General features: G+C 40.9%; 1 long non-coding RNA gene and 1 pseudogene across 1 annotated transcript; both read right to left on the reverse strand.

Annotated features, from left to right (window-relative positions):
• Positions 1-1,878: 1,878 nt before the first annotated feature.
• LOC135561575 (uncharacterized) lies at positions 1,879-47,836 on the reverse strand. The gene is made up of 3 exons (XR_010459572.1): positions 47,717-47,836; positions 32,324-32,382; positions 1,879-4,361 (listed from the first exon to the last, which is right to left on the reverse strand). It is a non-coding gene; the product is annotated as an uncharacterized LOC135561575 (long non-coding RNA).
• Positions 47,837-48,330: 494 nt separating this feature from the next.
• LOC115146397 (transcription factor Sox-11-like) lies at positions 48,331-51,171 on the reverse strand (annotated as a pseudogene).
• Positions 51,172-72,089: the final 20,918 nt, after the last annotated feature.

A 72,089-nucleotide genomic window follows, 5' to 3' on the forward strand; every position in this document is an offset into this window, starting at 1 on the left:
ATACGGAGGGTAGTGGTGGTTTACCTACTCGTCGGCGAATTCTTACAAGGTACCCTGCCCTCCTCACCCTTTTTCTCCATCTTTTCTTCACGTGGATGACGGGGTTTTGGGGCTTGTCTCGACAAAGCAGTATATACTTCACATCGGGCTCATTAAAGAAAAAATCTTTGTCCAGTTCGAGGTGAGTAATCTCTGTTCTGATGTCCATAAGATATTTTCGGTCATAAGAGAAGGTAGCAGCAACATGATGTAAAAAATTAGTTACAAACAATGTGAAAAAACAAAAAACAAAATAGCACAGTTGGTTAGGAGTCGGTAAAACGGCAGCCAATGGTGCCATTATCTGTTTTTAAGTGCCGCAAGGACTTTCTCTCTCTCTTTTTCTCTCTCTTTCTCTTTCTCTCTCGCTCTCTCTTTTTATCCATGAAACAGTTGACTGAATTGGTAGTGGTGTTGTTCTCTTGCCTGTTACTGTGTGTGTACATTAAGTCCTGCACTGAGCTATTTGCTTTGTAAGTGCACGAGGGATTAGAAACTCCAACATCGATCACAGATAAGCTGCCAAAGTGGCCATGCGTCTTGCCACTAACACAACAACCCTCTGCTGCTTGCACACTCATTTGCAACCTGTACAGCCTAAGTGTTGGAAGATAGCAAAAACGTGCCCTTCCTCCAGAAAAATCCTGTTTGACATGGCTATCTAGAATCCACCCAGACAAAAACAATGTTAACCATTCCCATTAGTTAGAAGATCAAAGGCATACTGGGCCCCAACGTCATCTCTCGCCATTCCCTGAGAGTAACCTCTGACAGCCATCCTGCATTAGCAGACAGAAACAAACTGTGGACATTGATCAAGTCTGAGTTCTCATTTGTTCCGAGTCAGGCCTGTTGGCTGGCACTTTCTCCCTAAGAGTGAGCAAGTCTTGTCTTGGAAGGTAGAGGGTAGAGCAGTGTTTCCCAAACTTGGGGTCGTGACTCCATGTGGGGTCACATAGTTTGAAAATAGGTTTGCGAGAGAAAATCGTAAATACAATTTTAAAATGTTTGCTTGGTTCATTGAACAGGGGTTACGTCAGTAACCTCCGGTAGCCGCTAGATGTGGTTGTAATAAACATACCGGTTTATGTTTTCTTCCAACAAATGTGGCTCTATCTTTTGAACGGTTTAAGCTACAAAATACTTTGACCCCATCGCTGAAAGATAAGACTCTCAGGAACATGTCTGTTTCCCTCTACAAGCCTCATTAGAAAAGAGTGGACAAGACAAGGCAATGAATCAGACTCGGGGGAAAAGAGCATCATCAATGATGATGTTATTTTCTACACAGAATATCATACAAAATTATTGTCTGAACTTCCTAATACCTTTCTGATGAATTAACTTCAAACCATACTTCCTTCAGATTGAAATACTGTCCAAAGTTATGTCCGACTGATTTGTAATAGACTGTCATAGCACCAATTAAAAAAGTAAACATTGATTACATTTTTTTTTTTACATGGTGAGGTCACCAATGTTTTATTGTTGGAAACCCCTGTGGTAGAGAGATAGAAAAAAATATTGGGAGGGTGGAGGGGGAGGGGGGTTAGGACTGCCTTCCCTTGAGGGGGAACCGGTGAGAGACAAACTGGCAGGAAGTTCAGAGTGAGCAACTCTGCAACTTCTTCATCTTTGAGTCTTGTGGAGCTGAGGATGCCCAGGACACATCAGAGACTTTTAAAATCCTGCTCTCCCGGGCCACACACACACACACACACACACACACACTCACACACATGAACAGACACAGGCATGCACAGACACACACACACACACACACACAGACACACACACAAACTCATGCAGAGAGACACAGGCACGCACACACACACACACTCATGTTATTTATTTATTTAACCTTTATTTAACTAGGCAAGTCAGTTTAGAACAAATTCTTATTTACAATGACGGCCTGCCAAAAGACAAAAGGCCTCCTGTGGTGACGGGAGCTGGGATAAAAAAATATATATAGGACAAAAAACACATCACAACAAAAGAGACACCACAATACTACATAAAGAGAGACCTAAGGAAACAACATAGCACAGCAGCCACACATGACAATACAGCATGGTAGCAACACAACATGGTCTTGCGACGGGTATACAGAGATGACCAGTTTACAGAGGAGTGTAGAGTGCAGTGATGTGTCCTATAAGGAACATTGGTGGCAAATCTAATGGCCGAATGGTAAAGAACATCTAGCCGCTCGAGAGCAACCTTACCTGCCGATCTATAAATGATGTCTCCGCAATCTAGCATGGGTAGGATGGTCATCTGAATCAGGGTTAGTTTGGCAGCTGGGGTGAAAGCGGAGCAATTACGATAGAGGAAACCAAGTGTAGATTTAACTTTAGCCTGCAGCTTTGATATGTGCTGAGAGAAGGACAGTGTACCGTCTAGTCATACTCCCAAGTACGTGTCTTAGGTGACTACCTCAAGCTCTAAACTCTTAGAGGTAGTAATCACACCTGTGGGGAGAGGGACATTCTGTGCCTGTGTGTCATGCATGGACACACAGGCACACACACACACAGGCACACACACAGACACACACAGACACTTACACAGACACGGCAGCACAACTGCATCTGCAGAAGAACAGACACTAGGCTAAGCTAGCCGAGCCGAAAATACTAACACTACGTCGTCTCTGTAGATTTCACTTTCCTTTACTCAACTTCTTCCCTACATTCCCTTTCACCACCAATGATCTGAAAAGTTTTGAAAACATTGAAACCTGTCAATCCCTTTCACCTAACAAAGAGGAAGGGAAGGAAGGAAAGCAAAGAGAGGAAATGAGACAAGGGAAAAGTGAACCATGCAAACATGTTAGGAGCCAGCCAGAGACAGCCCACCCACTGGGCACAGATGTCAACTCAATGTCTATTCCACATTGGTTTGATGTAATTTCATTGAAATTACATTGAAACAACATTGATTTAACCAGTGTGTGGCCAGTGGGCCGCTGATGAAAATGAGCACAAGAGGAGAGGAAGGAAAGCAAGGAAAGTAGACAATGACAAGGGAGCCATGTAAAAGTATTGGGAATCAACCCAGTGCTGCACGGAAAATGAGCTGTAGGACAAATGGGAGAGAGAAGTACCATGTGTGCCGTGGTCACACTGACCAAGCCTGAACCAGCCTGAACAGACGCTTTGTTCTAACATGTGTTTTAGCCATCAAAGCCATTAGAAACCCACTACATTCGGCAACAACACAGATCATAAGTCTTTTTTTCCTGACTCGAGGAACCATCACTCTTGTAAATTTACCACGAAGACGCACTTTTAGTGACTTTTAAGAGCTTTGTCACCATTTATCTCCTTCACTTTTTGAGATATGACCGCATGTCTCCTCTGAAATCGAAAGACAAGTGTAGTAGTTAACCAAAAAAAATAGTGATAACTTGTTTCTCATGTAGATTTGTCAGTTGGCCAGTCTATACAAATGATGTTAAAACCTCTTACAGCTACCCCCCTACTTTTTTCAATTTCCGCCTGAAGACATACCCAAATCTAACTGCCTGTAGCTAAGGCCCAGGACCAAGGATATGCATATTCTTGGTTTCATTTGAAAGAAAACACTCTGACGTTTGTGTAAATGTGAATTGAATGTAGGAGAATATAACACAATTGATCTGGTTTAGATAATACAATGAAAAAAACATGTTTTTTCTATTTGTATTGTTGTATCATCATCTTTAAAATGAACAAGACAAAACAAACATTCAGATAGGATGATGGGGACAATTTCAGTGAAAGACATAAGAGGGCAACAGTACTTGTGCAAAGTTTCAGAATGATAACTTCCAAAATGAGTGTGCTACATGACATTTATCATGAAGTCACCCAGGTGTCCCACACAAGTAGCCCAATGTACCAAATTGGTGAAGTTATACATTTTGAATGGAATAACTATATACAAAATACCAAAATGGTATTCTAACACCCCCCCCCCAAAACAATGAGAAAAAAACATGAAAAAATATATATACATTTACAAAATAACACTTTCAATATTTGGAAGACCCTCAGTCCTCTACACAATATTGTGCTGCTGATGCCAGGTGTTATAGCAGTCTCTTTCTGCTGTAAAGCAGAGGGTCACCAAGCATTTGGTGCAGGTGATGGGGTACTTCATTTAGCAAAGAACACAGCGACGCCTCCATGCTGTGCCCTTTTGGCCCTGAGGCACATCCATGCCTGCAGAAATACATTTGGGCAGATGAACACCACTTGTGGCAGGAGCTGGATGAACCAGCTTCAGTGGGGGATGGACACCTTGGCACTGGGGGCTCCCATTCGGAGTCAGTGTCACTGTGAAAGAAAATGTTCCGTTAGAATAGCTTCACATATGAACCCTGTATCAACAGGTATAATAAACAGATATATATAGAGTACAGGGAACATAAGGTTGAATATATTATTATAGACCTGCTAGATCTACTGTCTCATTTATATTATGACATTTCAGCTAGATCTACTGTCTCTATTATATTATGACAGACCAGCTAGATCTACAGTCTTTATTATAATACAACAGACCAGCTGTATCTACTGTCTCCATTTCACTTTGGACATTGTTGTGGGCCTGCCCTGCCCTCAACAGCCTCAAATAGGCTGTTTCATTTCACAAATAATATTTTATATTATTAATTTCAAACGACGGCATTGGCATGAGAAAAACTTACCAGTCCAAAACTATGTCCTCTCCGTTCAAAAAATATTCCTCCATTTGGGAATCGCTAAATTAATCGTCCTCCAACCATCTCTGTCTCACTTTCCCGATCAATTTCTTCTAAAATTGTGTGTACATCTGTATATCTAGACTTAGATTTAGCTTTCCCTGACTTAGTCGCCATACTGATTGATATATAAACAGCTGAAGATACGCTTTACCAAAATAACGCTGTGCGTAACATGCATGGCTCCTTCCGGTATGAATCTTCAATGGCAAATTAACTCTTTATGCCAGAGTTTACTACATGGGTTGGTCTTCCAACACATAAACATTACATATTGTCATTTACCTCAGCTCATTGGCTATCTACCCAGCTAGATTTCAAGACGATCAGTGGTCATTGGGTTAAAATACAGTCAATCAACGAAACAGCGGTCATATTATTGGTGCACAATGATGTCATTATTTGTTGTCTTCAAATCGGTTTCTTTCAGTCAATACATCCCGCGAAATAACCCACCAGGTTTGGTTGTGTTATAAACAAAGCAGTTGATTGAAATGAAACCAAACATGACTGGAAAAGTCACATTTAGTCTGTGTATTTACATCGAATGTGTAGTCGAAAATGGAATGAGACGGAATTCACGACACAAGTGGTTCACAAAATGTTTCGTGTTAGGCTATAAAAATGTATTTGATCAAACAAAAGACCGACCATTCATTGTGTAACAATGACCATTGGGATTGCAAACAGAGGAAGATCGTCAAAGATAAACCATTTATTTTATTGCAGTTTGTGATTTTGTTATGCCTTGTGCTGGTTGAAATAGTTGTTTTTTATGGGGCTCTATCCTCAGATAATCGCATCGTATTATTTCGCAGTAAATCCTTTTTTAAATCTGACAACGCAGTTGGATTAGCAAGATTCTAGGCTTTCGATACATGTGAGACACTTGTATTTTCATGAATGTTTAATATGACTATTTATGTAGCGATCATCGAATGTTGTCGAATTTCATCCCGCTAACAGGGTCGGTGCGCAGAGGTTAAATTCTTTACAGTGAGGGCTAAAAGTTACACTGACCTGTAAGGGATGCCAGCTCTGGATTGCAGACTGGCCATAGCCAGACTGGACCTGGAGGGTCAAAGGGCACCAGTGACTTGAGCCTACACAATCTTCACAATCAATGGATCAAGGGTCCTGCCCTCTAGCCACATCGCTCTTAATGCCTGAACACAACTGGACAAATCGTTACCAAGGAGGGTCAATAGAAAACCTGGCATGAGGCATGAGGTCTCCAACTAAGCACATGCTCTTAATGCGTTCTGTAGCCTGCTTAGGCTATAGAGGAAACTGCAGAGGAAAATGCAGAAAAGACTGATCCAACAGTTAAATACTTTGAGGAAGGATGCTGTTTTTCAGTCACACTTTTCAGTCACTGAGAAACACAAAGCAGCCAGAATGATCTACATCCGAGTCACTAGTTGTGTGTGACGATGTCAATTTAGCTGTAAAGATTCACCAACTTACTCCTACAGTACCTGAACACGGCTAGAGGGATCTCATCAGGATATGGAGCTCTTGCACCCTAAGCTTTGCTCTACCATTAGGTGTACATGTATATCAAATCTATGAATGCATGAACAGCTAAAGTTAGACTAAAATCACAATAACAATTAAGGATTGTAGTAGATACACTATATATGCAAAAGTATATGGACACCCCTTCAAATTAGTGGAGTCGGCAATTTCAGCTACACCCATTGCTGACAGGTGTATAAAACCGAGCACAGAGCTATGCAATCTCCATGGACAAACATTGGCAGTAGAATGGCCTTACTGAAGAACTCACTGACTTTCCACATGGCACCATCATAGGATGCCACCTTTCCAACAAGTCAGTTTGACAAATGTCTGCCCTGCTAGAGTTGTCCCGGTCAACTATAAGTGCTGTAATTGTGAAATGGAAACATCTAGGAGCAACAACGGCTCAGCCACGAAGTGGTAGGCCACACAAGCTCACAGAACTGGACTTTCCGCATAGTGCGGAAATATTGTCCGTCCTTGGTTGCAAACACTCACTACCGAGTTCCAAACTGCCTCTGGTAGCAGAAGAACTGTTTGTCGGGAGCTTCATGTTAGTAACAAAAAAATGATGTTTCCATGACCAAGTGTCGGCTGGAGGGGTGTAAATGTTGCCGCCATTGGACTCTGGCGCAGTGAAAAAGCATTCTCTGGAGTGATGAATCACACTTCACCATCTGGCTCTCCGACAGACGAATCTTGGTTTGCCAGATTCCAGGTGAACACTACCTGCCCTAATGCATAATGCCAACTGTAAAGTTTGGTGGAGGAGGAATAATGGTCTGGGGCTGTTTTTCATGGTTCGGACTAGGCCCCTTAGTTCCAGTGAAGGGAAATCTTAACGCTACAGCATACAATGATATTCTAGACAATTCTGTGATTCCAACTTTGTTTGGGGAAGGCCTTTTCCTGTTTTAGCATAACAATGCCCCCGAGCACAAAGCGAGGGCCATACAGAAATGGTTTGTCGAGATCAGTGTGGAAGATCTTGACCTTAACCCCACCTAGGACGTTTGGGATGAATTGGAACGCCGAATGCGAACCAGGCCTAATCGCCCAACATCAGTGCCCGACCTCCAGTGGTGGAAAAAGTACTCAATTGTCATACTTGGGTAAAAGTATAGATAACTTAATAGAAAGAAACTCAAGTAAAAGTCACCCAGTAAAAACTACTTGAGTAAAAGTCTAAAAGTACTTGATTCTAAATATACTTAAGTATCAAAAGTAAATTGAATTGCTAAAATATACTTAAGTATCAAAAGTAAAAGTATAAATCATTTTAAATTCCTTCTATTAAGCAAAGCTTGCGGCACCATTTTCTTGTTTTTAAAATGTATGGATTGCCCTGGGCACACTCCAACACTCAGACATCATTTACAAAAGATGCATTTGTGTTTAGTGAGTCCGCCAGATCAGAGGCAGAAGGGATGACCATGTGTTGTCTTGATGTTCCTGTCCTGCTAAGTATTCAACATGTAACAAGTACTTTTGGATGTCAGGTAAAATGTATGGAGTAAAAAGTAAATGATTGTCTTTAGGAATGTAGTGAAGTAAAAGTAGTCAAACATATAAATAGTTAAGTAAAGTGTAGGTACCCCCAAAAAACTACTTAATTTGTATTTTAAAGTATTTTTTACTTAAGTACTTTACACCACTGGTGACCTCACTAACGCTCTTGTTGTTGAATGGAAACAAGTCCCCACAGCAATGTTCCAACATCTAGTGGAAAGCCTTCCCAGAAGAGTGGAGGCTGTCGAAGCAAAGGAGGGGACCAACTCCATATTAATGCCCATGATTTTGGAATGAGATGTTCGACGAGCAGGTTGCCACATACTTTTGATCGTGTGCTATACATACCGTAGACCTATAAACCACTGACTGCTTGCCTTTACTGTACCACTAACGTACTCTCGTTAACTCTTCAAGTGATGTTTCACTGTCTGATCGTAGAATAAAAAACATGAGCTGGCGTACACCCAGAAAAATGATTTTGTGTGGAGGTGCTAACGGCGAATAAACTATGAACTATAAAAATAAAGAGAGTCGCACACTCCATGTATAAAATCCCAGTCATTTATTGAGTAAATCGCCAACGTTTCGGCATCAATGTACCTTCCTAGTCATTTTCCCCACTTAAACCTGCTGTCTGGAGCAGCTTTAGTGCTAGGTGAATGCTACATTGTGGGGCCAGTCTGATTGTAACAACACAGAATCCCAGTGGTGACAAAGACTGTAGGAAGCCAGTCTACAAACCAAATAATGAGGCACGGTTAAGTTTCATTGCAGTTCCTGGTATACTTTGTGACTGTCTGGGATTGCTTGGTCATTAGTGTCCTTGCAGGTTATGAGTGTATGCTTTAATTGCCTCATTTGGACGCTAGCAGAAACATTTAGCAGATATCTTCTATATCCAAGGCAGACTGTTTTCTGTCTGACAAACTGTGTTCGGCATGAGTCTACTTTAACCTCATCAAGCTCTCTATCTGGGCTAAACAGAGGTATATCAGGATTACCTAATGACTGGAGTATTTTTATTGGTGAAAACTAGAAGTTTCAGAGGGCCAATAAATTGGACTTGCATAATGCCGGGATGCCTGGAGTGTGAATGGCCATTAAAGTGGAGTCACCTAATGTGAGCAATAGCAACAACAACAGAGCATCTGCATTGGTCCATTTCTCACTTCATAAACCGAAGACATATTTATTCCATGCATTCATACTCTACACACTATAGCCAGGTAATGTATACGACCTGAAATTATTCATTTATTAAGTCATTTTCCCCCACTTAAACCTGCTGTCAGAGAAGCAGCGTTAGCGCTAGGTGAATGCTACATTGTGGGGCCAGGTCTTGACCTTGGGTTTTATCTCACTGTTGGGACTTTTGGAGGGAATTACCTCTGGACCGTAACATTCCATAACAAAAACCACACCACATCATGCTGAAAGAGTAGCTATACAGTACATTAGTCTAAACCAAGTCTCTTCATTTCACAAACCCGCCTCAGGTAGCCCAATCCAACACTGTGGTTTTGCTACATAATACTACAGCACTATCCAACACTTAGGATTTCGCTACATACTTTACACATCAACACAAGTAGAAAACATTTTGTTTTCTACTTCATTTTGAAGTCAATGATTATTTAGCACGGTCAACAAGCATACAGTTCTTCAGGCAGCTAATTTGTTCCCTTGAGAGACATAGAACTCTGAGAAAAGAAAAAAAAACTAAGCTAAATGGCCTGGCCTGCCTGCCTGCCTGCCTGCTGGGTAAATTATATGCAGTGGGTGTTAGTAGTACACACACACACACACACACACACACACACACACACACACACACACACACACACACACACACACACACACACAGGAGCCCGTAGTAAAACCAGCAGGGGATTAAGGGGTCCCCAGACCATGTAGAGTAACTACTTACCCCCCCCAATCAAATTGTATTTGTCACATGTGACTATTTAGCGGTCTGGCTATTTAGCGGTCTTACAGCTTGGAGGTAGAAGCTGTCTCAGAGCATGTATTTCCGAGAACCGGTGCTCCGGTACCGTTTGCCGGACAGTAGCAGAGTGAACAATCTATGGCTTGGGTGGCTGGAGTCTGCCAATTTCTTAGGCGTTCCTTTGAATCCGCCTGTTATATACGTCCTGGATGGCATGGAGCTCAGCCCCAGTGATGTACTGGGCTGTCCGCACCACCCTCTGTAGCGCTTTGCAGTCAAGGGCGGTGCATTTGCCAAATCTTTTCAGCCTCCCTGCACCCCTCAACCTACATTCAACCTGTATATATGAGAAAACTTTCCTTTATCCCCTTCAACTCAACACTCCCTCACTTGAGAGAGACACCCCCATGCTAATAAAGCCCATTGAATTGGAGAGAGAGAGAGAGAGAGAGAGAGAGAGAGAGATGTGAACAATCTGAGAGACAAGGCAAGAAGGGCCTTCTATGCCATCAAAAGGAACATAAAACTTGATATACCAATTAGGACCTGGCTAAAAATACTTGAATCAGTTATAGAACACATTGCCCTTTATGGTTGCGAGGTCTTGGGTCCTATCAACAACCAATAATTTACTAAATGGAACTCAGCATGCAGAATTCTGCAAAAATGTCCTCAGTGTAAAACCCCAAATATTGCAAGCTGAGCAGAATCAGTCCGATACCCGCTAATTATCAAAATCCAGAAAAAAAACTTCCATATCAAAGCCATCGCCTACAGAGAGTGAACCTGGAGAAGAGACACCTAAGTAAGCTGGCCCTGGGGCTCTGTTCACAAACACAAAAAGATGCCACAGAGCCCCAGGACAGCAACACAATTAGACCCAACCAAATCATGAGAAAAGATAATTACTTGACACATTGGAAAGAATTTACAAAAAAAACAGAGCAAACTAGAATGCTATTTGGCCCTAAAGAGAGAGTACACCGTGGCAGAATACTTGACCAAACTTAGGGAAAGCTTTGACTATTTACAGATTCAGTGAGCATAGCCTTGCTACTGAGAAAGGCCTCCGAAGGCGGACCTGGCTCTCAGGAGAGGACAGGCTATGTGCACACTGTCCACAAAATTAGGTGGAAACTGAGCTACATATCCTAACCTCCTGCCAAATGTATGACCATATTAGAGACACATATTTCACTCAGATTACACAGACCCACAAAGAATTCGAAAACAAATCCAATTTTGATAAACTCCCATATCAATTGGGTGAAATGCCACATTGTGCCATCACTGCAGCAAGATTTGTGACCTGTTGCCACAAGAAAAGGGCAACCAGTGAAGAGCAAACACCATTGTAAATACAACCTATATTTATGTTTATCTATTTTCCCTTTTGTACTTTAACTATTTGCACACTGCATACTGTTAATACACATCATTTGACATTTGAGTGTAATGTTTCCTGTTCATTTTTGATTGTTTATTTCACTATTGTTTACTATCTATTTCACTTGCTTTGTCAATGTCGCATATGTTTCCCAGCCCCTTAAACTGAATTTAATTGAGTGAGAGTGAGAGAGTGAGTGAGAGTGGGAGTGAAAGTGAGAGTGAGAGAGAGAAGCAGATCTTTTTCAGAGTGCTGCCCAGACTCCTCCTGTTATATGAGGTGGTGAGCACTGAGCATGCTCTGAGGGGGCCTTACCAGGGCCAATGGAGCCACTGATTTGATCATATGTTCTTTCACTGCCTTTCACCTGAGTTTTTCACCTGAGTTTTTATCAAACTTCATTGCCTCCACGCCATGGGAGCTCAATGTTCTCAATTCTGTTTTCTGTGAAATAGACATCATCAATGATGGGAGTGGCATCTGATGAAGACGCGGCTACAAATATTGACAAAATGGCACCAAAAGAAATGGCAGCAGTTTTACGGGCGCCCAACCAATTATGCTATTATGTGGGGTTTTTTGCGTTATATGTAACTTATTTTGTACATAATGTTTCTGCAACCGTATCTCACGGCAAAAAAGAGCTTCTGGAAATCAGGACAGCGATCACTCACCTCGGATTAGACTAAGAGCTTCAGGAAATCAGGACAGCGATCACACACCTCGGATTAGACTAAGAGCTTCTGGAAATCAGGACAGCGATCACGCACCTCGGATTAGACTAAGATTTTTTCTTCAACGAGCAAGATGCACAGGACATTCTCCAAACACCCGATAGGGCCAACATCCCCATTATTTGCAAGAGAAAGCAACGCAGGTACAGAGGACAAAGAGTCGGATGCCTGGTCAGGAAAGGAAAAAGGTGAGTGGGAAAGCTGCCATTATCGTCAATACCACTCGCAAACGTCCAATAAACTAGACGAGGTACGATCAAGAATATCCTACAAACGGGACATCAAAAACTGTAATATCCTATGTTTCAAGAAATCGTGGCTGAATGACGACATGGATATTCAGCTAGCGGGATATACGCTGCACCGGCAAGAGAGATCAACACACTCCGGTAAGACGAGGGGGAGGGCAGTCTGTGCATATTTGTAAACAACTGCTGGTGCACGAAATCGAAGGAAGTCTCTAGATTTTGCTTGCCACACACTGACACACAGACACTTGCCACACCCCACACACAGAGACACGTACAAAGCTCTCCCTCACCATCCATTTGGTAAATCTGACCACAACTCTATCCTCCTGATTCCTGCTTACAAGCTAAAATTAAAGCAGGAAGCACCAGTGACTCGGTCAATAAAAAAGTGGTCAGATGAAGCAGATGCTAAACTACAGGACTGATTTGCTATCACAGACTGGAATATGTTCTGGGATTCTTCCGATGACATTGAGGAGAACACCACATCAGTCACTGGCTTTATCAATAAGTGCATCAAGGACGTCATCCCCACAGTGACTGTACGTACATACCCCAACCAGAAGCCATTGATTACAGGCAACATTCGCACTGAGCTAAAGGGTAGAGCTGCTGCTTTCAAAGTGTGGGACTCTAACCCGGAAGCTTAAAAGAAATCCCGCTATGCCCTGTGACGAACCATCAAACAGGCAAAGCTTCAATACAGGGCTAAGAATGTATCATGCTACACCAGCTCTGATGCTCGTCGGATGTGGCAGGGCTTGTAAACTATTACAGACTACAAAGGGAAGCCCAGCCGCGAGCTGCCCAGTGACATGAGCCTACCAGACGAGCTAAATCACTTCTATGCTCGCTTCGAGGCAAGCAACACTGAGGCATGTATGAGAGCATCAGCTGTTCCGGATGACTGTGTGATCACGCTCTCCGTAGCCGACGTGAGTAAGACCTTTAAACAGGTCAACATTCGCAAGGCTGCGGGGCTAGATAGATTACCAGCACATGTGCTCCGGGCGTGTGCTGACCAACTGGCAGGTGTCTTCACTGACATTTTCAACATGTCCCTGATTGAGTCTGTAATACCAACATGTTTCAAGCAGACCACCATAGTCCCAGTGCCCAAGAACACAAAGGCAACCTGCCTAAATGACAACAGACCTGTAGCATTCACGTCTGTAGCAAAGAAGTGCTTTGAAAGGTTGGTAATGGCCCACATCAACACCATTATCCCAGAAACCCTAGACCCACTCCAATTTGCATACCGCCCAAACAGACCCACAGAGGATGCAATCTCTATTGCACTCCACACTGCCCTTTCCCACCTGGACAAAAGGAACACCTACGTGAGAATGCTATTCATTGACTACAGCTCAGCGTTCAACACCATAGTACCCTCAAAGCTCATCACTAAGCTAAGGATCCTGGGACTAAACACCTACCTCTCCAACTGGATCCTGGACTTCCTGACGGGTCGCCCCCAGGTGGTGAGGGTAGGTAGCAACACATCTGCCACGCTGATCCTCAACACTGGAGCCCCTAATGGAGCCCCTGCATTGTGTCCCGCCACCAACCCCTCTTTTACGCTACTGCTACTCTCTGTTCATCATATATGCATAGTCACTTTAACCATATCTACATGTACATACTACCTTAATCAGCCTGACTAACCGGTGTCTGTATGTAGCCTCACTACTTTTATAGCCTCGCTACTGTATATAGCCTGTCTTTTTACTGTTGTTTTATTTCTTTACCTACCTAATACCTTTTTTTGCACTATTGGTTAGAGCCTGTACGTAAGCATTTCACTGTAAGGTGACACCTGTTGTATTCGGCGCACGTGACAAAAAAGCTTTGATTTGATTTGAACTGAGAACTGGCACTTGAAGGTCACATCAACTCAGCTGGATGAAAGGATACAAATATATATTCAGTTATGTTTCAAACACTTTTCCCTCAATGCATTTAAGCGCATTTCCCCCAAAAAGCCATTCTTGTTTGGTTGAAAGAGGAAGTGGTGTTCTGAGAACCACATGTCCTGGTAATCTACCATCGTTTTACGTTCTAGAAAGCATTGTCATATCAAATCAAATCAAACCATATGTGTCACATGCGCCGAATACAACTGGTGCAGACTTTACCATGAAATGATTGCTTATGGGCCCTTCCCAACAATGCAGAGTTTAAAAATAAAATAGAATTAACAAGAATGGAGCAATATACAAGGATAACCTATACCAGATCAATGTGGAGCTATATCCAGGTATTACCAGTACCAGATAAATGTGGATCTATATACATGTATTAACAGTACCATATCAATGTGGAGCTATATACAGGTATTACCAGTACCAGATCAATGTGGATCTATATACAGGTATTACCAGCACCAGATCAATGTGGATCTATATACAGGTATTAACAGTACCAGATCAATGTGGAGCTATATACAGGTATTACCAGTACCAGATCAATGTGGAGCTATATACAGGTATTACCAGTACCAGATCAATGTGGATCTATATACAGGTATTACCAGTACCAGATCAATGTGGAGCTATATACAGGTATTACTAGTACCAGATCAATGTGGATCTATATACAGGTATTACCAGTACCAGATCAATGTGGATCTATATACAGGTATTACCAGTACCAGATCAATGTGGAGCTATATACAGGTATTACCAGTACCAGATCAATGTGGATCTATATACAGGTATTACCAGTACCAGATCAATGTGGATCTATTTACAGGTATTACCAGTACCAGATCAATGTGCAGAAATACAGCAAGAGGTATTTAAGGTAGATATGTACATGAAGGCAGGGTAAAGTGACTAGGTGTCAGGATAGATAATACTACAAGTAAAATAAAGAAGAGAGAAGCAGCATCAAATCATGTGTGTGTGTTATGTGTATGTATGTGTGTTTGTGTTCTGTCGGTCTGCATGTGTGTGTGTGTGTGTGCTTGTGCGTGTGTGTGTCTGTGTAATTAATGTGTGTATGTGTCTTTTGTCGGTCTGCATGTGTGCGTGTGTATCTTTGAATGCGTGCGTGCGTGTGTGTGTGTGTGTGTGCGTGTGTGTGTGTGTGTCTGTGTAATTAATGTGTGTATGTGTCTTTTGTCGGTCTGCATGTGTGCGTGTGTGTGTGTGTGTGTGGATTTTTTTTGAATGTGTGTGGATTTTGTGTGGAAGTGTCAATGTACTGTGTGTGAGTGAGTGTGTAAATGGTGGGTATATATAGTCTAGTGAGTGTGAATATGGTGTGTATAGACAGTGCCTTAGAAAAGTATTCAGACCCCTTGAAATTGAGTTCAGGTGCATCCAATTTCCCATTTGATCATCCTTGCATCTTGATGTAATAAATGTATCACTAGCCACTTTGAACAATGCCACTTTATATCATGTTTACATACCCTACATTACTCATCTCGTATGTATATACTGTACATCTACTGCATCTTGCCTATGCCGTTCGGCCGTCACTCATTCATGTATTTTTATGTACATATTCTTATTTATTCCTTTACACTTGTTTGTATAAGGTAGTTGTTGTGAAATTGTGAGATTACTTGTTAGATATTACTGCATGGTCATAACTAGAAGCACAAGCATTTCGCTACACTCGCATTAACATCTGCTAACCATGTGTATGTGACAAATAAAATTTGATTTGATGATTTGAGATTTTTCTACAACTTGATTAGTAAATTCAATTGATTAGACATGGTTTGGAAAGGCACACACCTGTCTATATGAGGTCTTACAGTTGACAGTGCATGTCAGTGCAAAAACCAAGCAATGAGGTCGAAGAAATTATCCGTAGATCTCCGAGACAGGATTGTTCTGAGGCAAAGATCTGTGAAAGGGTACCAGAAATTGTCTGCAGCATTGAATGTCCCGAAGAAAACAGTGGCCTCCATCATTCTGAAATGGAAGACATTTGGAACCACCAAGACTCTTCCTAGAGCTGGCCGCCCTGCCAAACTGAGCAATTGGGGGATAAGGGCCTTGGTCAGGGAGGTGACCAAAAACCCGGTGGTCACTCTGACAGAGCTCTAGAGTTCCTCTGAGTAGATGAGAGAACCTTTCAGAAGGACAACCATCTCTGCAGCACTCCCTCAATCAGGCCTTTATGGTAGAGTGGCCAGACAGAAGCCACTCCTCAGTAAAGGCACATGACAGCCTGCTTGGAGTTTTCCAAAAGGCACCTAAAGACTTTCAGACCATGATAAACAAAAATCTCAGGTCTGATTAAACCAGTATTGAACTCTTTGGCCTGAATGCCAAGCGTCACGTCTGGAGGAAACCTGGCACCATCCCTACAGTGAGGCATGGTGGTGGCAGCATCATGCTGTGGGGATGTTTTTCAGCGACAGGGGCTGGGAGACTAGTCACGATCAACGCAAAGATGAACGGAGCAAAGTACAGAGATTCTTGATGAAAACCTGCTCCAAAGCACTCAGAACCTCAGACTGGCGCGAAGGTTCACCTTCTTATATGACAACGACCCTAAGCATACAGCCAAGACAATGCAGGAGTGACTTCGAGACAAGTCTCTGAATGTCCTTGAGTGAAGCAGCCAGAGCCCGGACTTGAACCCGATCGAACATCTCTGGAGAGACCTGAAAATTGCTGTGCAGCAACGCTCCCAGAGTTTGAGAGGATCTACAGAAAAGAATGGGAGAAACTCCCCCAAATACACATGTCAAGCTTGTAGTGTCATACCCAAGAAGACTTTATACTGTAATCGCTGCTAAAGGTGCTTCAACAAATTCCTTAGTAAAGGATCTGAATACTTATGTTAATGTGATATTTTATTTTATAAATTAGCAAAAAAAAATAGTAAAAACAGTTTTTGCTTTGTCATTGTGGGGTATGGTCGTGCAGATTGATAAGGGTAAAAAAAACAATTTAATCAATTCCAGAAAAAGGCTGTAATGTAACAACATTTGGAAAAAGCCAAGGGGTCTGATTACTTTCCAAAGGCAATGTAATATTGTCTATTGAGTGGGTCAGTGCAAGACAGAGTCAGTGCAGATAGTTTGGGTACCCTTAATTGATTATTTAGCAGTCTTATGTGTGATGTACTGGACTGTCCTCACCACCCTCTGTAGCACTTTCCGGTCAAGGGTGTTGCATTTGCAATACCAAGCAGTGATGCTGACAGTCAAGATGTTGTGTGTTTTGTCCTATGTCCACGTTGTAACCAGAGTGACCCATGGTGGCGGTGGGGTTACGGTATAGGCAGGCATAAGCTACGGACAACAAACACAATTGCATTTTATGGATGGCAATTTTAATGCACACAAATAATATGACGAGATCCTGGGGCCCATTGTCGTGCCATTCACTCGCCGCCATTGCCTTGTGTTTCAGCATGATATTGCACGGATCGACCTGTACGACAGCGTGTTTCAGTTTTCGCCAATATCCAGGAACTTCACACAGCCATTGAAGAGGTGTGGGACAACATTCCACAGGCCAAAATCAACAGTCTGATCAACTCTACGCAAAGGAGATGTGTTGCGCTGCATGAAGCAAATAGAGGTCACATCAGATACTGACTGGTTTTCCGATCCACACACCTATCTTTACCAGGTATCTGTGACCAACATCTGTATTCCCAGTAATGTGAAGTCCATAGAGCAGTGTGTAATCTGTTTATTTCAATTGACTGATTTCCTTATATGAACTGTAACTCAGAATTGTTTTTGCAGTTGTTGCATGTTGTATTTATAGTTTTGTTCGAAAATGGGGTGTCTCCCAGGAAGAGAGAATTGGTGACATCACGATGATGGACTGACAACTGAATATGACAACCAGTGTATAAACGAGGAAATTAACAGTACGAGTCAAAAGTTTGGACACACTTATTCAAGGGTTTATCTTTATTTTAACTTTTTTCTACAATGTAGAACAAAAGTGAAGACATCAAAACTATGAAATAACACATATGGAATCACGTAGCAACCAAAAAAGTGTTAAACAAATCAAAATAGATTTGAGATTTTAGATTCTTCAAAGTAGCCACCCTTTGCCTTGATGACAGCTTTGCACACTCTGGGTATTATCTCAACCAGTTTCTTCTGGAATGCTTCTCCAACAGTCTTGAAGGAGTTCCCACATATGTTGAGCACTTGATGGCTGCGGTCCAATTCATCCCAAACCATCTCAATTGGGTTGAGGTCAGGTGATTGTGGAGGCCAGGTCATCTGATGCAGCACTCCATCACTCTCCCTCTTGGTAAAATAACCCTTACACATCCTGGAGGTGTGTTGGGTCATTGTCCTGTTGAAAAATGAATGATAGTCCCAATAAGCGCAAACCAGACGTGATGGTGTACCGCTGTAGAGTGGTGTAGTATCCATGCTGGTTAAGTGTGCCGTGAATTCTAAATAAATCACTGACAGTGTAACCAGCAAAGCACCCCCACATCATCATACCTACCCCTCCATGCTTCACGGTGGGAACCACACATGCGGAGATCCTCTGTTCACCTACTTTGCGTCTCACAGAAACATGGTTGGAACCAAAAATCTCACATTTGGACTCATCAGACCAAAGGACAGATTTCCACCGGTCTAATGTCCATTGCTCGTGTTTCTTGGCCCAAGCAAGTCTCTTCTTCATATTGGTGTCCTTTAGTAGTGTTTTTTTTGCAGCAATTCGACCATGAAGACATGATTCAAGCAGTCTCCTCTGAACAGTTGATGTTGAGATGTGTTTGTTGCCTGAAATTTGGGATGCAATCTGATGTGCAGTTAACTCTAATGAACTCCTGGTCTTCCTTCCCTGTGGGTGTCCTCATGAGAGCCAGTTTCATCATAGCGCTTGATGGTTTTTGTTACTGCACTTGAAGACACTTTCAAACTTTTTGAAATGTTCCAAATTGACTGACCTTCATGGCTTAAAGTAATGAGGGACTGTCGTTTCTCTTTGCTTATTTGAGCTGTTCTTGTCATAATATGGACTTGGTCTTTTGCCAAATTGGATTCTCATCTGTATACCACTTCTACCTTGTCACAACATAACTGATTGGCTTAATACTCATAGAAATTCCACAAATGAACTTTTTACAAGGCACACCTGTTAATTGAAATACATTCAAGGTGACTACCTTTTTTTTTTAAACTAGGCAAGTCAGTTAAGAATAAATACTTATTTACAATAATGGCCTAGGAACAGTGGGTAAACTGCCTTTTTCGGGGGCAGAACAATAGATTTTTACCTTGTCTGCTCGGGGATTTAATCTAGCAATCTTTAGGTTACTGGCCCAACGCTCTAACCCCTAGGCTACCTGCTGCCCCATGATAACAAGACAATCTACTAGCATATATACGAGTATATACGAGGAAATGAACAGTACCAGTCAAAAGTTTGGACACACTTACTCATTCAAGCGTTTTTTTGTTTTTTTTGTACTTTTTGCACTCATGAAGCTGGTTGAGAGAATGCCAAGAGTGTGCAAATCTGTCATCAAGGCAAAGGGTGGATACTTTGAAGAATCTCAAATATACAATATATTTTCATTGTTTAACACTTTTTGGGTTATTTCATTGTTTTTATGTCTTCACTATTATTCTACAATGTATAAAATAGTACAAATAAAGAAAATCCTTGAATGAATAGGTGTGTCCAAACATTTGACTGATACTATCTGTGAATAGATAACATCTTCAGTTAATTATTGACGCTACCTATCCCATTAGCGGGATAATTGTAATCAACAACCGCTGAATTGCAGAGCGCCACATTCAAATAATATTACTAAAAATATTTATATTCATGAAATCACAAGTGCAATATAGCAAAACACAGCTTAGCATTTTGTTAATCCACCTGTCGTGTCAGATTTGGAAAATATGCTTTACAGCGAAAGCAATCCAAGCGTTTGTGTAAGTTTATCGATCACTAGACAAAAAATGATGAACACCTAGCATCAAAGTAGCTTGGTCACGAAAATCAGAAAAGCAATACAATTAAATCGCTTATCTTTGATGATCTTCAGATGTTTTCACTCACGAGACTCCCAGTTACACAATAAATGTTCCTTTTGTTCCATAAAGATTATTTTTATATCCAAAATACCTCAGTTTGTTTGGCGCGTTATGTTCAGAAATCCACAGGCTCGAGCGGTCACGACAACACAGACGAAAATTCCAAATACTATCTGTAATGTCCACAGAAACATGTCAAACGTTTTTTATAATCAATCAAGTTGTTTTTAAAATATATAATCGATAATATATCAACCGGCACTGTCTTTTTTAGTAGGAGAGGGAGAGACGATGGCTGCCCAAGCTCTGTTGCGCAAGCTCTGTTATCTTTCTCACTCATTTTTCTAAATAAAAGCCTGAAACTATGTCTAAAGACTGTTGACACATTGAGGAAGCGATAGGAAAAGGAATCTGGTTGATATCCCTTTAAATGGAGTGAAGGCAGGCTATGGAATAAAGTAATCCCTCTCACCCCCCCTCCCCCTGAAAAGATTTAGATGCACTACTGTTCCACTGGAGGTCATAAGGTGAATGCACCAATTTGTAAGTCGCTCTGGATAAGAGCGTCTGCTAAATGACTTAAATGTAAATGGAACATGGAGCTTTCAAAATAGAAGCCCCTTCCTGGTTTGATTTTCCTCAGGTTTCGCCTGCAATATCAGTTCTGTTATACTCACAGACAATATTTTGACAGTTTTGGAAACTTTAGAGTGTTTTCTATCCTAATCTGTCAATTATATGCATATTCTAGCATATGGTCCTGAGAAATAGGCCGTTTACATTGGGAACATTATTTTTCCAAACATAAAAATAGTGCCCCCTAGCTGAAAGAGGTTAATACCAGGTCTGAGTCAGACAAGTAGCACATTCCTGCAGTCAAATGACCTAGTGGCCTCATGGGTGGAATGTTATTCATATTTTTCATAATTTCTTCATGTAAAACTTTTTTTTTAAATTAACGCCCAAAATTCACTGTTTGTATGTCAAATAGTTTTGTTATATTTCAGTCTTCTGTGATGGATATAAAGCATATATCTGACATGGTACAGCTGTCTTGTTTTTCTTAGGCCCATAACCATGTGTGTGAGGTGTTTCAAAGTAAATGTATGAAGACTACCAAGAAACACTCCGGGTGACCCTGATTTATCCCACTGTAGTAATTAAGTTATGAAGGCTGAAAAAAACAAATCTATGAAAACTTTGGCAAAGTCACTATCATGGAGGACAGCCAGTTCTGACCACTTGAGATTCAGTGAAATAAACGGACTAGTAATTTTCTTCTGTGTGAAAAAGTTAGCGAAGGGTTTTGAGCTTAGCTTGTCATTTTTTATGTCTGAGTTCACAGGACAAGCTAACCGCAAATTAGCATGGAGGTCCCTAACGATGTGTTACAGGGGGAAGGGACCATTAGATGGCTACTTTTCACAGGGACAGCTTTTAAGTGTAGCAATTAGTGGTTTGGTACATAGAGGGGTTTTCTGCAGGTCACACATTAATTTGAGAAATGAGCAGAAGTGTTGGCTCGTGCACCGGAAAGAAACACTCTAATTACTGGATTGGGAGATAACCCCTGCAATCTACCCAGATACTACTGACGTTTGAGCTCTACCTCACCCAGACTTGTCCAATTGGCTGTGGTCCCTTTGAAGGCCCTGTTTAACGTGTATGTCTATAGTCTGGCATGTCTCTGTCACTGTAGATAGACAGAGCCCAAATGCTCTAGTCTCCTTCCCAGTGTTTGTTTCCTCGCCTTGTAAAAGGGAATGATTTGCTTCCTTTACATTCTGATGCCTGTCTTTGTGCAGTTTACCTGAACAAACATGGCTAACAGTGTCTGAGGACATTGCACGTTAGTGTTTAGGAGGGGACTTTCCCACAAGTCTTGGTGTGTGAGTATGTGTCTAAATGATGACAAAAAAAACAACATTTTTTTATTTTGTTTTATTTTTTTGTAAATATTTTGAGGGTAAATAATGTGTTGACCCTGACGGAAAAAGAAGTGCAACACAGAATATTGTTAGGTATATCAACACTTGTCACATCATCTGTGGTTCACATTCTATTCCTTTTGTTATAGCTTTCTATCATTCTTCCAAAACTCTACCTTATCCTCCCTAATCTAACAACATAATTACCTCATCAAATAAACCATCAAGAAAGCCCTAAAAACAGGATTTGTGAGGGGAGAGAAATGAAGAAAAAAAAACATCACGACAACATGTGTGAGAGGCATGAAACTGGGAAAGTCATGAGAGCAGAGCCTTGAGGGCATACAATCAATATTACATTTTCCATTGCCACCTTCATAGCTATTGTAAATGGCTTGTGTCAAAAATAATAACATGTTGTATCAGGAACCTTGGGTTTGCAATCACATTCCTCGTGCTATGAGCCCCATCCTCTCTCCCACCTCACACCTAACACCACTAGGTGTTGATGACACTACTGGCAGACAACGCTCACTTGTTCGGGACAAATTCGTATCTCTCTAACTGATGAAAGTTCTGAGAACTGGAGGGAGAATGTGTGGAAAAAGGCTTACACATGCTACTCGACGTGATTAGGGATTTTTGTGCATGTTTTGGCCCTGAGCCCATTGAACAAATTATAAGAAGGTTTGGAGAGATTAAATCTATTCTCATTTATGTTGTCATACTGTAGCACTCCAGGCAGCAATAAGGGAGACGAGGAGAAGAGGTAATGTGCATATGAGAGGGACAAACTGAAACTCCACTCTGCTGGGTAGCAACACAACACTGTGGCTTTCAAATGGCAAAACTCAACCTGTTATTGGCTTTAAGTCTGATTGATTGCTTCATCTTATCCATCCATTGTCTTGAAAAGAAAACACAAAGCCAAAGAGGAGGGCAGTTGGTGTACCCAGCAATTTGTGGAAGTGGAAAATACATTACAACAACACGTGGAAAATTTGCTTTAACGATACCTTTTTTTTAAAAACATAACCCTTTATAATGACCTAGCTAGTTCATGACAGAACTACACCTCCTGGGTTTTAAAGGGTCGACTGAAAAAGCTCATTTTAATCAGCGCCTAATGATAGCAAAAGGTAGAAGTCCCTAGTACTCGTGCTTCCTACAAGGAGATAATAACTTTTTCTGAGGGGAAGTGAACAACTTGGGGCACCTGGAATGCAGTTATAGATTGCTCAATTGAGTTGCCAGATGAGGACAAGGGGATAATTACTTTTGGAAATAACAGCATTCCCCATAACTACAGTGGGGCAAAAAAGTATTTAGTCAGCCACCAATTGTGCAAGTTCTCCCACTTAAAAAGATGAGAGAGGCCTGTAATTTTCATCATAGGTACACTTCAACTATGACAGACAAAATTAGACAAAAAAATCAAGAAAATCACATTGTAGGATTTTTAATGAATTTATTTGAAAATTATGGTGGAAAATAAGTATTTGGTCAATAACAAAAGTTTATCTCAATACTTTGTTATATACCCTTTGTTAGCAATGACAGAGGGATCAAACGTTTTCTGTAAGTCTTCACAAGGTTTTCACACACTGTTGCTGGTATTTTGGCCCATTCCTCCATGCAGGTCTCCTCTAGAGCAGTGATGTTTTGGGGCTGTTTGGGATCATTGTCATGCTGAAAGACCCAGCCACGTTTCATCTTCAATGCCCTTGCTGATGGAAGGATGTTTTCACTCAAAATCTCACGATACATGGCCCCATTCATTATTTCCTTTACGCGGATCAGTCGTCCTGGTCCCTTTGCAGAAAAACAGCCCCAAAGCATGATGTTTCCACCCCCATGCTTCACAGTAGGTATGGTGTTCTTTGGATGCAACTCAGCATTCTTTGTCCTCCAAACACGACGAGTTGAGTTTTTACCAAAAAGTTCCATTTTGGTTTCATCTGACCATATGACATTCTCCCAATCTTCTTCTGTATCATCCAAATGCTCTCCAGCAAACTTCAGATGGGCCTGGACATGTACTGGCTTAAGCAGGGGGACACGTCTGGCACTGCAGGATTTGAGTCCCTGATGGCGTAGTGTGTTACTGATGGTAGGCTTTGTTACTTTGGTCCCAGCTCTCTGCAGGTCATTCACTAGGTCCCCCTGTGTGGTTCTGGGAGTTTTGCTCACCGTTCTTGTGATCATTTGACCCCACCATAATTTGCAAATAAATAAATTAAAAATCCTACAATGTGATTTTCTGGAGAAAAAATATATAATTTTGTCCGTCATAGTTGAAGTGTACCTATGATGAAAATTACAGGCCTCTCTCAATTTTTTAGGTGGGAGAACTTGCACAATTGGTGGCTGACTAAATACTTTTTTGCCCCATTGTATGTGATAAAATAAGTGTTTCTCATGTGCACACACAGGGTATTCACACGCACACGCACACAGTCAGATGCGCGCACACACACAGTTGTACATTACCTCCTGCAGTAGCCTATTGGAGGAAATTCTTCAGGAATCACTCAAATGCAAATAGCTCAAAATCATCTCCTTGCTGCTAATAATAATGTAGTTTTATAAAAGACAATACTGTGCAGCCAAATCACCACATTCTTATCGGCAGACTCAACAGCCTTGGTTTCTCAAATGACTGCCTTGCCTGGTTTACCAACTACTTCTCAGACAGAGTTCAGTGTGTCAAATCGGAGGGAACAGGCCCACACCAGACCTCTGGCAGTCTCTATGGGGGTGCCACATGATTCAATTCTCGGGACGACTCATTTCTCTGTATACATCAATGATGTCGCTCTTGCTGCTGGTGATTCTCTGATCCACGCAGACGACACCATTCTGTATACATCTGGCCCTTCTTCGGACACTGTGTTAACAACCCTCCAGACGAGCTTCAATGCCATACAACTCTCCTTCCGTGGCCTCCAACCTGCTCTTAAAATGCAAGTTTAAAAAATGCATGCTCTTCAACCAATCGCTGCCTGCACCTGCCTGCCTGTCTAGCATCACTACTCTGGACGGTTCTGACCTAGAATATGTGGACAATTAAAAATACCTAGGTGTCTGGCTAGACTGTAAACTCTCCTTCCAGACTCACATTAAGCATCTCCAATCCAAAATTAAATCTAGAATCGGCTTTCTATTTCGCAACAAAACATCCTTCACTCATGCTGCCAAACATACCCTTGTAAAACTGACAATCCTGCCGATCCTTGACTTTGGCGATGTCATTTACAAAATAGCCTCCAACACTCTACTCAGCAAATTGGATGCAGTCTATCACAGTGCCATCCATTTTGTCACCAAAGGCCCATATACTACCCACCACTGCGACCTGTATGCTCTCGTTGGCTGGCCCTTGCTTCATATTCGTCTTCAAACCCACCTTCTCCAGGTAATCTATAAGTCTCTGCTAGGTAAAGCCCCACCTTATCTCAGCTCACCATAGCAGCACCCACCCGTAGCACGCTCTCCAGCAGGTATATTTCACTGGTCACCCCCAAAGCCAATTCCTCCTTTGGCCGCCTTTCCTTCCAGTTCTCTGCTGCCAATGACTTGAACAAATTGCAAAAATCACTGAAGCTGGAGGCTCATATCTCCCTCACTAACTTTAAGCATCAGCTGCCAGAGCAGTTTACAGATCATTGCACATATACATAGCCCACCTGTAAATAGCCCATCCAACTACCTCATCCCCATATTGTTATTTATTTATTTTTGCTCCATTGCACCCCAGTATCTCTACTTGCACATTCATCTTCTGCACATCTATCACTCCAGTGTTTCATTGCTAAATTGTAATTACTTTGCCACTATGGCCTATTTATTGCCTTACCTCCCTAATCTTACCTCATTTGCACACACTGTATATAGACGTTTCTATTGTGTTATTGACTGTACGTTTGTTTATTCCATGTGTAACTCTTGTGTTATTGTTTGTGTCTCACTGCTTTGCTTTATCTTGGACAGGTCACAGTTGTAAATGAGAACTTGTTCTCATCTGGCCTACCTGGTTAAATAAAGGTGAAATAAAAAATTAAATAATAAAAATATTGATTCCATACTTATCATACACATCCATCCAACACACAGTCAGATGTCAGTCAGCATCAACGCAAGACATCTCCAACATGCCATCAACACATATGAGTGAGTGACCACACTAACCACTGGCTATGTGATAAAAGACTTAAGATCGTGATTCACTACTGATATACTCTAAGCATACTGTAGCATGACAGTTCCTCCTGGTGCCTCCAAAGACAGTCTATTATCCTCTGCTGTCTGTGTAGCTAGGCCCTTTAAATAGTTCCCCCCTATCTGGAGAGGAAGTGTCAGCAGTGTGTGTGTGTGTGTGTGTGTGTGTGTGTGTGTGTGTGTGTGTGTGTGTGTGTGTGTTGTGTTTGTGTCTGCTGGTAGTGGAGAGGGTGGAGGTTTACAGGAGGTGTAGGGGGAGGGGCGACAGGGGACTTGATAGGGTGCCAAATGCCGCAGGATCCAGCAGAGCACATCAGGGCAGGAAAAGCCAAGGCACCGGGAGACAGACAGAAACAACATAAACATCTGAGAGAAGCAAACACCCAGGGCATGTGTGACATCCAATCCATCTATCAAATAGAACCCAAAAGGTGGACGTCAATAATATTCAAAACATGAGAGGCGAGCCAATAAAACCAACCCGAAATGATTTAACTTCACTTTTGAGGAAAGGGATCTGTGAATTTGTAGGAAAAAAAAAACAAATCCTCAAACAAGACCCTTCATTCTCGTCAAGTGAAAGGCACATCCAGGTGAGATTATCCTCAATCTAGAAAACAAACACCCACTGTGTTGTTGTCTGGGGGTGGGTGGTTCTCACACACACACACACACACACACACACACACACACACACACACACACACACACACCGGTGTTGTGTAAGATGAGAGATTGCTCCAAAGGGTGTCTTAAAGAGGTAATAAAAAGGTGACCTTCCCTAAATGAAAGCTCTCTCTGATTTGTGGAGCGGCCGTGTTTGGGGCGAGAGAGTAGGTGGTCTGTCAGCAGGGCCTCCTCTCTGTGCGGCCCCCAAATGTACATCTTTTTAATGGTCAGTGTCCTCTGGCCATTGTAAATCAGGTTAAATCAAGCCAGGTTATAACCTTTTGGGTTGGGGACTGGACAATGGTCGTCCCTGCCTTTTTGCTATGTTGAGGACCAAGAAAACGGCTTCTTACGAAAACAACAGCATATTCCATGAATTTCCTAAGGAAGGTTTGCTTGGTTAGCTTGATATGATATAGCTTAATTAAACATTTATTTCAATGGATGTGAATGACAGTGAATGGCACATAAAAGTCAGAAAAACACTTCCTTGATGGCTTGTATCAGATTGTAAGCGATAAATATCTATCCATTGACACAATTAAGCCACATAAAATATGATAGAAAATAATCCCTGATACCTTCTCTATTCCATTTCCAAGTGCATGAGAAATACTGCTAAGAACAAGTTTGCATTTCCGATATATGATGCAATGTTCATCCACAGACACACACCACATTACTTCTGGGCACAAATGAATCAAATCAAATTGTATTTGTCACATGCGCCGAATACAACGGTGAAAAGCTTACGTACAAGCCCTTAACCAATGATGAAGTTTTAAGAAAAATAAGGGCCTTGCCGGGTGTCTGAAGTAAATCTTTCACGTCCGACTCATTAAAGAGTCTATCCTAATATCTAGAAGCTATTTTCGGTCATAAGAGACTGTGGCAGAAACATTATATGCAAAATAAGTTACAAATAACGTGAAAAAACACACACAATAGCACAATTGGTTAGGGGAAGGTAAAACGGCAGCCATCTCTTCCGGCGCAATTATGAGCAATCAGAGATAGGAGAAACACCTGGCAAGACCCGGCGCTCCACTCTGTTCTCTCTGAGTAGAAGGCCAATGGCCCAGCAGAAGAATAATGGGCCCTGGTCAAAAGTAGTGCACTATAAAGGGAACAGAGTGCCATTTGGGACGCAAACTAAGCCTCTGTCGTCATGGAGATAATGGAGATCCAGGGCGATTATCCTCATCTGATTGCCTAGAGAGCAGCTGAATGGGATTCCTCCAGTAATGAGTCCCATTTGACCAGACACTACAGAAGCCTGCATGTCAGTCACTTCCTGCCTTCTCATGCAGTAAGTGTCCTACATACATTATTCATGGTTGCGAGTTCTGTCACAATATTGTTTTGAATGTTAGTTACGGACTGATGCCCGACTGAGCATTCTACTCAATGTATCGTCAATCAGCGCTGATGAAGATTTCATCAAAGGTGCATTACAGTGGCTTGGATATACAATGACATTTAAAAGGAGGCAAATAATTAGTAGGAAAACCTTTTGCCCTCATTTTGATGTTGCCAGATTGACTTTAGATGCTATATAACTAGCTAGCTAAGATTTAGGGGAGGCCAACGGATTTTAGATTGCTAATATTAGCATTGCTAGCTATTTCTGACTGACTTTGCTAGGTATCAGTTTGCCAAATTTGATGACATAATAATGCTGGCAAAGTAGTTTCCTACTAATTATTTGACTACTTTAGCAATGTTGTCGTATTTCCAGGCACTATTGTGTAATTTATAAGAAATAGTAGTTAGCCTCTGTCCTGAATGACTGGGCTTATTACCACTTTAGGGCACCACTTTGGCGCCGCATGTAGAGGACTATATAGACAACCAGCACAGTCATTGGCTGATTGTTCCTACAGATCATGTGGATTTTACTCAGTGTAATCTATCAGTATTATACAGTGTGTAGTTCTAATTCTCAAATAAGAATCATGGTCATTTTACAGTATTTTGAGTTAATTTCTGCTAACATATTAATTAAAGATTCAAAGATGAAAGATGTTGTCCTTTGAAAGAACATATTTCTTGTGCCATAAAGTCAAGACAGCTCACTTTTCACTCAGTGCCATGTGTGTAACACTGTAGCTGATTAATGAAATATGCCAAGTGGCCATTTCTGACCTGTCAAAGGATAATTCACATTCTTCATTGCTTCATCAATGATGGGGCTATTTTAGCTTTAACTTTGAACAGGAGAAACATAGGTTTGACCTCATGCAACACTATGAGACATTTCTTCTGTCGAGCTGCGTGATTCTCCATGATTCTCCATATAGATTAAGATATTGATAAGGGGGCTAAGGCAAAATGGTGTAGTATGGAATAACACACCACTTACACATAAATGTACACTAAATCACCAAATGGCAAGTGTTGCATTACTAGGTATGGACGACGGCTCGGCAAAGGTTAGTACTTGCACATTCACACAGTGTTTAATCAATGGATTAAACTGTCCATCCATTCAAGTATTGATGCTGTTATGACAGCTGCTAATCCTAGCAGGGCAGTGAAAACAACAGAGCCCCTCCAATCATCTACTGGTTGAATGGGACAACAGTGAGGAGAAGTGAGGTTACACATCTTTACCACTACATGATCAATCCCAACAATGTGAGTCAAAGTAAGGTACACTATAGGAAGAATATGTATGATTTATTGTCACATACATCAGATAGGTGCAGTGAAATCTGTTGTTTTACAGGGTCAGCCATAGTAGTACGGCCCCTCTTGAGCAAATGAAGGTTGAGTGCCTTGTCAGTTCAGGTATTTGAACCAGCGACTTTCCAGTTACTTGTCCAACACGCTAACCACTAGGCTACCTGAAATGTAGGCTGGTTAATCTCCAGCAGCTATACCGAGAACAGGTCCTGCCGTATACATGGACAATGTGGATTTGTGATTTCAATAGACAACTCACTTATAAAATAGAATGTAATCAATATCAACATCCTCCCTCAACGTTCTTCGGATCAACAATCTTCAACAATATAATCATCATCACCACCACCATCATCTTCATCATCCTCGTCATCTTCACCACTTACTATTACACAACATAGACAGAGCCCCTATAAGTACACACACTTCTCCTACTAGCCTGCTAACAGTATGATAGCACTGAATGAGTCAGCCAGTTGCTATCAGCATCTAGCTTACAGCTACATTAAAGTATACCAACGTTTTGGAAATACGTAATGCCATCTAACCAGTTGTCAAATAATGTTAGCAATATCAATTTATCTTAGCCAGAAAGCTAGCCAGTCAGCTAACGTTAGCCATTTAGCCAACTAGCTATTAGCCTAGCCAGCATAGTCAACCACCATGGTTATGGTCAGCAAGCTAGATCCCAACTACTGGAGCCCAACTAACTAAAACATAACCACAGATCAAAAGAGAGCATAGATGTACAGCTTGACGGCTGGGGCCCATCCCTATGGTAAAAATGTGAAGTGCAGGCTGAATTAGCTACCAAAGCGAGGGGGAGGCAAGTGGTAAAGAGGGTCGAGGGTCAGGCAGCTCGCACGCTAGCACTAAGACAATGTCAAAAAAAGTAACAAAACTCCCGTAGCATACTTCACAGAGAATGTGCTGAAAGGTCTACGAAACAAAATGGAGAACAGACTAGGTTTTACATGATTTTCTCTTTAGTTTTGAGCCCACTGCAAGAAGGCATCCCACTAGATAAAATAGCCACAAAGTCTGTGAATAGCATGAGGCGTGGCTAACGTTAGCCAGCATGAGCTAGCTACCGAGCTAGCCTACGAACTCAGTAGCACAGATTAGATAGTCCATATGACGTTGAGAAATAGTGCACTGTGGGTCATTTTGAAGATATCTGGAAATAAATTAGTAAATATGTAATAACTCAAGAACATACTTATAGGTAACCAGATTGTGACTACAACTAAGTTACTAAGTCTTTGACAACACTGTGTTGTTACATTGGTAAGTAAAAATTCATGTTTTCTACACTTTAATGTCCCAGACACCTAGTCTCAGCACACTAAGAATGGTTTAAGAGAAATATAATTTCCCTAAGCTACTTAGATGGTGATGACACTTGGCCCGTATAGTATAACCATGGACAGCTAAGCTTTATTTGACCTGTGTGACAACAATTCAGTGCCTTGGAGATTAACATAAAACTGATCTATGAGATTTGGGAATAGACAGTTAATACTATAGAAGATCATTTCTCTCACTCTAGAGTTGTGATATTAATATTTTCCTCATACAATACTTAACTAAAACATTACTATGTAAAGCACTTTCGGTGTCTAGAAAAGTGCTATATAAGTCCAATCAATTATAGTAATTATTAAAAGCTATTTTTCATAAGTCATTTATCATAATTTCAAGGTGCTGCTTTCCAGCATGAACAAAAATATGATCCTGCCATTCAACAGGAAGCACAATATAATAATGATCCACAGCTGGTAAAGTCATAAAATATGATATACATGTTGTCTGATAAGAAACACTACCTAATAACATACAATTGAGAAACAGGGACAGACTGTAAAAGCTCAATTCCCCAAAAAAGCGGTATCTAACCAAATCACTTTTACAGGGCCCAGGCGTTTGTAGATCAGGGGCGTGTACATCAAGCTTCTCAGAGTAGGAGTGCTGCTCTAGGATCAATTTCACATCTTAGATTAACAATGAATAAGAGTACATAAACAGGGAGGAACCTGATCCTAGATCAGTACTCCTACTCTGAGATACTGTACGTGATACTGGCAGTGGTGGAAAAAGTACCCAATTGTCATACTTGAGTAAAAGTAAAGATACCGTAATAGAAAATGACTCAAGTAAAAGTGAAAGTCACCCAGTAAAATACTAAGTCTAAAAGTATTTGGTTTTAAATATACTTAACTTTCAAAAGTAAATGGAATTGCTCAAAATGTAATGTACTTAATTAAGTATCAAAAGTAAAAGTATAAATAATTTCAAATTCTTTATATTAAGCAAACCAGACGGAACAATTTTCATCTTTATTGACGGATAGCCAGGGACACCCTCTGTCACGTTCTGACCTTAGTTCTTTTGTTATGTCTTTGTTTTAGTATGGTCAGGGCGTGAGTTGGGTGGGTTGTCTATGTTCGTTTTTCTATGATTTGCTATTTCTGTGTTTGGCCTTGTATGGTTCGCAATCAGAGGCAGTGGTCAATCGTTGTCCCTGATTGAGAACCATATTTAGGGAGCCTGTTTTCTATTGTGTTTCGTGGGTGATTGTTTTCTGTTTTCTGCTGTGTGTCTGCACCAGCCAGAACTGTTTTCGGTTGTCGGTTTATTGTTTTTGTTCAGTGTTCAAGTTCTTTATTAAAAGATATGGACACATACCACGCTGGACCTCGGTCCTCTTCTTCTTCCACCGATGACGACCGTTACACCCTCCAACACTACAAACAAAGAATTTGTGTTTAGTTAGTTCGCCAGATCAGTAGGTAGGGATGACCAGGGATGTTCTCTTGATAAGTGTGTGACTTGGACCATTTTCCTGTCAAAACGTAATGAGTACTTTTGGGTGTCAGGGAAAATGTATGGAGTAAAAAGTACATTATTTTCTTCGGGAATGTAGTGAAGTAAATGTTGTCACAATATATATATATATATATATATATATATATATATATATATATAATAGTAAAGTACAGATACCCCAAAAACTACTTCAGTAGTACTTTAATGTATTTTTACTGAAGTACTTTCCACCACTGGTCCCTGGACATGTGTAAACAATATAATCAATTGTTTGATTGTTATGCTATCCAAATTATCCCTCTACACTATTAGAAAAAAGCATTCAAAAAGAGTTCTTCGGAAGCCCCCGGATTGGAGAACCCTTTTTGGTTCCATTTAGAACCCTTTGTGGAAAGGGTCCTACATGGAACCCAAAAGGGTTCTACCTAGAACCAAAAAGGGTTCTATAAAGGGATATTTTGCTGGGGTCTAGGGTCACTGGAGTAGGGCTTGTGGTAAACAATATAATATACCCATGTGCTATTAAAATGCAAAAGAGGATGCTTCCTGATTGAAAAGTGTCAAAGATAATGGCATTTGCTAATGTGATCAGTCTATATGATCTACATGGTACAGTTGAAGTCGGAAGTTTACATACACCTTAGCCAAATACATTCAAACTCAGTTTTTCACAATTCCTGACATTTAATCCTGGTAAAAAATCCCCTGTCTTAGGTCAGTTAGGATCACCACTTTATTTTAAGAATGTGAAATGTCAGAATAATAGTAGAGAGATTGATTTCAGCTTTTATTTCTTTCCTCACATTCCCTGTGGGTCAGAAGTTTACAAACACTCTATTAGTATTTGTTTGCATTGCCTTTAAATTGTTTAACTTACGTCAAACGTTTTGGGTAGCCTTCCACAAGCTTCCCACAATAATTTGGGTGAATTTTGGCCAATTCCTCCTGACAGAGCTGGTGTAACTGCATCAGGTTTGTAGGCCTCCTTGCTCGCACATGCTTTTTCAGTTTTGCCCACAAATTTTCTATAGGATTGAGTTCAGGGCTTTGTGATGGCCACTCCAATAACTTGACTTTGTTGTCCTTAAGCCATGAAGCCACAACTTTGAAAGTATGCTTGGGGTCATTGTCCATTTGGAAGTCCCATTTACGACCAAGCTTTAACTTCCTTACTGATGTCTTGAGGTGTTTGTTCAACATGTCCACATCATTTCCCCTCTTCATGATGCCAACTATTTTGTGAAGTGCACCAGTCCCTCCTGCAGCAAAGCACCACCACAACATGATGCTTCCACCCCTGTGCTTCACGGTTGGGATGGTGTTCTTCGGCTTGCAAGCCTCTCCCTTTTTCCTCCAAACATAATGACGGTCTTTATGGCCAAACAGTTTTGGTTTTGTTTCATCAGTCCAGAGGACATTTCTCCAAAAAGTATGATCTTTGTCCCTATGTGCAGTTGCAAACCATAGTCTGGCTTTTTTATGGTGGTTTTGGAGCAATGGCTTCTTCCTTGCTTAGTGGCCTTTCAGGTTATATCGATATAGGACTAATTTTACTGTGGATTTCGATACTTCTGTACCTGTCTCCTCCAGCATCTTCACAAGGTCCTTTGCTGTTGTTCTGGGATTGATTTGCACTTTTCGCACCAAAGTACGTTCATGTCTAGGAGACAGAACGTGTCTCCTTCCTGAGTGGTATGATGGCTGGGTGGTCCCATGGTGTTTTATACTTGCGTACTATTGTTTGTACAGATGAACGTGGTACCTTCAGGCATTTGGAAATTGCTCCCAAGGATAAACCAGACTTGTGAAGGTATACAATTTCATTTCTGAGGTCTTGGCTGATTTCTTTTGATTTTCACATGCTGTCAAGCAAAGAGGCACTGAGTTTGAAGGTAGGTCTTGAAATACATCCACAGGTACACCTCCAATTGACTCAAATGATGTCAATTAGCCCATCAGAAGCTTCTAAAACCATGACATCATTTTCTGGAATTTTCCAAGCTGTTTAATGGCACGGACAACTTAGTGTATGTAAACTTCTGACCCACTGGAATTGTGATACAGTGAATTATAATTGAAATAATCTTTCTGTAAACAATTGTTGGAAAAATTATTTGTGTCATTCACGAAGTAGATGTCCTAACCGACTTGCCAAAACTATATTTTGTTAACAAGTAATTTGTGGAATTGTTGAAAAACTAGTTTTAATGACTCCAACCTAAGTGTATGTAAACTTCCAACTTCAACTGTGTGTACAGATGCCGTACCTTAATTTGACCAAGTTTCTCACAAGCAGGAAAATAATCCTCCAGCAACAGGAAATGTGAATTATTGTGTGGATTATAATTAACGGACAATTTGTGTAGGGGTTTAAAAAAAAATTTTGCAAGGGCAAATCTAGTCTGATATGTTAAAGTGGAAATTACAAACCGTAACCACCTTTTTAAACCTTGAATACACTACAAGTTTGTATTTCTGCTACCTCAGGATGATCAAATTAAGATACGGCATATGTATGATCTATATAACTTCTAGCTCACTAGCGTTCAGTCTTTTATTCAAGCAACAACTTCATCACACCTTGAACGTCTTCCCTACCCTTCTGTATTGTCACTGCTACTATACAGTACAAGTTAGGGCACAGTGCACCGATGACCAGATCTCATACTGTACTTTGTATTCAGGCCTTTGTGTTGAACAGAGGGTTCCCCATCACCCTTACATTCCTCCCCAAACTAAAAAGTGGTAGGTAATAACCGCCAGGTTTTTTGGAGTGGTGAACTGTACGAGAGGGTATGTAAGGCCAGGAGGAGGGAGGAACTTTGCAAAATGGAGCGTCTCGCTAAGTGCCCGGGGTATAGTATTGGCTTTCAGTGTCATTAACTTTTCAGCAGTAAGCAGGTTTCTGTCGCCACTGACCAAATTGCTTTAAATGCATAGCAATTACATGGTCCAGGCCAGTGCTTAAAGGATGAGGGAAGTATAGTTTATGTAGTATGAACCTTTGTAATGGGATTAATGGTGAGTCGCGTTGAAGAAGGAGTTCTCTGTTAGTGGTAGGGGGATTAGTTTCCTAATGATATATTGTATCTAACCAGTTGGCCCACATGTTAATGACTAGATTACCTTTTTCTAATTAACCAATCTGGAAGGGGTATGTTAATAATGCATGGAATCACAGTGGTAGGCTCTGCTTTCTTTATATTACATTCTCCCTATTTCCATTTTTCTTCTTCCAAGGGAGCAGTGGCCGAGGCCGACGGTGAACAAACCTTCTCATTATTAATTTTTTGAGTTCAAATGTGTTACTGGAGTCTTAAACGTAGCTTTAGCATGTTAAAGTCACGCTGAGCTTATCAGGGAGGCCATGCGGGTCCTTGCCTTTGATATTTTTGTGGCATAATGTGGTTGGGTTTGAAAATCAATGAGCGGCCCTCGTTTGATCACAGTTGCCTCCCTCCGCCGTCTCGCCATGCACTGAAAATACCCGCCGAGCATCCTGTCACCGAGGTGAGGGACCTGAGGCCACATAACGTGAAGTGGAGACAGTCCACTGGCCTGATGAACAGATTTTAAATGGACTCTTTCACTTCCTCCTCAAAGATGGGATACTATTCCAATTCCCACTAAGCTTGATGTCAGAAACACAATCCAAAGCCTACAATTCCTAGGTTATATGCTTGCTACAATATGAGAAATACTCTGCAATATGAGAAGATATATTCTTATCCCTCTGGTAATGTTCTGTGAAACTGTTTTGGAACGTGTTAAATAAAATAGGCCATTCAAAACACTATCTTACAGCGGCGCCCATTTCTTGCCATAGTGTGGGTCTGGGGGGCCTGTGGGAATTTGTAATGGCACAATGTGACAGTATTTTTGTTGTTGGAACCAGCCTCAGCGCAGCGAGGTGCTCAACCAAGCAAATGAACAACCCGGACCAGCTGGGTCCATGCAGCATGTCCCAACTCCACAGGCCCTAGAACAGCGGTCCCAACCGGCTCGAGACAATCTAAACCCCCTAGATCACCTGCAGGCCTGCAGCTGCCCCTGCCACACTACACTACTACATTTGTGCCAGTGCTCTGTTTACTCTCTGCAGAGTCCTGTCTACTGTCAGTATGACCAGACTGCATGTTATTCTAGTCTAGTCTGTAAAGCTCAAGCAGTGATGGGAACTCGGGGGAGCCAATAAAATCATATCGCAAATGCTGTTAAGAGGAGATGGGAGCCGCCGACTGCGCTCTCAACTCCAAATACCGACAGATTTGCTTGTTTGTTTTCCTGTGCATCTTAAAGGTGTAGCTCATGGGCTGAAATGTATATTTGATGAATATTACATTTCTTCCATAATAGATCTAGATTTGCCATACTGCATATGAATTGTTCATCGGCAGCCATGTATTATTTAGTGATACATTTTCTTAAATTGTCCACCAAAACGCAATGTTGGGGATGTATTTGGAACTGAAGGAGGGAGTGGGGAGATCGAGGGATAGAAACAGGAGAGGAAGATGGTCTAGTTGCCACTTATATATTGGCAGTGTTTCATCGTTTCAAAATAACACCGGAAGTTATACGCGCATCACTAGATGCACAAAGAACATTAGCACATACAAGCAGTTAATGGACTTTTTGGCAACCATTGTCACTTTGATGTGTTATTAGCTAAGGCAAAGCCTTCCACTATGGTAATACCCTCTTTTATTATTGCAGGGTTTCCCAGACTCGATCCTCGGGACACCAAGTGGTGCACGTTTAGTTTTTTGCCCTAACACTACACAGCTGATTCAAATAATGAATTCATCATCAAGCTTTTTCATTTGAATCAGCTGTGTAGTGTTTGGGCAAAAAACAAAACGTGCACCACTTGGTGTCCCGAGGATCGAGTCTGGGAAACCCTGCAATAATAAAAGAGGGTATTACCATAGTGGAAGGCTTTGCCTTAGCTAATAACACATCAAAGTGACAATGGTTGCCAAAAAGAGACAGATGGGGAGGCCCTTTTCACTTGTTTAGTGGAAATTGGATTACTTTAACAATAGGACACGTTGGCATAATTGGTGACAAATGACAATCTGCATGTAGCATCACTTGAAATAGCATGGCTCACACAATTAAATTATGCAAACGACTGAAATATTGCTAGCTATTTAGATTTTAGGCCACTCCCTTTTAATTGTACAAATCAACAAGAAATCAGAAGCATACACCTATAATGAGGAGAATCTGCTGAACCAACAATAGCCTTACACAGCGACAGCATAAAATGATAACGAGAGAGAGAACAAGAGAGAGAGCGAGAGAGAAACGAAAACAAGAGAGAGCGAAAGAGAGAGACAGAGAGACAGAGACAGACAGACCTAGATGGGACATGGTTTTCTTTTCAGAAAAATGGGGGGTGCTATCAAAAACATTGTAGAGTTGCATTCATTAAAAACCCAGCCCCTCTAGTAACCCATGCTTCCTGTAAAGTGCCCCGGCGGATTCGGTGTGCTAGTTATTTGCTGAAGCAGCAGAGATGTTTCCAATGAGGCCCCGTGCTGATGCTCACTGTGAAGGGGGTGCCCTAATGGGGTAACACATGAATTAAAGGAGAATGAAGAGGGACATATTACAATGTTCACTGTGCAGAGAGGGGTGTCTGTAGAGAGGGGTTGTGTGATGGTGAACACAGAGGGGAAAGGCCAGAGTTGGAACCAAGTCACTATTATTCAAGTCACAAGCAAGTCTCAAGTCACAAGGTCATAGTGTCAAGTTGAGTCCCAAGTAGAACCCGTCGAGTCATAAGTCAAGTCCAAGTCGTTAATTCTAAGCGCAAGTCAAGTCACAACTTTTTTCAATCAAGTCTCAAGTAAAGTTAATAAAAATGTATACAGGCAATGACTTGTTCAACTACCAATCTAAATATATTTATTGAGGCTACCAGACAGCCATTTTTATTATTTTGTCTAAAACACATCTTGATTATGTAATAATACATTTTAACAACACATTCCATGTCACGTTCTGACCTTAGTTCCTTTGTTATGTCTTTGTTTTAGTTTGGTCAGGGTGTGAGTTGGGGTGGGTAGTCTATGTTATTTTTTCTATGTTGTGGTTTTGTGTTTGGCCTGGTATGGTTCTCAATCAGAGGCAGGTGTTGTTCGTTGTCTCTGATTGAGAATCATACTTAGGTAGACTTTTCCCACCTGTGTTTTGTGGGTGATTATTTTTCCGTGTCAGTGTTTGTTCCACATGGGATTGTGTCGGTTTTCATTTATTTCTCTTGTTCCTTTTGTTTTCTGTGTCCAGTGGTATTTCATTAAAATACAACATGAACACATACCATGCTGCGCTTTGGTAGACAACCGTTACAGAATCACCCACCAACCAAGGACCAAGCAGCGTGGTTTTGGGCAGCAGTGGTCTCCGGACTCATGGACATGGGAGGTGATTTTGGACGGAAAAGGACCCTGGGCACAGGCTGGGGAATATCGCCACCCCAAGGCAGAGCTGGAGGCAGCTGAAGCTGAGCGGCGGCGATATGATGAGACAGCACGGCAGCGCGACAGGCACGAGAGGCAGCCCCAAAAAAACATTTTTTGGGGGCACACGGGGAGTGTGGCAGAGTCAGGTTGGAGACCTGAGCCCACTCCTCGTGCTTACCGAAAGAAGTGCAGTACTGGTCAGGCACCGTGTTATGCGGTCAAGCGCACGGTGTCGCCAGCATGCGCTCCCAGCCCGGTGGGCTATAGGCCAGCCCCCCGCAAGTGCCAAGCGAGAGTGGGCATCCAGCCAGGGCGTGTTGTGCCAGCCCAGCGTGTTTGGTCTCCAGTACGCCGTTTCGGCCCAGGGTATCCTGCGCCGGCGCTGTGTGCTGTGTCTCCAGGGCGCTGGGAGGGTGCAGTGCGTCATATGCCTGCGCTCCACCCGTGCCGAGTGAATGTGGGTATTGAGCCTAAGGGAGATGTGCGAGTGGTATACACCAGATCTCCAGTACTCACCCACAGCCCAATTCATTTTTCCATGTCAGTGTTTGTTCCACACGGGACTGTGTTGGTTTTAATGTATTTCTCTTGTTCCTTTTGTTTTCTGTGTCCAGTGATATTTCATTAAAATATATCATGAACTCAAACCACGCTGCACTTTGGTCCTCCTCTCCTTCCACCGAAGACAACCGTTACATTCCAAATGCAAGCTTTGTAAGTAAATGATCAATTTCCAGTAATTTTTACATACCAAAAGACCAGCAGACCTATTCTAGTAATTGTTGCTTGATGCCCCATTGCTGGTGAGCTTGCAAAGTAAACAGTTCATATTATTGATTACCAAACTATTTTTGGAGCTGCAAATGAATTTATGGAAATCCTCTCTCCCCAAACTGGTCTCATAGACTAGACGTAACATAGTAAATTAGTTTGATACGTTTGTTACGATAGTTTGTTACGTTTCGTAAGGTTACATAAGACAGAATGTCATCAAGGACTATTTTAAAATTGTAGCTATTTAGCAACTTTACAAATAGTTACTACTTTTTTGCCACTTTGCAACTAATTATCATGTTAGCTAACCCTCTCCTAACCCTAAATGTAACATTAACCATTTTACCTAACCCTTCCCTAACCTTAACCTTTTATCCTAACTCCTAACCTTAACAACTAAGCTAGAAAACCTTAGTATTAACAACCAGGCCACCTAGCTAATGTTGGCAGCAGCATATTGTACATTTAGCAAATTCATAACATATTTTATGAATTGCAATTTGTAACATATCATACCAATTTTAATTTGTAACATATTAATAAGAAATTGATGATGGACGTCCACAAGTTCATACATACCATATGAAGTGTCTTGGATGTATATAGCGAATAATACAAAATTATTTGAGACCAGGTTGGGCTGTGTGGAGAGCAGCCTAATCCGAGTGCCATAAAATGACTGACAAAAAGGTTAGAAAACCTGACCGGATAATTTCAAGTCATCACTCTTAAGTCAAAGTCGAGTCCCCAGTCTTGAGGCTCCAAGTCCAAGTCAAGTCTCAAGTTATTTTATTTTCTGTCGAGTCTCAAGTCATTAAATTTGTGACTGGTGTCAGACTCTAGTCCAGGTCATGTAACTCGAGTCCACACCTCTGGAAGGGGCCACCAGGGACCATAGCACAGTATTAGATTGCAAATTAATATGAATGGTGAACTGGCTGGTGGTGCTACAGGTTTGGGGCAAAAACTGCATAACATTTAGCTTTTTGTTCCAGTCTGCATGGCTTAAGCCTGATTGAGAGGAAAGAGCGAGGGGTCCTAGATGTTTTTAGTCATTATCAATAGTTAGAGATCTGAATCAGGGAACTCAGGGGTGAAAGTAGTGGAATACCATGAGAGGGGTATTTCAACACAGACCTACAAACTCAAGCCTGGCAGTGGGAGCTGTGATCATGCAACACCATTGCTGAAGAAACGGAATGGTGAAGAAGCACTTAAACATTTACTCAGGAATCTAACTGAAGCTAGGTATTCTGTCAAAGCGCTAGTCTGTTACTTTTAGTAATACAAGTTCCTTCGCTCCTCACGCTTCATATTCTCTTCTCACCCAAAAGCAGGGCATGTGGTCTTAAATCCATACATCTGGCAACTTTCCCTCAGCAAGCAGATCAACGCATCCAAGACTAGTGTGCTCTAAAATACTAATATTCCACTCAATTTTATTTGAGAGAGCCAGTATTATCTGTGGATTTAATTTGGTCGAGTTTTATGTATATTTTTAGTTCAAACATTAACAGTAAACATACTGCTGAAATACCTAAAGCAATACATGGCCCACCAAAATGTAACTCTAAAATTGTAATCTGGATTAAAATATAACATTATATCTGAGTTATATACCGTATATAACATCATCAATCCGATATTGGACGAATGATGGAGATAAATGTATACACAGCATTGTGTTAGAAAGAGCAAACGGCTGTGGGGGGTATCAGTAAAGCTGTAAAAATAAACATAGAGCACAGTGTTAAAATTCATTCCAAACAAGGTTCCACAAACCCCAAACTGACCACAATCAAACCAACCAGTTTGTGACTAGATTACATAGTAAACATGGAGGTTAATAACTATGTAGTGAACACTAATGACTCCAATGCTTCTTGTTATGGGGAGTTAAAAAACGTTCTTACCACACAAAGTGCAGCTAACTTCAACATAGCAGAGTCCCAAATTCTATGTGAAGGGACATGATGTGTGTGACTTGATTCAATCTAACTGAGAGAAGAAGAAGAAGAAGAAGAAGAAGAAGAAGAAGAAGAAGAAGAAGTTATAGTTACTACAGTGAGCTCATGTCATATCAATGGATAATTAAAATGACTGATGAATGACCTCCACGAAAATGAAAGTGACCTTTACCAATGAGATTTTACCACCTGTCAAAGTGGATTCTTACAGCTGTGATTGAACTGCTATTGGTGTGCGCTGTATGACAAACAGCATATTTCCTTCCTGCTACTTATTTATAACAATCAGTTAGTTAAACACAACACCTCTGAACAAGAGAGGACACAAACATCATGTAATGAATAATGTGTATTCACAAATTAATCCGCTGGCATACAGAATCAAACCCAAATTCCCCCCAAATTAACTTGAATGTATAGGCCCAGTCTCGGATTCAAAGTCCAAAAATGCCAGCAAGAAACAGAAACAAATCCCACCACAAGTAATGAAGTAATGAATAGTCATCTCTGTAGCAATCCAAAGGAAAGTGGTCCACAGAAGAAAAGCCCAAAATATAAACAGGCCTCAGAAATAGCCTTCTAAACTTTAGTCCTAGAAGCAACAGTCCACAGAGGAAAATTATCTGGACAAGTAATACAATATCCCTTATTAACACAAGTCTTTGAGAATGTTCTCTTGTGGAGTGACAAACCTTGAAACAGTTTCCTATTGGTGTGACTAGAGAGTGACCAGGTAGTTCAGCCTATACACATCTCAAGGCACCATGGAATCATGTGGGTGACATTTTCAACAACCTGTCTGTGATGCAAGCAGAATAAAATGCTGTGTTGGGGGGGGGGGGGGGGGGTACTTAGGCCTTGGCCTCCTCTCTAAATGTGAAGAGATGGTAAATATCCCTGCAACAGATGGGGCTCATGATCTCTCTTTCCTTGCCCTTCCCTCAATCTCTCTCTCTCCCTCTAGCCCTCTCTCTCTCAATGCCTCCCTCCTCTCTTTCTCCCTCCCTCGCTCAAAATCAGGAACTACCTGAAACAATAGAGATCAGTAGCCGTTGTTGTTGTGTCATTACAGTGAACTGGCTGCGGGAAGGGAGATCTGGGTGCCTTATGAGGATCAGGCGACGAGTGGCTAATCGTTTTATTGGCATTCGCACTGAGCTAAAGGGTAGAACTGCTGCTTTCAAGGAGCGGGACTCTAACCCGGAACCCTATAAGAAATCCCGCTATGCCCTCCAACGAACCATCAAACAGGCAAAGCGTCAATACAGGCCTAAGATTGAATCGTACTACACCGGCTCCGACGCTCGTTGGATGTGGCAGGGCTTGCAAACCATTACAGACTACAAAGGGAAGCACAGCCGAGAGCATGGTGAGCCTACCTACAGTATTATAATGTAGAGACGCCTGGAGGGGTGTCATCCTCATTAAGGCAGCAGATTTGAAGGAGGCATAAATCCTACCCACTCGTCAATTCTACCGACACCAAACATGTTTATCTGTAGGCAAACAGCGCTGTGTTGTTCTGAGACTTTTAGCTGTGGAGGCAATGCTAGCTATTCCCACAGCCATGTTGTATTAGAGGTTCCCCACTGAGAGAAGGGGACATGTGAAGCCACAGCACAAAACAGGGGTCCTGCAGGGTCTCTCTGAGCTAGCCTGCCAGCGAGGTGACGTAATGCACTTTGCTGCTACAGCATCGTGGACAGCATAAAGGAGAGGAGAAGAGACTCTGAGATCTGAGCAAATCATAAAATATACCTCATAATTACCGGATTCGACAGCAACAGAGTATGACAAAGATCAGCCACCTAGGCTTTGACTGAGCCTCGGGGCCGAGACAGCTGTGACATTTTTCAAATGTCCGCTTTAAGTAACTTGGCAAATCGGAAAATCACCCATCAGCCCTTCAGTTCTTTTGCAGAGGCCTTTGTAGAGGTGTCACATACAGCGTTTGGCCATGACATCCCGGGTTATATGAATGATTTAAGCGCTCAAGGGATTGGAAATTACTTTATTTAGTCACCACCTTTTCCCCCTGCCTGGATTTTGCTTTGGATGGTATCTCATTCAATGTCTCCTGAGCATTCAACCCTAGTAAAAAAAATCCTATAGAATTCTAATAAAAGAATCCTAAGAATCCAAAAGAAAATCCGATCAGATTTTGGAACCTATGCTATAGGATTGAATCGAATATGAGTCCAATAGGACTGGTTCCAAAATCTGATTCTATTAGATTTTTTTTTTTAAATGGAATCCTATGGGATTTTATTTACTAGGGTAGCACTCATGTTAGTAAAACATTTTTTTCAAGGAGATTAGAGGGGACTGGACAGACGGAAATGTATAGAAAGTGGTTAAGGGCACAGGTAGTCAGCCGAGCGGGGGCTCGAACCCCTGCCTCTGAAGGGTCATATGTGGTCCCAAATTGGGAGCTTAGACTCCAGCACACTGATTTAATTTTTCTATTAGATTCTTGTATTGGAATCTTATAGGATCCTCTAACATAAAACCATATAGATTCTAATCCAATAGGACTGGTTCCAAAATCTGATGGGATTTTTCTGTTGGATTCTAATTGGATTCTTGTATTCGAATCCTATAGGATCCTATAGGATTTCAATGTTTTTTTTATCCTATAGGATTTCTATGCATTTTGTTGATTTGAATTGTATACAGTTGTCACGCCCTGACCATAGAGAGCTGTTTATTCTCTATGTTGGTTGGGGCGTGATAGTGACTAGGGTGGGTCATCTAGGTGATTTAATTGTTTATGTTGGCCTGGTATGGTTCCCAAACAGAGACAGCTGTTTATCATTGTCTCTGATTGGGGATCATATTTAGGTAGCCATTTTCCCCATTGTGATTTGTGGGATCTTGTCTACAGATAGTTGCCTGTGTGCACACCAGTAGCTTCACATTTCGTTTGTGCTTGTTTGTTCTGTTTTGTTGAGTTTCTATTAATTAAAATATGTGGAACTCTACGCACGCTGCGCCTTGGTCCAATCATTATAACGGACGTGACAACAGTGCCTTCAGAAAGTATTAATGGAAAATGAAACACTAATATATTTTGATTAGATAAGTATTCAACTCCCTGAGTCAATACATGTTAGAATCACTTTTGGCAGCGATTACAGTTGCGAGATGTAGCATTTCAGCCAAACAGGGCTAGATTAATAATTAGATGTAATCTTAATGTGCCACAGGTAATTTTAAAAAATTAAAAGAGGTCACTAGATGGGAACTGGTAGTTACATCCAGGAGGGAGAGATGAAAGATGGGAGGGAGCACCTTCTAGGAATAGAGAGAGGGTGGGGGGACAGCTCTGTGGGAGAGAGGGGGGAGGGAGGCAGGTAGAGAGGGAGAGGGGGTGGTACACCCCTGGGAGGAAAGGAGTTAGGGGGTGAGGGGGTCTGATTATCTTTAGGTTTTTCTTTTCCTCTCCCTATATCAACATAAATAGGGTAAAAGGAACATATGTATAGCTGACCCTCTAAGGTCGATGTCCGCACGCTCCCAGAAATCCAATTAACATCATACAAATATTCCCATAAAAATCTGTCAATTTAAGCTACAGATACAGTATCTGTTATCTTTGCATTGAATGCTACTCAATCCACTGTGTTTGTCAGACCATGAGATGTCCTGAAAATCGGTATTCTCACAAAATCATTTGTCAAGTCTGAACCGTTTGGCTTACAGAACTATTATGACCCTTCTATGGAAATATAGAGACTCACGAACACGATGGCGTTCTCTGTGTTGCTCCACGACCCCCACAAGAGCAAGCGCCCTGGGACTCGTCTGAAGTCGGTACAGCCGATCTGCCATAGAATAGCTGTGGCGGGTCTGTAGCGTCAGAACAGTTTGGGCTGCACACTAATATGACCCCTCTGTGTAAAGGTGAGCCTCTCACGAACATGTAGGACTCACACGACTCGCATGAAGGTCCCCAGTACCAGTTGAAAACATTTATGGAAGTATATAAAGAGACTCTTTAGTGACACAAATAATACATTCAATACATGTTCAAAAAATATACATATATATATTTTTTTAAAGCACATTTTCCCTCATCTTATGTCTCTCAGATATAGGACAGACACTTCAGTACAAACTTATTTTAAACTTTTTTGTGGGGGGACTATCTGTTTTTCCATGTAGTGAATCTGTTATTCAATGCGTTTGTTTTTTTGATACTTCAAGGGGTTTTAAAATTCTAAATCAAACAGCAATATGATCCTTGGTATGACCTTCTTAAAACAATTCCATATAGCTTAGTACTTTTTATTTGCATATAATCAATGTAAAGATGCTATGTATTCTGGGAAACCCTCCCAAATATTTTTTTATTGTAACATTGTTTTTAGTATTGTATGTCATATTGTAATGTATTTTTCAAAGACAAGAAGTTGCATGAATCGGAATAAAATAAAATAACTAAAGTGATTGTTTTGATAAAAATATATATATTTTACAGGTGGTCTTACTGCAAATTAACGTGCAGCCTTGAATCACTGCCATATTGAGGTGGTGAATAAAACCAAAATGTTGTTTCCGATCAACGAAAATGTTGTAATTCATGTTTTTGTATTGTACTGGAACAAATGACAACAAACTATAATTGAGTTAGTTCAATTATGCAAAATAGGAATAAATTAGTCCAATTGGATTCCAATAGGGTTCTGATAGAGGTCACACCAAACCCCATAGGATTGTGAGCTTCCTAAAGGATTCTATGGGAAAAATCACAGATCCTAAAGTATGTTTTGACTAGGGTAGATTTCCATGTATTTATTTAAGGAGGAGGAAATAGAAGGAACATTTCAACAGTCACTAATTTAATTTCACCTTGTACCAATGGCATTAGCCCAGAGCGGATATTTCAGAGGAACACGAAATCAATATTCATATTCTATTGGGAATTGTCCCGGAATCCATTAGTAACATTGACCAATAGGTCAGGTAAAGTAATAGATCAATGTTTTATTACAAATTTGCAAACTGACTTAATGGCAGGGATAAACCTGTGCAGTCACGCATGGCAAATATTAATCATTCAATTCTATTGGTGTGATGAGCACAGACCATTTCTAGCCATGCAGGGCTCATCCTGACTTCTGATAGGTTACCGGTGACGACTTGTGCCCACTTGTTCTCGGTGGAGACAAAGGCAGCATCTCCATGGTTTAACAATCATCCATGTCAGACGCCAGTCTACATTGTGAAGGGGAGAAACCAACAAATGTCATCACGAATTTGTTTTGATATTTCAAAAAATATTGATCATAATATCTTTCACCGTTCATATCATGTTGTGCACTATGTGTATGGATAATGAAGACCGCCTTATTGTCTTATGTGACCAATAACATTTGAATTATGGTTTAGGTACACATTGCATACACTGTTTAGAAAGAGTCGGCATTTTTTCCCCGTGGTTTCAATTGAAGTAACCTATGCAGTTAAACGACAGTACCGCTCTTATTTGTGATCACTTATTCATCAACCGACAGCGCAATCATGCTATGTATTTGCTACCCTTACTGTCAGCCACACACTATTTCATGCCAGACTCACAGTACATGTTTCTGTTCATATTGAATAAATCCTACAGAGTATATTTCATGTGGAGTTTTAGTTGAATCAGAACTTTATTCTTCATCTCTGTTACTGCCAACAAACGGCCTGTTATTGATTATACTGCTCGACCTTCAAGTCACGTGTATTTCTGAATATCGTTACTTCTCTCCTTACAGAGGGGGAGTCAGTCATCAGTGAGGCTTGTTATTATGTAGTTGCTATTATTACGCACTCGTAAATCCATATCCATATTTGACATAAGGCCTATAAATAACTGATATGCAGCTTTCCCTCATCCTTCTATATCTGTTTACCAATTAAACTGTTAAGATAACATGACAAGTTTATAACAAATACGCCAATGCTTTAGAACCTATTTCAGTTTGTCTGGTAAACAAGCAATGATAAACACCTGTTGAATTGACACACGCAGTGGCGCGCATTCTGTTCATACTCACCTCTTGGAATGTAATCATTTCTATTCTAGGTCTAGGATGAGATGCTGTGTTTTAGCTCAGAGGGGTAATTCCGAATCAGGCATAGACAGGGGAGCCAGTAGGCAGGCACACATGCTGAGAGAACTGATGTATAAAGGGGCTTGTGAGTGGCGTCTCTGGTTACCAAAACCGTTTATGAGGAAGCACAATCTCACCAATCACATTGCTCAGCGTGTTGGAGCGCGCTTTTCAATTTCTTAAAGCTACGGTGTCCTTACAGCCACATTATGCAAGTAACGGGAGAACTGGAATACACATTTTTATACGCAATATATTTCAACACTGTAGTTTGCATGTGTACCTGTTGGTTTTATTCAATGCGATTTCACATATCAGTTTGAGGCCATTTCAGTTGAGTTCAGCCAATATGCAATGTTATTTACTCATCATCATTATTCCTATGCAGTATGCACATTATAAGAAAAAGTGTTCCCATGCAATACAATTAAGATGTTTTTCTATGGCCATAAAGCTGTCTGTTCTGACAAAAATATGCATCCAACATTTTCTGTTATGACCCCTTTTCAAGATCAACAATACATACTGTATTATTCACAAACTGAAAGGACAGTTGATGGTGGTATGTACTTGTTTATTAAAAGATGAGTCAAAGAGAGATTCACACTTGGAATGTGAAATAACTACTGCCATGAACCTTTTAACGTTTTCCTGGCATATAATTAGGTCATGTTCCAAACCTTGTACTCAAACAGACTTCATATGTAAGACCCACATAAAAATAAACAATATCTGTCTTAAGTGCAAGAAACAAAAATACAGGTTTATGGTTAATGTTTAAGAAAAGAAGGCAGTCTTCAGTTTGAAATAAAACATTTCATTTCATGAAACAGGACTCCGGAATGTTATTTTTTGCTTGCTTGACTTATGCCAGACCACCCACATTAAAGCCCCTTGCAGTACTTCTCTTTTTTTCCCAGAATTTTGGGGTCAGTTTTACACAGTTTGGTTGAGATATGTTTTGGATATGCCCAATATCCAAACTGAGTCAAATAACACTCAAATTGGTATCTTTGTTTTGCCTTTTAAATGCATCACACCACATGGCCATATTAAGTCATTTTGTATCAGTTCCAGCTGATTTGTCTATATTCTGTGGAGGCAGAGTTCAGCATCATGACAGGTAATGATATTGACAGTGCACAAGGCTGTTTTTCCATCACTTGCTACAAAATGCAGATGGCCTGTATTTTAAGAGTATATATTGCACAAAAAATGAGGGGGGAAAAAAACAGTATGTGCCATAAAAAATACCAAAATCCAGTTTCACACCTGCGATTTGGGACCCATCCACATATCACGAGTATGATATACATAAACTCCTAACTTTACTATATTACAGTACATATACAATCTTGAAACTAATCCCATCACTGAGGTATGTTGTCCCCATGATGCCCTTGTAGCCTATCGTCTACAAATACTTAACAAATCTGCTCTACAACTGTACAAAATCTTAAAATCCACAAGGCATTTTGATGCAAGTTTTAATTGAACTTAATCCTTAAAACCAGGACTTCCTTGCATGCGAAAACAAATGATAAAGGGAAGAAGTGCCTGAAACTCACTGAAAGCACAGTAAGAACATTCCCTTTTAACTGTACAAAAATATGCCTGAAAATATTTTACTTTTCTTTTAAAAAGATGAGGTCTGTTATGTATCAAAATGTTTCCTCCGCACCTGTATTCTGAAGAGGTTTAGACTGCTTCATTTTCAAATCAGGAGGTAAACGGAATCAGTTACAAAACAAAAATGTTTGCGGCATATAGAAATGACATAAAACCATTGTAAAGTAACATCCTGAACATTGTCAGTTCACGGATTTGCTTTGAGTCAGTCCACAGTCCTACGTTTTCAGTTCCCTGCAGTTTAAAGAGGATAAGATGCATAGAAGTTCACAGATTTTCCCTTTGTGGTCCGTTTTAGTTGAACAGTAATTTTAGACCCACAGAAAAATCCATAAAACCCTGTCAATTCTGCCAGAAAAACATTTGCAGACTTTTTTTGCTACAGTACCAGCTTCATAAGCATCTAATTCCTCAAACCTCACCTTGCCTCCTCCCCCGACCTCTAGAAACCAGAGGAGGCAGGGCTATAGGAACAACTTGAACAGGACATCATTTAATTTATCCTTCTCTGTTATAAGTCGGATCTTTTCAATTTAATATGTGAACACCAAGTCAGAAAAGTTCGCCTCCAACCAGTCCCCTGCTATCATTTCACTGAGTTCTGGTGTGCAATAGTCTGGAAATTCAAAGTGAGAGCCCAGACTGCCCTCGCTGAATGAGTCCAAATCTTTATCCACAAGAGAGAGGGAGAGATTTCCTGAATTCGGGTTGCCCACCTCCGGCCCTTGAGCGTTCGGGGCGAAATTTAAACTGAAGTCAAAAAGCAAGTCGTCCGCGTCCTCGCTGGAACTGGAAGATGTTGAAACTGACCTAGAAGATGCTGGTGATGCGGATGCTGGGTACATTGTACTCTGCTTAGTACTGTTTTTGAAATTGTAAAACAGTCTGTTCGGAGCCGCATTCCGTACGTCTTCATACATGCTGGTTCCCTCGGACTCAGCAGAGGAGCTCAACGTTGGGCTCGTGGGAACTTTTGCTACATTATACGGCCTCATCTGCTCCTCGTCCTCCTGTTTAATCCGCATACGATAGTCCTCCTCGTATTCATCATCGTCATCATCATCTGTGAGTTCACTTTTAACCGTCTTTGTAACTTTTGGGAACACACAGTCATCCCCGTAGCGGTGAGACAATTTAGAATGGGTCTTAGTCTTTATTTTGGAGCATTTTTTACCGGAAGTCTTTGCCATTTTGCTGCAAGATTTCTCCGGAGATGGTGCTGATGGTTTTGAACTGTCGAGCTTTGGTTTTTTCTTAGGTCTATACTTGTAATCGGGATAATCAGCCATGTGTTTTAACCGGAGCCTCTCCGCTTCCCTGATGAAGGGAATCTTTTCACTGTCCTTTAGCATCTTCCATCTTTTCCCCAGCCTTTTGGAAATCTCGGCGTTATGCATGTCCGGAGACTGCTCCATGATCTTTCTCCTTTCAATTTTGGACCAAACCATGAATGCATTCATTGGTCTCTTTATGTGACCGGTTGCTGTCTTGCACCAGTCTGGGTTTATCTGCACGGGGCTACAAGCAATAAATTCACTCTCCTCGGAATCGGTAGCTTCCCTGGACATGGTGCCCTCCGTCTCGCTGTTGTCGGTGTGCTGCACCATGGTCCTGTTTAAAAAGTTATCTTCCCCCAGACGTTGCAGTGTCTAAGAGCCCACTGCCAAATCTCTGTATTCGCTTCGCCAATGTGTCCACGTCCTCCGTGTCCCAAGCTCTGGTCTCTTTTCCAGAGTTACAAACTGCCTTCTTAACTAGTTATTAGCTTTTTCATGTCCATTACGTCATTGATAAGTATCCAATCACGTCCCCTCCACTCCGCCCAAAAGACTCCATACAGTGCCTTAACCCGTTATTCCGCCCTCCCTAGCTCTCATTGGAGGTGGGATTTGGAGGTGGGTCGTGTGGTACGTTGTCTGGACCTTAATGTCTATGGCCCGGACGCATGCTGCGCGAAGCAGGCATATTAAACATACACTTAGCTCACAATCCTCTGAAGATGAACGAGCAATGAGAAGAGCAAATTATAAAACTCTCTTTATTTTATGTTTTAGCTGTGCTAAAATAATTCAGTCAGAGTATCAGAATGGAAAGACTAGGAGAGACGCGCAGTAGCCTAGTAATAATGTATCTGACTCACACACGCTTAGAAAAATGTATCAGTTTACGGTTGTTTATTTATTTTAATTTTATTGGATACACTGAAGGTGGCGCTTGGACACTGTTACAGTCAGCGCGCGGACTGGATACATTGTGTCCTCAGTGGCACATGGATATCAGTAGCCTTGATTAGCAATGGGCTACTGTAATTCACAGTTATTACATGGCAGTTATTACATGGCAACAATAGTATCACACCTTTACAGTCTGTATTAAGTGTTTCTTGTCTCTTAATTGTCTGCATGCCTACATTGAGCTGTTTATTAAATTAAATGAATTGCCTTTAATCTCATCAATACATATAATTTATAATAGGATGAGCCAGGCACCTTCTGTTGATTTTAGAATAACAATACTTTTGTAAACACTGTTTCATAATCTCATATTTATCAATTTATAACCCTGATTAATTTTTTTTTTTACTTATTAGGATAATAGTTCAATCAACCAACTGTATCTATTATAGTGTTATAAACAGTAACCTGTGGACCCTATTTATCTTCAGCATGTTGTTGATGTGGTCTGTCTTGAGGCCCGTCTAGGAGGATGCATGCACCAACCCCATCCTCTGACACCAACATTAGGATGTGCAGCTCATGGGCTCCCTCCCTCCCTCCCTGCTGAGTTTGCTGTGACAAGAGGCAGCAGTACTACAGCGTGGGTCTCCCTCCCTGCTAGTGCTCGGCTAAGGCTGCACCCCCGTCGACGGGCTCTGGGCTCTGGGTGGCAGCCAGCAGTGCTATTGGAGGCTGGGGACGATAAGGCTCGACTGCTTTTTTCCCTTGTCCCCTAGAGGGCAATCACTTACCCTTTTGAGACCCTCCCCCACCCGTGCCTTTGCCTGAGACTTATGAGGTGTCTACTGATTCAGACTTGAGAAAGAGAGAGCGAGACAGAGAGAGAGAGTCTTCATTTCCCATCCTTGGAGCAGACAGTGAGGCTCTTCTTTGAGACAGAGATACTGATGAAATGCTTTATCATGACAACCCTGTGCTGATTAAGCCTTATCAGATATACACTACTGGGTAGAGCCTCAAGAGGCTGACGCACATAGATGTATCACAGGTATTCTTTCCAGGATGTCTTCATTTGAACTTTTGGTTATATACACAACATTGAATCTTACCCTGATGTTTTGAATGCATTAAGAGCATGAAATTGACGTATAGCCATAAAAACAGCCTTATCCAGTGCAATCTGTGGGCTAGGCCTATTATTAAATAGTATTTGTTAGTGATCAGCAGATGTACTTCCAATTGATTAGTATACATTATTAAATAGTATTTGGTAGTGATCAGCAGATACACTTCCAATTGATTAGTATACAGCTGAATAAATGAATAACAGAGGTTGTGAAAACCCACACGAAAACAAGGTTTTAAATATGATATAACATGTTCAATATGAATTCAAGTAGACCACATGTACTTTACAATGAGAGAGATAGATCCAATCTCCCTGATACCATAAAAATACTTAATCAGTTCATCTCTGGACCCACAATGCATTGGGCATGATGATTTCCTGCAGAACCGAGCATGAATCACAGCACTGCTTAATGGAAGCATGCAGGGCGGCCGGCCGGGCCTGCTCATTAGTGTGGCTCATTATTGGCTGTGAATGAGATGAAATCAATCAAATAAAATTGTATTTGTCACATGCTTCATAAACAACAGGTGTTGACTAACAGTGAGATGCTTACTTACTGGTCATTTTCCAACAATGCAGAGTCAGTCAGCCCAGGCAGGGGCTATCCTAGATCCCTGGGAGCGCCATCAGCGCCATGCGTGGCTCAGTGAGATACTATATAGGCAGGGAGACTGGTGCCAGTGACTTCGACCTGGCAACAGTGACAAATAGCATAATGATCAGTAAAAGCTATCGGGAAAGGATAGGGATACATCCTAAAGTGTGCTGCTAGTGTGTTTTTTTCCATAGATTATTTCAAATGTTGAGGAAAAAAATAGTTAGAGTTAGAAATGTATCAAGCTGTTTTCTCACTACATGATTTCTAATGCCTAAAGTCAGATGATAATGTTTATATGTCTCATTCGTGTACAGGAGGGAGACAACCACAATGATTTATATTCAAAAGCAATGGAGTGTTAAATTAAGTGAATGTTTTTCGTGTAGGAACAGTGAAAGCTTTTTTTTTTCAAGAGAAAAAATAATTCCCCCATTTTTATCTGAAAGAGCTGCTGCTCTCACAAAGAAGCAGTGGAGCGTTGGATCAATACGAACCCTCACTAGGGGTTATCTGTTGCTCAAAATGCACAGGATCCATCTCCTCTGCACAGCCTCCAGACAGGTGGGTGCTTCTGTCAGCCTCTATCTGATGGATTCACAATGGACGGGGTGGAGGTGGGAGAGAAAACAGTCGTTTCGGTGGCACACACAGGCGCAAATGATCCTATATTATTCAAAGGGCGGAGTGTTTATTGCTGTGTGTTTTGTGAATGGTTTTCAGGCCAATACAGTGGAGTCATTTAATGGTAATCTGATTGAATGAGTCTCAGGGAGATAGTTCTCTTAGGGTATTCATGCCTATGGAAACTGCTGATATGCACCGATAGGGACAGTGTTAGTACTGTAGTACGTTACCCATGCTGCCTCAGTTCAGACAATTCAGACCCTTTTCATGTGACACTTTATTTTATTAATTGACTCCGTATACACAAGTACTAAACAAAAGGCCTTACTTTTACATAAATAAGGGGTTCTTCACATTACTTTGTCCCATTTAGTTCTTTCAATATGTGAGATGGTTCTAAAACAGGCCATACCAGCTGCCGAACATTAATTGTAGTGTTTGTCACTACCTGTGGTTGAATTACTCACAAACCATTAGACAGTGTTTTCCTCTCACTCCAAATAACAGAGGAACCTCTCACAATTAGAAGGATCGGTTTGGCCCAAGAACAGAGACTCATTATTGCCATGTTGTTGTCTAACATTCTCGACTCAATGCAAATGTATCTCCAGGGTGTCCGATTCTCTGTTGACCTCCGTGATGTTGCCCCTCTCTCAAGGTCCTGATGCTTAGCAGATACTTGAGACTGGAGTATCTTGTCATGAATGTAAACAGCTGACGCTAAGCACTCCCTGGAATGTTTGTCGCACGGAGCACACAAGCACAATCAAGGGCCAAGCTTGGCTTTGCATCCTGTTTTCACTTGTCCTTGCAAAACACTCTCTCAGCTCAGAGGCCAGCCACTCAGGAGTCACCCATATATTTCTTAATATATAATGTCACAGAGGCAACCTACACTGTCAAATGTAAAATCACAAAGAGTAAACACACCCATACCCTTGAGGGAATTGCGCTAGAGTAGTAGGCCTGCATCACCACTCGTACAGTGAGACACTGTTGGAATTCACAAAGAAAACATACCGAGGTTCCTGTTCCTGTACAACCTTCAGCTCTAGCCAGGGGAAGGGAATCCAGAGAGGGAAGTGGGAGGTGGTAAGATCATCGGAGAGCAATCATGTCCTAACTACATTGTCACGTCACCTGTTGTCTTCCCCCTAAGCTGTGCCTGCTGTGTTCCCTAATTATAAATCAGCATAAAAAAAATGGTGTTTACTGTAATGTACAGCCGACGACTTGTGTACACTGAGTCTTGGGCTAATAAACATGTCTTGAGAATCCCTCCAGGGCCCCTAAGCTCTGTGTAAGGCTGTGTGTAATGATAGCGTGTTTAGTCTACAGACTGGGACAAATGTTGACGGATTATATGACTGCAGGTCACACTCCTCTCTTTCTCTCTTTCTCTCTCATTCTCTCTCTCTCGTTCTCTCTCTCTCTCTTGGATTAGTAAGGAAAGTTTAGGTAATGTTTCACTTGTGCATTGAATAGACTATGAAAAGTTTAGGATAACTTTCACTTGTGTGGAGAGTATGCACAAAACAACTATGTTACCATATATATATATATTTTTTTTTTTTACATGTGTTTTAGTTGATTTTCAGTTAGAAAAACTAGTTTGAATTGCTTATAAGATGATTGTTGTGTAAGATTTAATTGACCAATACTGAGAGAGTGTGATTTGAAATGTGTTTATTACGTTCTAACCTGGTGGCTGCAAATCATGATTTATAAGAAGTGCAGGACTGTTTTTAGCCAAGCCATGAGCCTGACCAGCCCAGGCATGTCCTCCTCAGTTAGATAAGATTGTGTTCAATTCAGGCCAGTCAGTGTGGAGAGGAGAGGAGAGGAGAAGAGGGGGGCTCCAATGTGGTTAGTCACTCTCAGACATCCTGTACTCTGATGTTTTACTGGTTTATGATCTTTGCGCCACAAGCTCAATGGTGACAGTTCAAAGCAGCCCCACAGAATCCACAGCCTTCAGGGTAAAGCTCAGGCAACACTATGTTAGGCCCTCTACCCCCAGTCATTAGCGCTTCTAGATAACCCCAAATTACACTTCACATTTTGGTAGCAATATGCATTTATGTTTTTTCTGTTGGGATATTATTATTTAAATGGTGTACGTCAAACATTGGGTTTTTATCACACTTTTTTTGTTATTATATGCAGATGCTGCTCATTCTTGAAGTGTCATGGATCATACATTGTTTGACATTGTTCAATTTCTTGTTCCTCTATATCTGTTGATTCAGCTTTGCACACAAGCAATGACAAAGTATTGAGGGCACATGACTACTGTTGGCCCCCACGATGCAATGGGGTATTTGGCTGCCTGCAGCTGAGGCCTAGCATACACACTCTGTTCCACCCACAATGTCTTTCATTTCACCCATGTACTGACATTGTACGTGAACCATTTGATTACGCTTTATATGAGCCCACAATGACCACTGTACTTAAAAAAAGAAAGTACAGTTCTGAATGCAGTTTTTATAGTGTTGTTATTGCTTGGTGCTATAAGAGTTGTTGTAGAAACCAAACAAACAATAAAATGAAAAGCATGAAACATACAAACTACCGCACGGGACTTGGATCAAACCCTCAACTCAGCACAAAAACATGAGATATGTCGCTTGTAATCAGTTATAAAACAATTTACTTATTTATTCAATTCTTTAATGAGACATTTTACTGATTGCAACAATCATGCATTTGAAGTACATCCCCACACATTAATGATTGACTTAACTTAACTTGCCATGCATAATCATAAGAAGAGAGGAACATCTAAAGCTGGTGTCATTAACAATAACGAAAAATAAAATTGAAACAAAATAATGACATGGGATTAGAATAAGGATGGACAAACTAATAGCTAGATTCAAGATGGATGATTTTAAATTATGTTATTGGACCATAAACAGATATAGCTCATTAACCTTTACGGACCAAATAATGATGATCCATGCTTCTTTGAAAATATATATAATACATTATCAACCCTACAAGCATTACAATACTCTATTCTTATGGCGGGAGATTATAATACTGTTTTAAATACCTCAATGGACCATAAAGGAAATCACACTACAAACTATCACCCTCATGCTCTTAAGGAAATCATGAATGTCATGGACATATTGGAACAATTGGATATATGGAGGCTTAAAAATCCTGACCTAGGAACTTGTTCAAGAAAGATCAAGTGCAATATATATTTTTTAAATAAAGCAAACTGGATGGAATATGGAGAAAAATACACCAAATCATTTAAAAAAAAATCTTTAACATAGAAATAAATGCTACACAAAAATGTTTTATGAAACTTACAAATGACGGAGTCACCCATGATTCACCAAATTATGTTTTGAAAGAGGAAGCAAAGTACCTTAAGGATTTGTTTTAGTTTCAGTCTCCTCCATCTCCTCTAACTGAAGCCAATTGTATGGATTTGTTTTCTATTAAAATTGTAAAATTAACAGCTCTTCTTGACACAATTAATAAGAAGGTCTGATTTCATTATTACTGAAAAAGGATACATGTGGGAAATATTTCCCACATGTATCCTTTTTCAGTAATAATGAAATCAGACCTTCTTGTTAATTGTCTGATAATCTACAATGTACATAGGAGTGGTTAAAACATGCCGATAACGATCCTCCTAGTATATCAACAAAAGTTTGGTATACCTCCTTAACCCTGTATTTTTCCCGAACTGAAAGGCCTTAATTGTGTCAAGAAGGCTGTTAATTTTAAAATTTTAATAGAAAACAAATCCATACAATTGGTCCATTAAAAAAATTGGAGGCCCCTTATACTTCAGTGTTGTGATGCAAAAATTTGAGCAAAATGTATGGCGTATATAATTAAAAAGGTATTGTCAGACATTATTCATTCTAATCAGACAGGTTTTTTACATGGACGATACATTCAAGATAATATAAGGCAAGTACTGGAAACAATAGACACTGTGGAAAATCAGGGACACCAGGCCTGCTATTCATAGCTGACGACTGGGGTTTATATACAAATGCCTGGAACATTTCAGTTTTGGAGAATCTCTTATAGAAGGGGTAAAATCATGAATTGTAACCCTCGGTGTAAAATAGTAAATAATGGCTACTTTTCAGAATGTTTTAAACTGTCAAGAGGAGTAAAACAAGGTTGTCCACTATATACATATCTATTTATTATGGTTGTGAAATTTTAGCTGTTAAAATCATATCCAACAATAATTTCAAGGGATTAGAAATGCAGGTGTCATTGTACACTGATGATTCATATTTTCTTTATAATCCACAATTAGTATCCCTCCACAGCCTCCAAAGCCTTCACAGCCTCCACAACCTCCTCTGAGTAAAGCCAAATTATGATTACTGTACTATATTACATGTTGGATCACAAAAAAATACAGTTTTTACATTGCCGTGTAGTTTACCAATAAAATGGTCGGGTGGGGATGTACTCTGTATACATATCCAGAAAGAAAGAAATGATCTCATTCCAAAACATTTTATTAGAACGTTTGCAAAAATAGATATTATCTTGCTACCATGGAAAGGTAAATACCTGTCTATTTATGGAAAAATCACCCTGATTAACTCATTAGTCATATCCCAGTTTACCTGTTTGCTTATGGTCTTGCCTACACTTAGCGAATATTCAATTATATTTGGAACGGAAAGCCAGACAAAATTAAACGGGCCTATTTATTTAATGAATATGATTTTGTTTTTGGGGGGGGGTGATTATTAAATATTAAAGCAGACCTCTCATTAAATGCTTCAGTCATACAAAAGTTATACATAAATCCAAACTGGTTCTCTAGCAAATTAGTAAGAATGTCTCATCCTTTGTTCAAGAATGGCCTTTTTCCCTTTATTCAGATTACAACCTGTCACTTTCAGTTATTTGAAAAGGAAATAATCTCCAAAATATCGCTATTTTTAAAACAAGCCATAGAAAGTTGGTTGCAATTTCATTTTAATCCACCAGAAGAGACAGAACAAATAATACAACACATATTGTGGTTAAACTTAAATATACTTATTGATTAAAAAAAACATGCTTTTTAGAAGAAAAAAAACAAAAAGGTATAGTCTTCATAAATTATATCATAAATAGGACTGCTGGAGATATGCCACACATGCAGCTAACAAAAACATATGGAAATGTCTGCTATAGACAAAATTACAGCCAACTAATTGCAGCATTACTGCAAAAATGGAAGGGGGAAAAGTAAGGAACTTGTCTGTTCGCCCTGCATTAAGACAATAATTGGTTAAAGAAAATTGTGATAAATAAAAAAGTATACCCATTTCGAACTTCTTCAGGATTGGTGGGACCCCACGGGACGGTTGAGCTAACGTTGGCTAATGTGATTAGCATGAGGTTGTAAGTAACAAGAACATTTCCCAGGACATATTTGATATTGGCAGAAAGCTTAAATTCTTGTTAATCTAACTCCAATGTCCAATTTACAGTAGCTATTACAGTGAAATAATACCATGCTATTGTTTGAGGAGAGTGCACCGTTTTGAACTTGAAAAGTTATTAATAAACAAATTAGGCACATTTAGGCAGTCCAGATAGAAAATGTTGAACAGAAAAGCAATGGTTCATTGGATCAGTCTAAAACGTTGCACATACACTGCTGTCATCTAGTGGCCAATTTCTAAATTGCACCTGGGTTGGAATAATACATTATGACCTTTCTCTGGCATTTCAAAGATGATGATACAAAATATATATATATTTTTTTCTTTGTATTATCTTTTACCAGATCTAATGTGTTATATTCTCCTACATTCCTTTCACATTTCCACAAACTTCAAAGTGTTTCCTTTGAAATGGAATCAAGAATATGCATATCCTTGTTTCGGGGCCTGAGTTACAGGCAGTTAGATTTGGGTATGTCATTTTAGGATACATTTTTTTTTAAAGGGGGCCGATCCTTAAGTTAAGGATAAAAAAATGGACAGCTGTGCCATATTGATTGCAAAAAAATTGGCCAAAAAATTGGGCAAAGATTTTTGACGTACCGATTCCATGGCACATGGTTTATGAACTGATATAAAAAATAACGCTCAATTCAAATCTGAACATTTTGCAATTTGAAATATTATACAAAATTCATGTGATAAATAGAATGTTATTTATATGGAGGATACAACCTGCCCAGCTCTGCAGATTTTGCTGCAAAGAGACATAATCACTGGATCATTTGTTTTGGTACTGTCAATATGTAGCTTGTCTTTGGTCACAGGTCCAGGAATGGTGGAAGAAATGAAATATTTACCTGGAGCAAACTCTGCAGATAGCACTACTGGGTGATCTGAAAAGTCATAGTCATTCAATCAATAATATAATAATACTTTTAGCAAAAATGTTTATTTTCAATTTAAAGTTTGTAGAAACTATGAGAATAGAACGGTTCAGAACTTTTGTGAAACATCACAGCAGAGTTGAAAAATATAGGGCAAATAGAAATCCAATATGGATTGTGTTGAGATACAGTTGAAGTCAGGAAGTTTACATACACTTAGGTTGGAATCATTTTTCAACCACTCCACAAATGTCTTGTTAACAAATTATAGTTTTGGCAAGTCGGTTAGGACATCTACTTTGTGCAACAATTGTTTACCGACAGATTATTTCACTTATAATTCACTGTATCACAATTCCAGTGGGTCAGAAGTTTACATACACTAAGTTGTCCGTGCCATTAAACAGCTTGGAAAATTCCAGAAAATGATGTCATGGCTTTAGAAGCTTCTGATAGGCTAATTGACATCATTTGAGTCAATTGGAAGTGTACCTGTGGATGTATTTCATGGCCTACCTTCAAACTCAGTGCCTCTTTGCTTGACATCTTGAGAAAATCAAAAGAAATCAGCCAAGACCTCAGAAAAGAATTGTAGACCTCCACGAGTCTGGTTCAACCTTGGGAGCAATTTCCAATCCCTTGAAGGTACCACGTTCATCTGTACAAACAATAGTATGCAAGTATAAACACCATGGGACCACGCAGCCATCACACCGCTTAGGAAGGAGATGCATTCTGTCTCCTAGAGATGAACATACTTTCATGCGAAAAGTGCAAATCAATCCCAGAACAACAGCAAAGGACTTTGTGAAGATGCTGGAGGAGACAGGTACAGAAGTATCGAAGGCAGACTACGGTTTGCAACTGCACATGAGAACAAAGATCGTACTTTTTGGAGAATGTCCTCTGGTCTGATGAAACAAAAATAGAACTGTTTGGCCGTAATGACCGTCGTTATGTTTGGAATAAAAAGGGGGTTGCTTGCAAGTCGAAGAACACCATCCCAACCTTGAAGCACGGGGGTGGCAGCACCATGTTATGGTGGTGCTTTGCTGCAGGAGGGACTGGTGCACTTCACAAAATAGCACAATGATGGCATAATGAGGGAGCAAAATTATGTGGATATATTGAAGCAACATCTCAAGATACCAGTCAGGAAGTTTAAGCTTGGTCGCAAATGGGTCTTCAAAATTGGACAATGACCCCAAGCATACTTCCAATGTTGTGGCGAAATGGCATAAGGACAACAAAGTTAAGGTATTGGAGTTGCCATCACAAAGCCCTGACCTCCATCCTATATAAAATTTGTGGGCAGAACTGAAACAGGTTGTGCGAGCAAGGAGGTCTACAAACCCGACTCAGTTACACCAGCTGTGTCAGGAGGAATGGGCCAAAATTCACACAACTTATTGTGAGAATCTTGTGGAAGGCTACCCAAAATGTTTGACCCAAGTTAAACAATTTAAAGGCAATGCTACCAAATACTAATTGAAAGAAATAAAAGCTGAAATAAATAATTCTCTCTACTGTGATCCTAACTGACCTAAGACAGGGAATTTTTACTAGGATTAAATGTCAAGAATTGTGAAAAACGGAGTTTGAATGTATTTAGCGGTGTATGGTGTATGTAAACTTCTGACTTCACAAGTCATTTTTCCAACAATTGTTTACAGACAGATTATTTCACTTATAATTCTCTGTATCACAATTCCAGTGGGTCAGAAGTTCACTTTCCCTAAGTTGACTGTGCCTTTCAACAGCTTTAGAAGCTTAAATGTATTTGGCTAACTTCCGACTTCAACTTCAAATCTCTATATATAGATTTGCAACAAAAAAAATAGCTAGATTCAATCCGTAGTGTTGAAGGTCCATGTTTTAGCTCGATTGAAATGTAAAGGCAATGTTCCCGCGTTCGTGGAAATGGTATTCGCAGTAAACACTGCATATGACTGCTCAATTGGAAATGAACTTTACATTAGCGCAGATCTTCCAATTGAATCCAGGCCTAAAACACCAAAAATGTAAGGGGAAATAACATGATCCTAATTCAGTAAAGCTTTTTAGGCTGTAACCTTGAGGAAAAAAACAACAAAATGGACTTAAAAGAGAGACAAACACCTGAAAGGACAATCTGAGACTTCAGTCTTGTTTAAACAGTGACCAGATAAGATTGTTCAAAGTTATCAGCACAAGATACATTCCCAGGGGAGCACCAGAGAAGAGTTTCATCAATGTGCTGAGAGGATAAGAGAATCAATGCCTCCAGCCCCTGCCAAGACATACAACCCACCAACAGCTCAACTGAAATGCCTGACGTCACTGAAAGGTTCCTGTTCAATCAAATCAAATCAAATTGTATTGTTCACATACACATGGTTAGCAGATTTTAATGTGAGTGTAGCGAAACCAATAACTGGATTTTCAGGATATCAGTCAAAAGTTTATATTGGTTTTACACTGTAAAGATATTCAATTCTAAACATAACGACATAAACATAATAGGGTGCATAAAGCTATATTTTCATAGTAGATGGATGTGCAATTCTATTGGTTAAGGCTCTCCGTGTGGATTTGCTTTAAATGCTGGATATCATCTGATGTCAAATAAGTATCTACACTTTTTACCATGATATAGTGGGGTCCAAAATGATAGACACCCTTGATAAAGATGAGCAAAAATGACAGTGTAAAATAAATAATTTCATAAATAATTTTGAAATTATATTATTTTCTTCTTATACAATTGCTCAGAGAAAGAGAGTTTGTTAAATTAACATGTAATACTTTTTTTCTCAAAAAGGTCAAAGTTATTGTTTTCAGTACTTTTCAATACCTCACTTTCTCAAATGTTTAATGATTTGGAAAATACATTGGGAGGGATCTTAGACCATTGCACCATACAGATAACTTCCAGATCCTTGATATCTTTCATCTGTGCTTATTGACTGCCGTCTTCAATTCAAACCACAGGTTTTCAATGGGTTTTAAGTCCGGAGACTGAGATGGCCATTGCAAAATGTTGTTGTTGTGGCCAATTAACTATTCCTTTGTGGATTTTGATGTGTGCTTAATATAATTTCCCCATTTTTTTAGCATACAATAAAGCTCAGTATTTTGAAATATTAATTTTATACAGTCATAATTTTTACTCATCTTTATCAAGGGTGTCAATAATTTCGGAACATTTGCCGTACCAGGCAGTGATGCAACCATGCTCTCGATGTTGCAGCTGTAGAACCTTTTGAGGATCTGAGGACCCATGACAAATCTTTTCAGTTTCCTGAGGGGGAATAGGTTTTGTCGTGCCCTCTTCACAACTGTCTTGGTGTGTTTGGACCATTCTAGTTTGTTGGTGATGTGGAAGCTCTCAACCTGCTCCACTACAGCCCCATTGAGAATGGGGGGCGCTCTCGGTCCTCCTTTTCCTGTAGTCCACAATGATCTCCTTTGTCTTGATTACGTTGAGGGATAGGTTATTCATGGCACCACCCAGCCAGGTCTCTGACCTCCTCCCTATAGGCTGTCTCGTCGTTGTCAGTTATCAGGCCTACCACTGTTGTGTTGTCAGCAAACTTAATGATGGTGTTGGAGTCGTACCTGGTCATGCAGTCGTGGGTGAACAGGGAGTACAGGAGGGGACTGAGCATGCACCCATGAGGGGCTCCAGTGTTGAGGATCAGCGTGGCAGATGTGTTGCTACCTACCCTCACCATTCATCAGGAAGTCCAGGATCCAGTTGCAGAGGGAGGTGTTTAGTCCCAGAATCCTTAGCTTAGTGATGAGCTTTGAGGGCACTATGGTTTTCAACGCTGAGCTATAGTCAATGAATAGCATTCTCACGTAGGTGTTCCTTTTGTCCAGGTGGGGAAGGGCAGTGCAATGGAGATTGCATCTTCTGTGGATCTGTTTGAGCAGTATGCAAATTGTAGTGGGTCTAGGTTTTCTGGGATAATGGTGTTAATATGAGCCATTACCAGCCTTTCAAAGCACTTCATAGCTACGGACGTGAGTGCTACGGGTCTGTAGTCATTTACGTAGGTTACCTTAGTGCTCTTGGGCACATGGACTATGGTGGTCTGATTGAAGCATTTTGGTATTACAGACTCAATCATGGACATGTTGAAAATGTCAGTGAAGACACCTGCCAGTTGGTCAGCACATGCCTGAAGCACACGTCCTGGTAATCCATCTGGCCCAGCAGCCTTGTGAATGTTGACCTGTTTAAAGGTCTTACTCACGTCGGCTATGGAGAGTGTGATGACAAAGTCGTCTGGAACAGTTGATGCTCTCATGCATGCCTCAGTGTTGCTTGCCTCGAAGTGAGCATAGATGTGATTTAGCTCGTCTGGTAGGCTCGTGTCACTGGGCAGCTCGCTGTATATGCGCAATATGTCACTTTTTTAAAGAGAACATGACCACTTAAAAAAATAAACTTAAATAGTTATAGGGTCAGTTCCTTTCTACTTGGTATGACTTATGCACATATAGACTGGTATTTTTCACCTTTATATATCCATAGGAGGATCCACTGCCCTTTACTTCATGTCTCTGAGGATTTTTCAGGCAGCCTCAAGACTTTTGCAAATCCATCCACACACCTCCATATGTTATGACAGCTATCTCTATCAGAACAGTAAAGGTCATTGGAAGAGAACTAAGGAAGGAAAAGGCTAATCTATCTCTGTGCGAGAGCATTTCAAAATTATCAACCACAAAACATCTATAGAGTTTGGTAATGAGTGTTCCAGACAAGAGAAATGCCTCCAGTTGCAAGACCTCATTCTTGGTCATTTTATCGAGAGGATAAGATTGGCTGGGGGGGAAAGATGTGTGGAGGGTGAATTTGCAGTAGGTCACGAGTGAACAGTTTTATGATAACACCGAAATGTAGCATAACACACCCTAAAATGCTAGCTAGCTGTTGTTAGCTGGTGACATCATCCCTGTTTGAAGGCAATAACTTTTCAATGTTCTACCTGAAATCAGAACTTTAACAAGAAAACTTTTGGTGTCAATGAAAATGCTTGAGATTACAAGACAAGTGTTACAAAGTTAGCTAATGAAGAAGGGATGCACCGTTTCTGAGAAAAACCAAGAGATGGATTTGTCAAAAAAGTGGGAGTGGATTATCACCTTTCTTATTCCAGAGACTTTCTCTTTGATATCTGCTTGCTAATCTCATTATATGTGTCTGTCAGGCAGACATGACAATTCAGTTAAACAAGATACTGCTTCTTGTTCCTTTAGCTTCTCACCTAGCTCTCTCTCTCTCTCACTCACTCCCCCCCCACCCCCACCCTCTCACTCGCTCTCGCTCTCTCTCTCTCTCTCTCTCTCCTTCTCCCTCTCTCTCTTCACAAATGAAAACACATGGGAGTTTTGTGGAACCAATATTTTCTAACAAGGGAAAAAAGGGGATCAGCTTTGTCTGCTTTTGATAATTTCAACTCCTGACAACGGAAAATGTTTAAATGTGAATGTGTTTTCCTAGCAAATGTGTTCAATGTGACCACAGCACTGTTTAATGGTGTAATGTCCCGAGAGGCTCGTTGTTGGTGCTCAGGGATTTCCTCACGAAAAGTAGCAATAAACATCTGAGTTCAATAAATATTCACATTTTGAGTTTATTATTTTCTAGGGTTCAACATATTACTCTTTCCAGTGAAGTACTGTAATGGATCACAGTTGATGATGCTTAGCCCCAAACAAGCCACACAAACCCCCACACTTAGGAATTCCTATCCCCTGAAGATTAATTAAACCGCTGTGGCGAAATACAGATATTTAACACTTGTATGCTAATAAATTAATAATTACATTTTGACTTAGACCTTCTGTTAAACTTGAAGAGGAAGAACACATAATTGGCACCTGTTTAACAAAGCTTATTCAAACATATTGGAGCAGAAGAACGTGAAAAATATCCCCAGGAGTCGTTCCTGACCTGTTTGATATAACAAAGTGATTGCATAAATATGACATTTTCTCTTAGACTCAACACACAGCCTCACCGACTGAGAGTCTGGAGATCTATAACTTTCAAGACTGTGCTTGGGATTCAACCACAAACCACCTCACAGCAAGAGAGGTAGTTACATGTAAAGCTTTCAACAGCTTCTAACTGTCATATCTAAAGATGTCTAAATGATCTATATCTGTCTATCACTATGGCCTTTGAGACTAAATGCTGGGAGATCTTAAAGCCATTGGACAGCCGATACCTTAATCATGCATAATCCTGCTAGTCACGTCTTGGGGGGACATGGGATGGACACATCACCCCAATTAGTAGTAGCCCCAGCTTTAAAACCTGTCATTAGACCATGTGACAAAACTGTCAATCATCACATCACATGGAGACAGCAGCCGTCTCCTTTCGCTGGCAGCCTTACAAAGCTCACATATAAGCACAACGTACACATTCATACTGTATGCACACTGGTACACACACAGAGTGCAAATGGCGATAAGTTAATGCAATTTCTATATGCAATTTTCAGTCAAGCAAATTGGGTATAAGCCACAGTGCTTGGGGCTGTATATGGTTAATAGGCTGACATATGTATGACATTCCTCTAAGTATTCCTCTCCAAGCCTCAGCCATAAAGTACCAGTAATGTTATACAGCGAAGCACTCAGAGCTATATTTTGGGGAATTCTTACTGAAATAATAAAACGCCCAGGTGCTTATACTTTCAGTAATGAACAAGGTATGAAGGTATAGGTATGTACATTCATTTAAATGTTAGTATGTCTATCAATACGGTATGCAGATATCATCCCCCTGGTGTTTAAAGACAGTGAGGTTCTTTGCTGGTTGACAGAAGGCATTAAGTGTTATCTTGGCTAGCGGCTAACCATGAAGCCCAGAACAATAAGACTGGGGTCAAGGATGAACTTGAATGACAGGCCGGGATGAATATAATTTTCTGAGGTTTTTGTTCAGCGAACTCAAAACAGAATAGTAATTTTCCCAGCAGGGTCATGGGCTCCAACATATATTCATTCTTCATCTCTGTAATGAAGCGAAGATGGGTCACATAAAGGAGGACTATGACCACAGCCGAGAGATTGATGGTTGGAACGGACAGGCCTGGAGGATCTCCGTTAAATCAAAGCGCCCATTCACCGTTAATGAAAAAGAGTTACAGTAAATCATCTTACGGACTAATCTATTAGCGATAATGAATTCACGCTGGCACGTTTAACCTTAGTTTTGCAATTCATTATATTTGAGATTAACAAGGGATGGAACTTAAGTGAACTGTCTGCTGGGAATTATGTCGAAGGGCCTCGTTGTCAATCACTGAATTGTGTTCCGATGGCTCCCCATTTAGACAGAAGATTTAAATCAGACTTTCTTTAATATGGGATGGCTCGTCCATTTACCGCTCCTCTTAACACTCCCAAGATGGTTAACTCTTCATTACCCAAATGAAAGGCATCCATCTCCTTTGGCTTCTGCCACATTGCCTTGACCTCTACCTGTCAAAACTTTCATGTATGTTGCTTGAGTGATGGACGATCGCCTGAACCCCATTGTCAAAATTATCAAGTGACTGTCCAACCCACTCTAATTCATCTCTATCTCCAGGGGCAACGCCACTGGCAGTGATTTAACAATGGATTCACCCGCAGCAATTTACTCTCATAGAAATTAGAAACAACCTTTTAATTATATACCTGGAAGTGTTGGGAGAGTTCACGCGGATCGCTCACCAGAGCTTTAAACGCTGCTTTGTGAGAGCAGATTGTTAATATTCCTCTATGACATGTTGTTTCAGGGCTTCTCCAAAGCTCCAACAGACACTGGAGAGGAGAGGAGGTATACTTTAGGCCTAGGATTCATATAGGATCCATCTGGGAGGGGTGAGAAGAAAAACATGTTGATCTGGCTGAAAAGGTTGTATTACTATTGTGAAGGACAAAGCATCCTGGTGTTTGTAGTCATAGTATTCATGAGTTGCACCACCGTGCAATTGTTATCAACATTCTACACACACCGCAGTCATATTGATGGCCAAAAGTAGACTGATGTCCAGTCACTCTGAACAGAGGCTGACTGTTTCGTCTAAATTAAACAATAGTGGCTTGGAAATAAGAGGACACTGACAAAGTAGGCAAATAATTAGTAGGAAACAACTTTGCCATATTACGATGTGGTCAAGTTTAATGTTGCCATTAGCTTGCAAAGTTTGTCAAAAATAGCTATCAATGTTAACACTAGCTAGCTAAAATTAAAATCAAATCAATAACAGGTGTAGACCTTACAGTCAAATGCTTACTTACAAGACCTTAACCGACAATGCAGTTTTAAGAAAATAAAAGAAAAAAGAAAAAGATGAGAATGACAAATAATTAAAGATTATACTGCATCTAATGTCAATGTGGTGACATCACAGGTTTTCCTGTGAAAAGGTTTTCCTACCTATTAATTAGACTAGCGGTTAGACAATTGGGCCACTAACAGAAAAGGTCACTGGTGCGAATACCTGGGCCGACAAGGTGAAAAATCTGTGCCCTTGAGCAAAACACTTAGCCCTAATTTTCTCCAAGGGCGCTATACTACTATGGCTGACCCTGTAAAACAACACATTTCACTGCAGCTATCCAGAGTATGTGACAATAAAACAAACATCTATAAACATCATCTCTACATCTATCTGCTTCCTTTAGAAATGCCATTGTGTTTCCAAGCCAATATAATGCACTTTAGATCAAATCTTCATCAGCGCCCATTGACAATGCATAGAGAAGAATACTTAGTCGGGCATCTGTCCTCAAACGAATGTTCAACAATATTGTGATTAAACCATGAATATGATAAACTACCACACTTGTGACATATTTTGGGATCTTGATCAAATCAGTGCTTCCATGCAAATGATTCACTTAGTCTACTAATCATGATTATTTTAATGCTAAGGATTGGCACGATGCCTAACTGTTTGTGAGGGAGCCTTTCTTGACGGACAAACACAGATCTCTCTGTCTCAACTTGAGTTTTTTTCTCTATTTGCATCACCTTCAGACAAATGTAAATATTCAATCACATGCCAGTCGTCATCCATAATGCATGATAGAAGGGGTCCCAGGCTTGACCTTTTGTTCTCCTGTTTCCATCCCAGACAGATGCAGAGAGCTCTCCAGACACACCTCACTTCCTAAAAAAAAGAGAGAGTTATGGCTTCCTGGGAGAGGCAGGCTGGAGGTGGAGACGTCCCCAGGAACCAGGAGGAATCAGGAGGAGTAGACAGGTACCTACAGTATGGAGAGGCCACGTCTCTGAGATGTAGACCTGCTCTCACGGTCTCTCCTTTCACTCTTGAGTTCCACCATGTACCTGTCAAGGGGTCAGGAGGGCAGAGGAGGCTCGGTGCGAGGGGTGGGTATGTGACCCCAGTGACAGGATTCGGAATGTGTGTGGGTGTGTGTTTGTGTGTATGTGTGTGTCTGTCTGCAACCACACACAACCCTCCCCCCTCCCCCGAGTCATGTCAGATCTAGAGGAGGCATATAGATCAACAAGAAATCAGAAAAGACAGATGGAGAGAGAGCAGTTCATGTCTGCCGGCATGCAAAAACTGAGCTAATCATACCCAAGGAGATGACCACTGCATTCAACAGCCAATGTCTCAATCAGAGCTGCTTATGGCACTTAGGTAATTCTTTAATCAAAGAATGGATGTGTCAATAGAAGTTGGCAAGTGACTAAGTCGGAGGATGACTTCAGCTCACTATTTTTACTGGTCCTCCCACCCGGCGGCGTGCGGCAGCAGCAGGGGCTGATGGGATGACTGCGTTGAGAGAGTGGAGAGTGACAGCTCTGGCGGAGCAGGAATAATCAGGAGAGGGCTAACTCTCTCCCCAGCCACAGATAGGGATCAATACTGACACAATCCTTGATTAAAACATTTCATTAAAACATTTAATTAGCCGTATTAAAGGTCTAATACAGCCGTTTTTATCTCAATATCAAATAATTTCTCTTTAACAATTAAGTACCATACTGTGATTGTTTTCAATTCAAATATAAAAAAAGGCTTCTCAAGCAAGAATTTTGCTAGGACTGTCTTGGAGTAATCTGAGTGCTGAGGGGAAAACTGAAAACTAGCTGTTATTGTCAGGTAGGTTTGGAACTCTCCCTGCCACCCACAACTCACTGCCCAGCACCCACCAACCACTGCTCACCAACCACCACTCACTACCCACCCACTTACCCACCCACGACACACCAACCACCACCTACCAACTACCACCCACTACTCACCACCCACCAACTGCCACCCACCACTCCTCACCACCCACTAATGACCACTTACCACCCACCATTTACCACCCACCAATCACCAACTACAACTCATCTTCCACCAACCAGCCCCCACCACCCACCACTCACCACTCACCACCCACCAACCACCAACCACCAATCACCAACTACAACTCATCTTCCACCAACCAGCCCCCACCACCCACCACTCACCACCCACCAATCACCAACTACAACTCACCAACCACCACCCACTAAACCACCACCCGCCATTCACCAACCACCACCCACTAAACCACCACCCGCTCCTCACCAATCACCACTCACCAACCACCACTTACCAACCACTAATCACCACCCAACAACCACCACTCCCCAACCACCACCCACCAATCACCTCCCTCCGTTCACCACCCACCACACAACACTCACCACTCACGACCCGCCACCGTTTCCCCATACAGGATCCATGGCTATCATCGATATCACTGTGCAACTGACTAGGGGTGTTTTTAGCAGTAACTCCTGTAGCTCTCTGGCGGCACGCTAGAATGATTTAAAGGGGATTTTTACGACAGCTATAAGGGAAGCTAGGCCAGTCGCAGCACGGAGAGTGTGTATGAGTCAGTCGTCAGTCAGCCCATCCGTGGTAACCTGGTGTTATTTACAGTGGCTTTTGAGGAGGATGAAAGGGAAGCAGGAGGACTCTCGCTGATTGCTTATCATCTCAGGGCTTAGTGATACCTGACAGGGACGGACATTCATTTTTACATTGAGACCTGTTCAGATTAAAGAAGGCGATGAAGCTAACATGGCGCTGTATTAGTTTTGGCCGCTGCTTATGCATTCCTGTTCATCGCTTTGGCTGGGAAGAAACAGGATGTATGATTTACCAACTGGACAGAGAGTAGAATGAGGGGCGAGTTAAGACTGACGCTCGATTCCAAAGTTGTTGTTAACTCCCAAAACATGTCACACGCACTACAATATAGACAGAGATAAACGGCAAAGGAAAACAAGTGAGGGGAAGCTAAGTATTTTTGTAAACGCTAACGCAGAGAGGAAGTTACTAACTATAACCACAGAGACCTGTGACCTCTCCTGGGTCCTTTTCCTCCCTTTCTGAACAGGAACTAAATTAGACACCCAAAGAAAATACAGTGCCTTCAGAAAGTTTTCACACCCCTTGACTTTTTCAAAATGTTGTTGTTTTACAAAATGGGATTAAAATGGATTTAATTGTAATTTTGTTGTCAACAATCTACACAAAATACTCTGTATTTGGATTTAAAAATATATATATTAATGGAAAATAAAACATATATTTTGATTGGATAGGTATTGAACTCCTTGAGTAAATACATGTTATAATCACCTTTGGCAATGATTACAGCTGTGAGATGTAGCATTACAGCCAAACAGCATAGAGCTAGATTAACAATTTGGTGTAATCTTAATGCACGTTTTGAAATATTTTTATTCTGTACAGGCTTTCTTCTTTTCACTGTCATTTGGGTTAGTATTGTGGAGTAACTACAATGTTGTTGATCCATCCTCAGTTTTC

Source organism: Oncorhynchus nerka, linkage group LG18 (genome assembly GCF_034236695.1).
Source record: "Oncorhynchus nerka isolate Pitt River linkage group LG18, Oner_Uvic_2.0, whole genome shotgun sequence".
Lineage (NCBI taxonomy): Eukaryota > Metazoa > Chordata > Actinopteri > Salmoniformes > Salmonidae > Oncorhynchus > Oncorhynchus nerka.